General features: G+C 49.2%; 2 protein-coding genes and 1 long non-coding RNA gene across 4 annotated transcripts; all 3 read left to right on the plus strand.

Moving 5' to 3' along the window:
* The first annotated feature begins 469 nt into the window (after nt 1-469).
* LRRC15 (leucine rich repeat containing 15) lies at nt 470-14,681 on the plus strand. Of its 2 annotated transcripts, XM_066241311.1 has the most exons (3): nt 470-556; nt 5,421-5,499; nt 9,067-14,681. In XM_066241311.1, exon 3 carries the CDS (start codon nt 9,070-9,072, stop codon nt 10,804-10,806), a length of 1,737 nt encoding a protein of 578 aa, XP_066097408.1. In that variant the 5' UTR covers nt 470-556; nt 5,421-5,499; nt 9,067-9,069; the 3' UTR covers nt 10,807-14,681. The 2 variants fall into 2 exon arrangements, with proteins under 2 accessions (XP_066097408.1, XP_066097409.1); XM_066241312.1 differs by lacking the exon at nt 5,421-5,499 and having other exon boundaries at nt 489-556.
* A 1,638-nt stretch (nt 14,682-16,319) lies between these two features.
* Nucleotides 16,320-26,583, plus strand: CPN2 (carboxypeptidase N subunit 2). The gene is made up of 2 exons (XM_066241512.1): nt 16,320-16,443; nt 23,597-26,583. Exon 2 carries the CDS (start codon nt 23,600-23,602, stop codon nt 25,241-25,243), a length of 1,644 nt encoding a protein of 547 aa, XP_066097609.1. The 5' UTR covers nt 16,320-16,443; nt 23,597-23,599; the 3' UTR covers nt 25,244-26,583.
* Nucleotides 26,584-57,301: 30,718 nt separating this feature from the next.
* On the plus strand, nt 57,302-60,740 carry LOC136311932 (uncharacterized). The gene is made up of 4 exons (XR_010726851.1): nt 57,302-57,555; nt 57,670-57,872; nt 58,326-58,470; nt 58,897-60,740. It is a non-coding gene; the product is annotated as an uncharacterized lncRNA (long non-coding RNA).
* The last annotated feature ends 10,074 nt before the right edge of the window (nt 60,741-70,814 follow it).

A 70,814-nucleotide genomic window follows, 5' to 3' on the forward strand; every position in this document is an offset into this window, starting at 1 on the left:
TCGGCTGGTTAGAGCATCCTCTCAAAGTGCAGGGGTTGCGGGTTCAGTCCTCACTCAGGGCACATACAGAAACAGATCAATGTTCCTCTCTCTCTCTCTCCGTCCCTCCCTCCCTCTTTCTATCTCTCTAAAATCAATAAAATAAGTATTAAAATTTTTAAAATAAAAAAAGAAAAGACAAGAACGAATACTTTCTCTAGAGTCACAACGGCCAATGCAATGAGTGAGTCCAAAAGAAACCCTGGAGAAAAAGAGAAAAGACGAAACTGTGTTTTAAAAGAGCATGTGGCAGAAGAAAAGCCCTTCCCTTGAGCACGGAGGTCGTGGCTCCCCGGTGGTGCCGGCTGTCCCTGCACGTCGGGGCGCTGCACTGGCGCGGCCGCCCCTCCCCGCCACCGCGCCGACACTGCCCCCTGCAGTGACTCACGCTGGGGACCGTTTAAATACTGGGAGCGAGCGGCGAAGCCGCACTCATGCTGCAGCCGTGAGCCGTCCTAGGTCCTTCTCTCCGGCTCCCCCTCTGGTCGACGGTGGGCAGGCGGGCGCCCCGCGGCTGGTAAGTAGGCAGACCGGCCCCACCACTCCCCGCTCGTCCTACCCACTTAGAAAGACCCGGCTAGCATGCCCCACCCCCACTTTCTGCTCCCCTGGGAGACACTCCAGAAAGGGCAAGACTGGCGTCGTGCCAGGGGATGCCCTCAACGCAGCCACATAGAACCTGCGCTGGAGGGGCGCTTAGCCTGTCCACCCACTGCCCCGCGCGCCCGGGGCCACCAGCCCCTTCTGTGGGTCTGTGACCAGCAGTCACTTGCCCTCACTGTCCATTATGTCAATCTGGGGTTCTGAAAGGACATTTTAAGACACAAGACACGTTGGAAGTTGGCGCAATGATCACACCAGTTATCCAGTGAGTCACCTCTTTCTGATACGAGCTCCCAGGGGCAAGTTTCTCTTCTCAAGAGTCAGGTTATTTGAACCCATGTCCCCCTCCCTGGCGCTTACCCACTTACCGGGGTGGCCACCAGTGGCCTGCCCTACACTCCGACGAGACCTTGCTTCATGGGCTTCCCCGGACGCGGGTCTGTCCCCTTTTCACACTGAGAGTGGCTGTAAAAGCGGCTCGAGCGGATGTGCTGGTGCCCGGTTGTCCCGCTTGGGATTCGGCTGTGGGCTCGCAGCTGCTCCGGGCCCTCAGCCTGAGCGTGCTTAGGCGACACCCTCTGGCAGCGTTCCCCTCTTGCCAGCCAGTGTCCGGGCGGCGCGGTGGAGCCTGCTGGCTTTGAGCAGGAAGAGTCCGGGCTGGAGATGGGTTTGTGATGAGGATGGTATGCACTTAAAATTCCGACTGTTGTACCTTTTTCCAATACTTCTGCTCAAACGCAGAGGCAGGAGTGGGGCCAAGAGCAGAGAGTGGAAAACCAGAGCTTTCCAGTGCCCACCTGTGCCTAAGTGTGAGAGAGCCAGCTTACCTCCAGGGCCAACTATGTCACCTCGGGGCATGCTGAGACTCTCTCTTGGATGACGTATGACCCAGACCGAAGGTGCTGGATGCCTGTCTGCCACACTCTGGATTCTCCTTCAAAACGATCTGGGATTATATCACCATAGCTCAGGCAGCTTTCAGATAATGCATTGGTGCCACTGGCTCTATAATTCAGAAATTCTCTAACGGCTGTCATTTCTTTTACTCTGCATCAGTTGAACATCTGGGATACATTCAGGGCCAGACAGTCCCATTTGCCTGTGGTCCTGAGTCAGCTGGGCGGGCTGTGCAGTGATGAGACCAGCATGTGAGAGAGGCTGGGCCAGTGGGGAGGGTTCTGAGCAGACGGCGGAAAGTCAGGGCGCCCATGGAAGGTTCTCCCAGGGCTAGGCGACACTACCTGGGCTTGCCCAGTGAATGGAGGAGGTGGGGTGGGGCACAGGTGATAGTAGATCCAGATGTAGAGAAATGAGATAGAAGAGAGGTCCCAACCTGATCCTGCCAGAGATCTCTCTGGGGCTGTGCTTACACATGGCAATTTGCTTCCCTAAACCCTGACCACGGAAGATGGGCTGAAGCTTCTGGTTTCACTGCTACTTTTGGCTTCTGGGACACAGGATTTAGAAACCATTTACAAGATGCTTTGATGAGGGGCTGATCCATTTCTGTCTAATCTGGGCCCCTCGGCATTACCCTGAGAAGAGGCTATAACATCTGACTTCTTTAACACAAGCTCTGAGAGGGAGCTTCTCCCTGCCTGGCTGGTGCGTTTGCTAGTACCTCCTGCTGCTTTTGCCGAGCTAATGACAGCCTTCCTCGAGCCTCTGCTGGAAGCCCTACCTCTCTAACCTTGGGGCTAGAAAAGAATTGCTTTTTCTTACTCATTTCCTTTTTTGAACAAATGAACAGTATTTTGGTTTTGAAGGGTTATGAGAGATGGAGTCAACAGTTGACCCAAGTGGGGGATAAGGGCGTGGCCAGTCTTCCCTTGGGGATCTGGGATGTTCTGTGTTTGGGGCAGAGCATTCCTGAAGCGGGTGCTACCCTCAGTGGGGCTGTGTGTTGACATCAACTCCTCCAGTGACTCCTTCTGTTCCTTCTCTCCACTGTCAGCCACTGGGATGAAACTGAGCAAAACGCAAGCCTTAGAGCAGCCCTAAGGAAGGACATCTCTTAAACCAGTGGTCCCTAACTCCCGGGCCGCGGACCAGTACCGGTCCGTGGGCCATTTGGTACCGGTCTGCAGAGAAAGAATAAATAACTTACATTATTTCCATTTTATTTATATTTAAGTCTGAATGATGTTTTATTTTTTTAAAAAATGACCAGATTCCCTCTGTTACATCTGTCTAAAACTCACTCTTGATGCTTGTCTCGTAAGTTCGACAATTATATTTAAAAATACCACAGTTTTTACACCGGTCGCATAATTTTATTTTGTGCATTTATCCGTCCCACCCTAAAGGCCGGTCTGTGAAAATATTTTCTGACATTAAACTGGTCTGTGGCCCAAAAAAGGTTGGGGACCACTGTCTTAAACCATATAGTCTGGGAGTTAGGACCTTTTGCTCATAATGCTGGACAGCTGGAGGTGGATTGTATATGAACCTGCAGTCATTTTAGGATGGAGGGAGCAAAATCACCTCTTGTCGCCTTCCAGGCACTGCCAGACACATGGTTGACAAGGTCCTGAAGGCTTGTGACAAGGCCCAGAGATTCACCAAGCTCTATGGTTAGGTAGAGCCCTGATATGGGTGTCAGAAATCTTCAACTGATTGTGTGACCTTGGACAAGTCCCCTCTTCCCTCTGGGTCCCTTAGTTCTCCCATGTACCAAATGGCCATATGGTCTCACTAGACGGTCTCAAAAGGCCCTTATACCTCTAATGCCCTGAGCTCTAAGCTTTGCTTCGGGAATCAGCTTCTACTGTTGGGTTTAACATAGCATAAACCCTGGATTCCTGATGGAGATGCAGAAAAAGCCACTGTAGGAATTATTGATACAGGAAGCTAACCAGGCCTGCAACCTGGCCTTTGGTGTTTCTGATCCCTAGTCAGTCTCTCTGTTCTTGGCTGTAAATGACGCAGGTCATGAGTGTACGGTCCCAGCTGTTCTAGGCCTATGGACACCTGCATCACAGTCATTTGGGAAATTTGTTAAATGTGCAAGGTCTTGGGCCCTTCAGATCTAGGGATCATGATATCTGTGGGTGGGGCCTCCAGAGACCTCGATTTTACTCCACAGCTCAATGAATAGTGATTGTAAGTAACATTTATTGGGTACTCATTTTGTGCCAAGAATGAATCTAAGGACATGTTAATCCTCATAGCTACAGTGCTGTGAAGCCAAGAGAGAGACAGGAAGGGAATGAGATGAAAAGCATCAACTCCTTGTTGCATCACTTTAGTTGCTCATTGATTACTTCTCATACGTGCCTCAATTGGGGAAAGGAGAGGCTCAAGTTGAGCCAGTGACCCCTTGCTCAAGCCAGCAACCTTGAGCTTCAAGCCAGAGACCATGGGCTTCAAGCCAGCGACCTTTGGGCTCAAGACAGTGACCTTGGGATCATGTCAGTGATCCCACGCATAAGCTGGTGACCCCGTGCTCAAGCTGGTGAGCTTGCACTCAAGCCGAATGAGCCCATGCTCAAACAGGCTACCTCTGGGTTTTGAAACTGGGACCTCACCACCCTGGGTTGATGCTCTACCCACTGTGCCACCTCCGGTCAGGCCAGGTAATTTTTATGTACTGGTCTGGGGGAGGGGGCAGTTACCCCTGTGGAGTGAGGTGGGAGGTCTGGATGCACTGAGTCCCCGGTCAGACAGTGCCTTCAGACGTACGAACAGCTCGAATGAGGCTGACACTGGCTTGACTGAGTTGGCACTCAACAACTCCAACTTGTCATCTCAGTTAGCAGGATGAGGCAACATCTCACTGCAGATGAGACCATGTTAGGGAAACCTTGGTGGGGAGAGGGCACAGACCAGGGAAGGAGTTCTCTGGGCATCAGTTTCCCCAGGTGCATTGGGAGGGGGCAGGACCAGAGGCTCCCTAAGGCCTCTTAGCTCCTGGAGACCATGAATTAGCTATTGGCCATGTGAAGACGCATCGGTTAACAATGGGATGACCCTGCCTGGCACAAGGTGGGCCCGGAAGATGGGTGTAACTTCCTCAAGCGTCGGCACACGGGGAGGGGGTGGAGGGGGGTTGGGCAGGCCACACTGCTGGCAGCTCAGGGTGACGTGTAAGGAAGGGAAGATGAAGAGAACGATGGGGCTTTGGGTCAAATCTCCTGTCTCTGCTTAGAAGGTATCAGAGCTGTCACAGCCCTTGGAAGGTTTTGCAGAAAGTAAACTGAGGCCTGGAGAATTTTCTTACCCTCACATGTGAGCTACGTATCAAAATCAGAGTAGCGCCTGACCAGGCGGTGGCACAGTGGATAGAGCATTGGACTGGGATGCAGAGGACTCAGGTTCGAAACCCAGAGGTTGCCAACTTGAGCGAGGGCTCATCTGGTTTGAGCATGGGTTTACCAGCTTGAGCCCAAGGTCACTGGCTTGAGCAAGGGGCCACTCAGTTTGCTGTAGCCCCCCCCCCCCCCGTTAAGGCACATTTGAGAAAGCAATCAATGGACAACTAAGGTGTCGCAATAGAGAATTGATGTTTTTCATCTCTCTCCCTTTTTGTCTGTCTGTCCCTCTCTCTGTTTCTCTCTGTCACTGTCACAAAAAACAAACAAAAACCAGAGTAGCACATTCATCTCCCAGGCTCTTTCCCAAAGCTTTGCTCTGTGGGATTGATAGAAGAAGCTGTCTCCTCCCCGGAACCTCGTGTTTAGGGAATGTGAATGATGGCATTAAACCCCAGAAGTCCCAACCCACCAACCAACAAAGCCCAGGGCTTCCAGGCTAATTATGTGTTTGTTCATGAATCACAGGCTGTTCTTGCTGAAGAGACCCACAGCCGAAGCGCCTGCTCCAAGCGCTCTCGGGGCGCGACCGCGTCAGAGTGTCCAGGTGAGCCGTCTGTCCGCTCATCTCACCGAATTCCCGAGCCAGTGCCAGACGCCAGGCCCTGCCCCCTCCCAGGACAGGGGCTGGACCGAGTCGCTGCAGTGAGTGCGGGTGCACTCTGCCGCCTGGGCGAGGAAGGTGTAATTAGGGCAGCTTTGTGGGTCTTTAACTGGCATTTGTCATGGCTGCCAAGCGGCACCAGGCGGCGTGGGCTATTAGGCTGCTGTGTGCTGAGCTCTGGAGCTGGGCTGCTGCCTGTGCTAAAAGTGCCAGGGCCAGGCTGGCTCTTGGCCCTGTTTCTGCAGCTGCTCCCTTCCCTGAGGGCTCTGCAGCTGGGTTTGAGGTGGGCTCTTTGGACGTCCCTTGGAGAGTCAGTACCAGCTATGGCAGTAGCAAGTGCTGGGAAACAGGAAACCGCTGTCTGTGGTGCTGGGGTGGGCTCTGTGTACATGAGGATTTAGAAAAAGGAAAATCTGCAAATTCTTGCAATATTTGTCAAGCTAAGTGTGGTCCATTTTCAACAACAGTGGCTCTGTTCCCATAAGAGAATTGTCTTTTCCCTCCTTCCCCCAAGCCGCGAGGCACCCTGCCTTGGCCCTGGGCCCTTCCTGGGGCTGGCTGATGTCTCCTCCCTAGATGGGCAGTGCAGACTCAGAGGAAAGTCTGAGATGGGCTCTCACAGGGGATCCCATCTACACCTTCATTTACATATGGGGAAACTCAACAGAAACTTCCCTAGGCTTGCCAGGTTGTGGGCATTTAATTTAGCACCCAAGTCTCTGACACTTGGGCTGTGACATTTTGAAGTATACCGGATATAGGAGTATGCATTATAAATAAATAACTGCTACCTAGCATATCACCAGGAGTGATTAGAGCTTCAACTTTTGTAAGTCACTCCAAGGATATTCTGGTTTCCAGGTCCCCCCACTGTCGAGGGCCTTCATTGTCATTGCTCTTCTTGAAGTTCAGGGTGGAACTGAGCACAGCACTACAAATGTGGCATGATCACGGAAGTGTAGAGTAAGACCATAACCTCCTTTGTTCTATACTTAATACTTCTATTAATGCAGTCTACAATGACATAACTGTTTGTGGGCAGTTTGTATTCTTTGTTACCATCAATAAGTCTTTCTCCTGGGATGTTAAGTCACTTTTTCCAAGCCCCCTGTTTAGGCTGTTTATTTTCTGTTCTCAAGTCTGAACCTGCCTTTGTCTATGTAACTTCATTTTTTTTAGATGTGTCCATTGCTTAATCTGGCCTCATTTCTTTGCACTGGACTTCATTGGCCAAGTTATTATTTTGTCTTTTCTCCGCTGTTCTACATACTTAGATGCAAAAGTATAGCAGATCAGGGCTTGGATGGGCTGTAAGTAAATGAAAACTCAGGTCTAGGTAGGTGAGAGATGAGCCTGGGTTTTGTCCTCAGGGTAAGCTTGCTGGAGGGCAGAGGAGGGCTACATTGAGCTGAGGCCAGATTGGGAAGCCTGGATTACTCTGAGCTATGGGCCAGTCTCAGGACTCTATGGATTCGGGAGAACAAAGAGACCAGAGAAATACCTTCTCCACCCAGCCAGTTTATGCCTCATATGCTTTCATCTGAAACTCCTTTCTCTGACTCAGGATTTTTGCTCATTAAAAGAAGAGGCACTGACTTAACATTCAAAGTTCTCACTCACCCAGGAGCCTTGAGCTCTGGGTTTTAAGCTCTGAGCTTCAGTTTCCCTGCTTCCTACATTCCCCATAAAATGATGGGATGTATGATCAGCAGTTCATTTTTAAATTTAAAAAAATATTGATTTGAGAGAGAGAGAGAGAGGGAGAGAGAGATGGACAGACAGACAGACAGGAACATCGGTCTGTTCCTACATGTACCGTGACTGGGGATTAAACTGGTGACCTCTGAATTTCACTATACTTTAACCAAATGAGCTATCTGTCCAGGGAATGATGAGCAATTCTTAACCCCTTGCAACTTAGAGATCCCTTTGAACCTCAGATAGAAAGTACAAATGTTCTACATATACACAGAAATCCTTAGTCCCTTGATCAAGATTAGAAGCATGTTGAGGCCTTCTGTCTATAAAGTTCATGTTGAGGATGAGCTTGGAACAACCACACAGCTTGCACAGGACTCCATTCTCTCATTCGCTCTTCACAACAGCCTCAAGGGGGCAGAGACTACCATTTAACAGACGATGAAGCTGAACTAGAAGGCCTTACACTTAATTCAAGGTCAAATAGCTGCTTAGTAGTCCTTAGAAAGACAGAGAGAGGAAGGGAGAAAGAGAGAGAAGCATTCATTTGTTGTTCCATTTAGTTGTTCATTCATTGGGCGCTTCCTGTATGTGCCCTGACTGGGAATTAAACCTGCAACCTTGGTGTTCGGCACGATGTTCTAACCAACTGAGTTAACCAGTCAGGGATGTGTATTGTGTGTGTGTGTAATATTTTTATATATAATGATTATATATATGACATATTTTACATCATTATCCTTGACCTCAGACACCAAATCTTTGTGAGTTTGGCTCTATTCCCAGACTGCCACCTTGGCTATGGGAGCATCTGGACCTACTACCTCTTAACTCAAAGTGCATCCTAAGTTTTCTGGGACTTAGTCAAGGCCACTCAATATTTCTTTGTGGACCAGTGTCCTCAGAAGGGAGACCCCAGGTATCAGCTGAGTCACAGCAGCCCCTTCTAGTGAGACAGGAAGTGGTGCAGATAATTTCCTACGATTGAGAAGGCTGTTTGAAATAAACTTAGATGAAGCACATGTGAAACATGTTAACAGAAGTGAACAAAGAGACAATTTGTTGGTAGTGGTGATGGGGTGAGGTGGGGTGGGTAGGGCAGGGGGTTTCCCAGGGAGAAGAAGATCTGAGCTTCCCTGTGGTCTCTCCTGCCAGCTCAGCAGTGTGGCCTGCCTCTGCTGGCCGCCATGGCTCCTCCCGGCAGGCCACCATGTTTATGGCCTCAACATCTTTCTGCATGTTCAAGCCCTATTCATTTGTTCTTATTTCCTCTCTGTCCCTCCTGAGGAAACTATGTTCACATAGCAAGTGCAGGAGCTATGAAGGTTACAGAGATGGAGACGACACTGTTCTTGCCTTAAGGAACCTATAGAGATGAAAGATGAACGTCCTTTACCTTGAAACGCTTATTGACTAGAGGAGACAGATGGAAACAAATGTCATAGAGCTGGCTATGGTGTGGGCCATAATGGAGGTTTGGGAAGACCGCCTGCCTGGGAGGGTAGCTAACGCTGACTCGGTTGGGTGTGGGACAGCTTCCTAGAGGTGACTGCATTTGAGAGGACTTGGAAGTAGGGCAGAGATTTGGATGAGGATGAAGAGCACTCCCAGTGGGGGAATTGCTTGGGCTAAAGTATTGAAAGTAGGAAGGCATGGGGAAGGCGAAGTGGCTTGCTGACCGGATCACGGGGAGCATAAATTGGGTATTGGGTTCAAAGGCAAGCTAGGTTTTGGTACCAAAGATTGATGGCTTAAAAACAGGCGCAGTGTTGGTGAGACGACCCTGACTCGTGTGCTCTCTCCCTTGCACAGGCCATGCCACTGAAACACTATCTCCTTTTGTTGGTGGGCTGCCACGTCTGGGGTGCAGGATCGGCCTACTATGGCTGCCCTAGTGAGTGTACCTGCTCCAGGGCTTCCCAGGTGGAGTGCATCGGGACACGCATTGTGGCAGTGCCCACCCCTCTGCCCTGGAATGCCATGAGCCTGCAGATCCTCAACACACACATCACTGAACTTAACGAGTCCCCATTCATCAACATCTCGGCCCTCATCGCCCTGAGGATTGAGAAAAATGAGCTGTCTCAAATCTTCCCTGGTGCCTTCCGCAACCTGGGGTCGCTGCGTTACCTCAGCCTTGCCAACAACAAGCTCCAGCTTCTGCCTGTGGGCATCTTCCAGGGTCTGGACAACCTGGAGTCACTCCTTCTGTCCAGCAATCAGCTGGTGCAGATCCAGCCAGCACACTTCTCCCAGTTCAGCAACCTCAAGGAGCTGCAGTTGCATGGCAACCACTTGAACTACATCCCTGATGGTGTTTTTGACCACCTGGTGGTCCTCAACAAGCTCAATCTGTGCAAGAATAGCCTCAGTCACCTCTCGCCCAGGCTCTTCCAGCGCCTAGGCCACCTACAGGTCCTCCGGCTCTGTGAGAACAGGCTCTCAGACATCCCTATGGGCACTTTTGACGGGCTGGGCAACCTGGAGGAGCTGGCCCTACAGCAGAACCAGATCGGTGTGCTTTCCCCTGGCCTCTTCCACAACAACCGTAACCTCCAGAAGCTCTATCTGTCCAACAACCACATCTCCCAGCTTCCCCCTGGCATCTTCTTGCAGCTGCCCCAACTGAACAGCCTCACACTCTTTGGGAATTCCCTGAAGGAGCTCTCTCCAGGGATCTTTGGGCCCATGCACAACCTTCGAGAGCTTTGGCTTTATGACAACCACCTCACTTCTCTACCTGACAATGTCTTCAGCAGCCTCAGCCAGTTGCAGGTCCTGATCCTCAGCCGTAACCAGATCAGCCACATTTCCCCTGGTGCCTTCAACGGGCTGGAAGAGCTGCGGGAGCTGTCCCTCCACACCAACGCGCTGCAGGAGCTGGACAGTAATGTCTTCCGCATGTTGACCAACCTACAGAACATCTCCCTGCAGAACAACCGCCTCAGACAGCTCCCAGGGAATATCTTCACCAACGCCAATGGCCTCATGACCGTCCAGCTGCAGAACAACCAGCTAGAGAATCTGCCGTTGGGCATCTTCGATCACCTAGGGAACCTATGTGAGCTTCACCTCTATGACAACCCCTGGAGGTGTGACTCAGGCATCCTTCCGCTCCGCAATTGGCTCCTGCTCAACAGGGCCAGGTTGGGGACAGACACGCTCCCGGTGTGCTTCAGCCCAGCCAGTGTACGTGGCCAGTCCATCATCATCATCAACGTCAATGTTGCCGTCCCCAGTGTCCAGGTCCCAGTGACCCCGGAGGTGCCCAGCTACCCAGACACACCCAGCTATCCCGAGACCACCTCCATCGCCTCCACCCCCGAGTTCACCAGTCCTGTGGACGTCTCCACGGACCTGACCACCATCGAGCCCATCGACGACCGCAGCACATGGGGCATGACCCGGGCCCAGAGCGGGCTGGCCATTGCTGCCATTGTCATCGGCATCATTGCTTTGGCCTGCTCCCTGGCTGCCTGCATCTGCTGCTGCTGCTGCAAGGAGAGGAGCCACGCGGTCTTGATGCAGATGAAGACACCCAATGAGTGTTAAAGGGGCAGGCAGGAGGCAGGGCTGGGGGATGGTGGGGCCACTAGACGATCTGGGAATTTCATTTTTTGACCTTCATCCCTGGGTCCACAGAGCCATCCCCTGCTTCCTCTCTCTAGTCCTTGAGAGGAAGCATCCCCACCTTTTCCTGACCTGCTCTTGTAGGACCTTCTTCCTACCACCAGGGAGCTCTAACCCTGCAGGGTTTCCAATTCCCATCTCTGGGCTTCCTTCCAGAAAGCCCCTCCTCCAGAGTTCCACCAGCTCTCCTCTGCGAACAACCTTGCCTGTGCCTGTGCCCCTGCCGGCATCTGTAGACTCATTACACGCCTGCTCACTTCATGGAAATAGTTCACTGGGACAGCCTCTCTCCCAAGTACTCTGTAAGTCGATTTTCCTCCTTTTGCTACGCTTGTTTGTGGCGTGGCTCTACCTTGTCACTTCAAATGAAGTTCTCCTTTGATTTTCTGTTCCTGAAGGTAGGGTGAGCTCTTTCTTCAAAGAAGGCCTCCACCTATTTAGCTGGTTTCTTAAGAACTGCCCAGCACCCTGGCTCTCAGGCTGTTGTGAAGACGAAGGGAAAAACGGGGCTGCCCGGTCCCTGGAGACAGAGCCATCACCAGCACCACTCTTGTGATTTTTATCTGGAATTGGAAGAAAGACACCAGTGCGACCAGTTCCGCCTTTTAGAGAATGATATTTCCAAGCTGCAAAATTTGCTTTAAAATGTTTAGTCTTTTAAGGAATAAAATCAGGTAGAATTTCTGACCCCTCACAACACTAAAATCAGCTCACTGGTCCTGGATGGAGAAAGCAGCCTTGTGTCTACCGCGAGGGGTTTCCTCTGTTAACTGTTTATTGAAGGAAAACACACACAGAAAAGTGGGAGCGTTAAAAGTGTATCGTTTGATAGATTTCCACAAACTGTACACACCCTGTAATCAGCGTCCAGATCAAGAAACAGGGCATCACCAATATCCTCTCTCCTGGGCTTTTACTGGAGAAGACTGGGGCTTACGGAGATGGCGCTGTCTTCTCTGGGGACTGGCTCCCCACGGGCCAGGCTGGGCCCTCCACTGCCCACCCCTAGTCAGCCCTTGCAAAGGTCCAGCTGCCAGGGACAGAGAGGAAGATGTGGGGACACTGTGGCCTGGACAGAAGATTTTACTAAATCCATAGACCTCGAGGTACCCAGAGTGGCCAGGTCAGAAGCACGTTGACTCGAGAGGCTCACACAACCGCACACGCTTCCCTGCCAACAGGCCGTCTGCTCTTCACCGGAGGCCCTTCTGCCTGGACCTTTTATGGGCATGATATGCCTATATCTGTTTTTAATTTTCACCCTCCCTTTGGGGGAAGTGAAATACCTCAGAGATGAGGTCCTTTCATTGAACAGCCAAATGTAATGGAACCCAGCAATTCCTCTAATGTGGTGGTGAAATTCTCCATCGACATTACAGTCAGCTAGAAACTGAACTTCAGAATTCGTACGTACAGCAGGAAACATTGGGATGCGCAGACTGGCCACCCTGGGGCTGGGGGCTTTCTGGAGCAACTCTTGCTTGTGGTCTGGTTAGAAGAGTTGTTTGGTCCGAGGTTATCCTCCTTGAGTTACAATCATATGAATACCTGCTCTTGCCACACTTCCTGTTACACACACATTCACACTGCTGAAGAAATTATGCTCAAGGCAACTTCACTGGACACCTGGTCTACTAGTTTAGAAGTAAAAATTCTAAAGGGAGAATATCAGGTGTCCATGTCTGCCCAGGAAAGAGCTATAGCCAACACTATAAAGATTTGGAAATCTGCCATCAATCCTGAATGGCTTTTACTCGTTTCCTCTGCCCCATAAGACAAGTAAAGAAATCCCCTGTGGTCAGTACAATGATTCTGACAGGTCCCCAACAAAAAAGGGTCCAGGAAGGGATGTGCATAAGAACTAGTACTCTTGGCAGCTTTTTACTCTCTGTTCCAGGGAATCTGGAAGAAATAGGACCTGTCAGAGGCAAAGGACACCATCTCCCCAAGGGAAATCTGGTAGACACGCGCCAAGTGGTGCTGCAGCCTGGAGGAAGTGAGCTCAGAGCTCGGGGCATGAGCATCCTTCCGTGGATGGTAGTCTGTCATATTGACCTGGGGCCAAAGAGGGAAGTGTGGCCTTCTCTGCTTCAGACGGGAAGCATGGTTTGGCACTGCGATTCTCAAGGGGCTCCTAAGGAGTCGGCTACAATGTCTCATTGTGCAGAAGCACACTGGGCCAGCGGTGGCGGACAGGTGAGAAGGGAGTCCTCTTCATCCAGTGTGTCCTGCCAGACCGAACCCCGGGGCACTTCCAGCATTGGCCATGACATTGGGGTGCCTTCCTCTCTGGCCTGTGATAGCAACGTGTGTCTTCAGGCCGGAGGCTGGCCTCAAGGCATCTCTCCTCAGATGACCCCACCCAGGAGCACCCAGCTGGGAGTGTAAACCCTTCATCTGACCTTCAGAGCTGGCCTGTTCTGTTCTCCCATCAGAGTGGGTTGGAAGACTTTCCCTGACAGGTCTGTTGGCCTCTTTGAACCACATTGTCTGGTCAGGGAGCTGCCGGGAAAGCTGGGTAGTCTCCTTTCCAACAGGGTGATGTGTCTGCTTACTTCTCAGGGCTGGAGTGAGCCCCTTGACCCCCCCAAAGCTGAAGTAAGGCCCAGAGTTCACTTCACATTTACCCCCTGCTCACTGGCTTCCAGGTCACCTTGCCAGTACCAGGAGCCTGCTTTTGGAGTGGAGGGTCAGTGTTGGAAGAAAGATAATAAAAGCCAGTTAGAACCACTGTTTTTCAAAAGAGCTTACTGTGCATAACTACCCTTTAAAGCACTTAATAGGTATTTTCTTTTGAAGCCTCACAACGCCCTTCTTCATGAGTACTACCTTATCCCTGGTGAGAGGGTCTAAAAGTGCCCTTCTTCTGCAACATTATTTAGTAGGCTGTGGGTTTTCTTTCTCTGTTCAAACTTTGTACAAGACCTCATGGCCTGTCCTGGGCTTTCATCATTAAACCAAAGAAAATCAAAGTCACTCTCCTGTTGTTCCTCAGAGTCCTAGCCACTAAAACCTCACTTGGTGCTGTGTGGATTGAAATTTTGTAAATACCGGAAAAAAAATTAAACTTACTCATCCATTAAAGAAAAATTGGCCCCTCTCATGGAAATTGTTGGGCTGTGTGTATATTGTTTCCCTCTTTAGAATTTAAAGGCACAAAACAGTTCTCAGAACTCTTCATGGGCGACAGTTTTCACAACCTTCCAGATGTCAGGGTAGAGCAGTTTCAGGAATCTACTTCTAAACTCAGGAGGCTTATGGAGAGCAGACTGCGAGAGATAACTAGATAACTAGAGTTGGTCGATAGACAGTGGATGTCTCCCAGCTTTTAGCTGCAAACCTCTCAAAGAGTGCAGCCCACAGACCCCACAGTCAGAACCAAATCCAGATTGTTGGGGAGGCATTTGTGGTCTTGGGGAGAAAGCCATTTCAGAGATGGTGGGTGGTGTCCTCCAGGCCCCACTCCTCCCTGTCTGAGCTTTCTCCTTCACTTAAGGATGGGTTGTTCTCACCAACCCATTGCCTTCACGCTGCCTTCAAAAGTAGAGCATGCTTGCCTCACTTAGAGAATCACTGCAAATAGTCCCAGGAGCTTGGCGACGCATTTAGAGATTTTTAGGCCCCTAAGGTTTTATAGAATATGAGCCTAGTGGGCAGGTTGGGGGTCCATCTTTGCTAGGGCTCGGTCTCTGCTGGGTATTGCTTGTAACAAATTTGGTGTAGAGAATCAACAATAAATGGTACATACAGGACACGTGCTCTCTGTGGATGTCTTGGTTATGGGCTCTCACACCTGGGGATTCTCCTCTTGTCACATGTGTGCAAGGCTGACCCAGACAGCCCCTCACAGAGGCTAGAATCTGGGCTGGGGAAAGGGTCATAGCTGGGCACCAAAAAATGAAATAACAAACGATATCTATAGGTCACTGTATATGGGAGGGTCCTTAACCCTTTGAGTAGTATGAACATTCATGTACATCCTCGTGCCTTTTGACCATCCAGAGTACGATCGATTTATTTTAAAAATGTGTAAGGCAACATTAAAAAAAGGCAAAGGTATGTTCTTTTTGTTTCCATAAATTGGTTATCAAACAAACATGATTTTAAGTTAATAAAACTGTAACTGGAACTAATTTCATTTTTTGAAAAAACAACAACCCACTCCCGGGGGTTAGTGAGCATGAAAAAACTCGCTACTCAAAGGGTTAAGAATAGTGTCAACTATTTTGTAGATGAAGTGAGTGTGATCAAGACAGGAAGTGAACTGGTGGCTGAGCTGGCACACAGCCAGACCCCCAGCCTCCCAGGCCAGAGCTGCTTCTGTGTCACCAGAGAGAAATGGAGTTCCCTCAGGATTCAGTTAACATGCCCATGGCACACATGCATACATGCACACACATGCACACACATGCATGCAGGCTTAGGTGGGCAGGACGATCCTGCACCTCGGGACTCCTAGCAGTGCTTAGCGCCAGGCTCAGCGAGTCACAGGCTCTCAGAAGACACCATCTGAGTGACGGTGGTTCCCTCCGAGTGTCTAGGTGACCACAAGACTCTTCCAGTTTGCCAGGGGAGGTGTCACCTGTGGCATTGGTCCCATTCTTCAGACAGGGCTGATCCTCCCTGCTGTTCCTATATCCCATTGCCACGTCTAGGAAAAGGGTTTCAGGCCATATTTCAAACCATATTTCTTCAGGATCTCTTAGTTCTTAAATCCTGCTGCTAGCTGTAAGCCTGTCCCAGGAGGCTGGACCTAGACAGGGTCAGTAGCGTGTTCACTATACCAAGAGGCTGAGCCCCCCCCTTTTTTTTTTTTACAGAGACAGAGAGTCAGAGAGAGGGATAGACAGGGACAGACAGACAGGAACAGGGAGAGATGAGAAGCATCAATCATCAGTTTTTCGTTGCAACACCTTAGTTATTCATTGATTGCTTTCTCATGTGTGCCTTGACTGAGGGGGGGGCTACAGCAGACCGAGTAACCCCTTGCTCGAGCCAACGACCTTGGGTCCAAGCTAGTGAGCTTTTTGCTTAAGCCAGATGAGCCCGTGCTCAAGCTGGCGACCTCAGGGTCTCGAACCTGGGTCTTCCGCATCCCAGTCCAATGCTCTATTTGCTGCGCCACCGCCTGGTCAGGCGAGGCTGAGCCCTTTTGATGATTGGGGGCAGGGCCCAGTCCTTCCCTAACCACTGCACCTGTCCCAGTTCTCACTCCTAGAGTGGCCTACAGGGGCTTTCTATGGCCTGGTGGGTATCTTGGAGGTCATAAAAGTACCAAGCCTGTGACCTTAGAATGATTTTGGCCCCCCTGGGGATCTGTCTGTGGGGGCAGTTCAGGATCATTTTGTAATATCCAGAGGCCTTGCCCCAGATTCTCTGCTCTCCTGTGACCCAGGTGACATTCCGGGAATACTCAGGCCACGTGAGGGGAGGAACCACTTCCTGGAACTTTGATCGGCTCTGGCCTGCTGGGCCCAGGCTGACCACAGCCCACACCAGACGCCCTCTGCTCCCGAGGAAGAGCCAGGGCAGCAGGTTCTTGCCTGCCAGCCCCTCACGGTAGGTCCCCTCGTCACCACGGCAGGACTCCTGGGTCTGTAGGGACTGGGAGGAATCTGGAGTCCTGCCTGGGGTGGGGGCGGGAGGGCAGCTGGCCACTCCTCTAGGCTTCGGAGCATGTCCCTGAGTCCAAGCGGGCTGAAGTATTCCTGTCCCCCTGCCCTGGGAGGGAAGCCCCCGAGGCATTCTCCCGGGGTGGTGCTGAGCTGAGTGCAGAAGGGGGCAGGTCGTGGCGGGAGGGTTCTGGGACGAAAGGGCCTGGTCCCCGCACTCAGGGAGCTCCTTGTGAACGGTGGGGATGAGCAGGGCAGCCACCTCTACGTTTGCCGGGTTCCGGCCTCGTGTGTGCCTGCATCCTAGCTCCCCTACTATTTCCAGAAGTGTCCTGGTTTAGGTGACACAGTCTGTAGTCCCTCCAGAAATAAAATGTGTATGTGGCTGGCTTTTATTAAACATTTCCTGTTTGCCAGGCCTGTGTAAAGGACTTTCTATTTACTGTCTAATTTAGCACATTTATCATGGAATTGAGGATGAATTTTAACCCTAAGAGAATGGCTTATAATTAGGGTGGGGAAATCGAGGCTTAAGAAGGTAGAGTGTGACCTGCTCAGGCCCATGCAGCGAGTAGGTCACCACATCAGAATCTGAACTCCACTAACAGGAGGAAGAGTCAGACCTGAGACACAGGCTCCTAACAGCCACGAATACATTCTGTTCCACTCAGTGCCCAAGGCCTGGGCAGCTTCTCGGCGCTCAGCCCCCAGCCAGATGCTGGGGTGCTCAGCCAGGCAGAGGATGCTGCAGGGCTCCCCGGCAGGTGGTGCCACCGACGGCGATGAGCACAGAAGGACCCGGGGGGTCAGTGAGGGCAGGCGTGACTTGAGGGATCCATAGAAGGCTTCCCAGGACAAGCGTGACTTGCACTGGCCTGGGAGACAGGTACAATGGGGACAGGCAGCAACAGAGAGAGGGAGGCCCGGGCATTCTAAAGTGGGAGGGGTTGTGTGGGGGAGGGCCAGAGCGGGGCCCATGGGCAGCACTGGGGGAAAGGACAGTGCCCAGTTCTCAGCCTCTTTTTGTGTCAGAAGGTTAGCTGTCTTCCCTGCACGAGTGTTCTGACAGTTGAAAGACAAACTCCCTTGAGCCGTGGCATTGTAACTTTGAGGAAGGAAAATGTCAAAGAAACCCTTACTATATGCCTGGAACTGTGCTGTGTGTTTTACACAATTATCTCAATTTTTATAGTAACTTGCAAACTTATTATAAAAGCGATGTGCTTTCATTATTTTAAAAATGTATAAAGTATATGATTAAACAACAAGAAAAAATTAAATCACCCACAATTCTATTGTTCAGAGGTAACCACAGCAAATATTTTGTGTATAATCTGAAGCTACGCTTTGGAGGGGTCCGTCAAGAGTCACTTCATTTACATAAACTTGGGTGTGGGCTGAAAGAGGCTTATTATGGATAACAAAAGATGCTCCTCTCATCACTCAGGAAATCCCAAGGGTTTTTGGAGCTCAGTGCCAGGAACCAAGATGAAGATCACATATATATTCCTGATTATATCACAACATCACATATCCAATGCTATGATACCCCAAGGAGTGAGAAATTTGCTAGTTCTCTCATTTAATTGTCACAATAACCCTAACAGTGCTATAATTTAAATATTATTATTATTGTTATCATGATTGTTTTCAACTTACAAATGCAGAAGCAGGGGCTCTGAGGGGTTACTTCCCGGCCCAGACACGCTGGGCAGCAGTTGGGAGGCTGCTGGCAGGGGGGGACAGAGGCAGGAGCCGTTCCAGGCCAGTCACCTGGCTGGTTTTCCTGGGTGGGGACGGAAGGAGACTGAGGTCCAGGGAGCAGCGGGTCTTCCCCAGGGGCCTGGGTGAGGCGGTCAGGGGTCTGGGCTCCCATTACCGTCGGGAAGGAGAGAGCATTAGCTCCGTGGTAAATGACAGACTGGCTTGTGGCACACACAGAAATGTACCAACCCAAAAGCAATTTGAGAAGGAGTTCAGTTGCAACCAGTAACCCGCCCCCACTCCTGCCAAAAACAGAAACCCACCCCAGCTTGCTGAGAGCACAGAACATTTCTGTGGGCATTTCTGGTCTCTACATAAATGCAGAGGTGGTTTTTCAGACAGGAAGTAAGACTCTTCTGGTTGCCCTGGTGTCCCCTCTGGTGCCAGCTGCCACAGTGCCTAGGCAGGGGCACTTTCTGTCACTAGAACCCCCAGTGACCTGTTCTTGAGAGTGGACTGAGGAAGGGGCCCACGTCCAGAGCACCCTGGTCAGAGCCACTAACATCTGTGCTCAACCAAGACCAGACCAAGGACAAAGCAATTACACGCTGCCCTTGGCTGGGAGAAAAGAGCCAGAAAAAGTGCCTTAGACAGTCATAAACGCTGCTGGTCCGTAAATGGGGTGGCTGAGTGATCTCATCAGATACTCCACAGCCAAGCTCTGTGGCCACTTCAGAACAAAGCTGGGGCTGGCCTGAACTCAGTGTCCTCAGGGTCAACCATGCTGTGAGTATACACCGCACCAGGCTCTGGGGTGGGAGATTTTCTCATTCAGTCCTCAGAACAATCCCACGAGGAAGGTAGTTTTGAAGTTCATTGTTTTAAAGATGAGAAAATTAAAGCACAGAGAGGTTAGGTAATTCAGTCAAGGCCACACAGCTAGTAAGGGATGAAGATAAGACTTGAATCCAAACTGTCTGACTCTAAAGCACAAACTCTTAGCCGTCTCTAGAGTGATGTGAGAATGACTGGGAGTGGGTCATTTGGAAACTGTGTTCTGCAGCCTCACTGTGAGTATACCATCCCCTGCTTCCTCCCACCACAACAGGGGCAAAAGGAGTCTTGCCTTAAACTTCAGAGGCCCTGTTCTGGCCCTCCTCCCACCATGACACCCTGAGGGGTGAAAAGTTTGCAAGACCAAAGGGACACAACTATCAGAAGCTATGCCCCATTTTATTATTTTAAAAAAGTGATTGATGAATTCATTGATTTTAGAGACAGCAGAAGGGTGAGAGGGAAAGAAACATTGACCTGTTGTTCTACCCATTTCCGTATTCATTGTTTGACTCCTGTGGCCCTGACTGGAGTTTGAACCCACAATTTTGACACATTAGGACACTGTTCCAACCAACTGCTACCTAGCCAGGGCCTGTGCCCCATTTTAAAACGTGCTTCCCGTACCCAGGACCTGGGGCTTGTGTGGATTGGCTCCCCGGGTCTCTCTCCCTTAAGCGAACCATTTCATGGAAGTACTCATAGTACTAGAGAGAGTGGGGGGGGGGGGGAGAAGGGGACTGACCGTAGGCAAGGTCCCTGTGTGTGTTCACTATAGGTCCTGCAAATGTGAGGAATGGGCCTGCCTAACCCTCTGCCCCCTGCCGCCTTGGTATGAACCATTTCATGGAAGTACTCATAGTACTAGAGAGAGTGAGGGGGAGGGGGAGAAGGGGACAGACCGTAGGCAAGGTCCCTGTGTGTGTTCACTATAGGTTCTGCAAATGTGAGGAATGGGCCTGCCTAACCCCCTGCCCCCCTCCCCCACTGCCTTGGTATGAACCATTTCATGGAAGTACTCATAGTACTAGAGAGAGTGGGGGAGGGGGGGAGAAGGGGACTGACCGTAGGCAAGGTCCCTGTGTGTGTTCACTATAGGTCCTGCAAATGTGAGGAATGGGCCTGCCTAATCCCCTGCCCCCCCCCCCACTGCCTTGGTATGAACCAAGCACCCTTGCTTCGAACTCAGGCCACCAGGACAGGTCCTGGCCCCTTACTTCTTAGCTGTGTGCCCTTGGACCTGTCTCTGTGGCCCTGGGACCCCCACTTTCTGTTTCAGGTCCTTCTAGGTGTGTTGTGGGTACCGAGATGTGCAGGAACTTTGGGTAGGAGCAGCCCCTCAGCTCTGCCCCCACATCAGAGAGGTCCCCCTCACTTTCCGTCACCCACTGTTACTTGAGCCAAAGTTAGTGTGTCTACACTTGATTTTCTATGTGACTGACGCTACAGTTTGATTCATGTCCTGAATCTCAAGTTACTGCCTTGGTTGAAAAATCCTAAAGCATGTATTTCCAAATGACAGTGGATTAGAAGTTGGAGGCACAGCCGGGGCAGAGGGGGTGCCTCCTCAGTCTGGCTCAGTAGGTGGGACATGGTATCCTCTCCTTGTACCCGAGCCTCCCACTCTGTTCCAGCGTCCCTGGCGGGAGAGAGACATCAGGAAAAGCAGAGATCGGGCTTCACCCCGAGCCCCACGGTGGGCACCTCTGTGAGGAAGCTGGCCAGAGGGTCCTCGGAGCCTCACGTCCACTCGAGTGGACTTCTCTCTGGAAACTGTCTGTGAGAACAGGGACCAAAGCGGTTAGCAAGAAAGGACTCAGACACATGATAACATGACATGTTAAAGACAGGAACTGCTTCCCTCTTATTGGAGGGAGGGGACTCGAGGCCGTTCTCCCAGTGTGGCTTGGCGGGGGTTGTCACTCCCTCCGGGATCAGACTGTTCTAGGGACATAGGCAGCTCGGGGGTTGTCACTCCCTCCGGGATCAGACTGTTCTAGGGACATAGGCAGCTCTGCCTCCCAGGCTGCCCACCCAGCTGTGGAGGGTTCAGTTCACAAACCCCGAGTGAGCCCATCGGAAGTCAGTGCTGTGCGGAGTGCTGAGCATGGAGAAGGGACTGTGCCAGGTGCTATGGACACCGCCAGGCCCTCATTCTGGGGCCAGCGGGGCATCTAGGGGCTTTGTGTAGGATGCCCAGGGGCAGTGCAGGTGGCAGGCATGGGGCGACAATGGTTACCTCACCCTTCTTCAGCCAGAGCCCTCTGCTTCATACTTGTATTCTGTGCACACAATTGCAAGAGAATAAAGTCTCAGGCCGAACCTGAACTCTGTCACTGAGGCTCTAGGACCAGAAGACACACGCACGCCTGAGGCCTGTTCCTTTCCCTCTTTTGTCCTGAGGAGCAGGCAGGCACGGGGACGCTCACACACCACACCACAGTGTGAAACCCCTCCTGCGGCTTACTTAGCATCTGTGTGCATCAGAGGGGCTTCAACGGAGGTATGCACTTTCTCAGGGAGACATTGTCCCTTCCCTATTAATTAGGCTGAAAATCTCTAGAAAAACTCAGAGTTATTGAGTGTCTGAATGAGAGGGGCTGCGGGAGGTTTTTGTAATCACCATGTCTGCTGGGGGCTTTCACACAGGAAGCCCTTTTACCCCAAGTTGAATTTTGCCATGGAGGACACAACCAGAAGGGGGCAGCAGAGAGGCAGCTAGGAGCCAATTGTGAGTTCTTACTGAAGACAGGTAAATTGAGGAGCATCAGGATTATGTTGTGTGAGGGTCCTCCCTCCCTCCCACCCTTCCTCCCTCCCTTCCTCCCTTCCTCCTTCCCTTCCTTCCCTCTTCCCTCCCTCCCTCTCTCCCTTCTTCCCTTCCTTCTTCCCTCCCTTCCAAATGTGTTCTATCTAAAGGACATTTTGTTTTTCAAATAATTTTTTCTGTCATGATGGTGGCCTTAAAAATAATTAACAGTTTATTAATTGCTTACTCTACCTCAGACACTGATCAAAAACCTTTACCTATATTTACTCATTTAACCCTCCATTACTCTAACACAGTAAGCACTACTATTCTCTCCCTTTTACAGATAAAAACCTGTAGCACAGACAGATTAAGTAGCAAGCCCCAGGTCACACAGCTGGGACAGGATGGAGCCGGAATTCTTATGAATGGAATCTGAACCACTACAAGCCATGTAAATAATGATGTGGGTGGGAGCAGTAGTAACCTGGGCGGTGTACACCCCCTGATGGGGCAACTAATCCCCAGATGGTCTTGTCATGTAGCAACATTGCCCCCAAACCATCCTGACTTTTAATGCAATATTTCTTAATTTTTACATGTTGGCTAACGGTTTGTGCACAAAAAGGACTGAGACTTAAACAAAACAGTGTAACCTGAATCACCAACTTGTGACCTGTGGGTAGATGCTAGCATTTTTTTTTCTTTAAAAGAATTAATATTGCCTCACCAGGCAGCGGCACAGTGGAAAGAGTGTCGGACTGGGATGCAGAGGACCCAGGTTTGAAACCTTGAGGTTGCTGGATTGAGCGCGGGTTCATCCGGCTTGAGCGTGGGATCATAGACATGACCCCCTGGTCACTGGCTTGAGCCCAAAAGTTGCTGGCTTGAGCTGCCAAGGTCACTGGCTAGAGCAAGGGGTCAGTAGCCCCCAAGTCAAGGCACATATGAAAAGCAATCAATGAACAACTAAAGTGCCTCAACAAAGAAGCGATCCCTTCCTCATCTCTCTCCCATCCTGTCTGTCTGTCCCTCTGACTCTCTCTCTGTCTCTGTCAAAAAAAGAAAGAAAATTAATATTTAGTAAACTAAAGACCTGGTCCCCTACCCTGTTTGAAACAAAAGCTAAACAACAAAAACCTACTGGTCTGTCGAATCCCTGCCTCGGTGACCCCTGTGCACACAGTGTTGGAGGTTCCGTGGCCTCCTTGCTGGAGAGGGCTGGGCTGCCGTGGGCAGGAGGAGAGTGTCCCAAGGGACCCGTGGACTTGTTCCAATGTCAGAGCTGAGCTGCTTTTGCCCTCAGGAGCGGATGTGCAACGAGCAGAGGGTAAGATCTCTTCATGATTAGGCTCCAGAATGTGCTGAGATTTGGAAACTCAGGAAGACTATGGTTTCAAAATTTTTAACTCAGGAATAATCTGCTCATATTTTACATATTAGTTTAAAAATGCACAATACCTGTAGTCTTTTTTATTACTCTTCCCTGCCTTTCTGCCTCTTCTCTCCTTTTTCTCCGATCTGGAGAGAACACAGGAAGTCCAGGCGACCTGGGTCTCAGTCCTGCCACCAACCTGCAAGGTGGCTGTAGACAGGCCATGTGACTTTCTTGCTGTCAGGAGGTTAGAACGTTGGTCCCACTGGCCTTGCAAGGCTTCTGTGAGGTAGTATGAAAACCATTAAAAACACAAATTGCTGGCCTCCCTGACAGCTAATTCCCGTCTTCTGGCTCCCTGTGCCGTGCCCTGCTCACGGAGCCACACTGCCCTCGTTAAAGGTGCCACTTCCCTTTTCTCTTCCCACTCGGCTCTAGGCGATGCTTCCCGGAGCCCGGCTGCACTGGGCCTGCCTCCTGCTCCTGGCCCGGCCTGCCCGGCCCTGCCCCGTGGGCTGTGACTGCTTCATCCAGGACGTGTTCTGCTCCGACGAGGCGCTGGCCGCCGTCCCCCTAGACATTCCCCCCCACGCCACCAACGTCGTCTTTGTAGAGACCTCGTTCACCACGCTCGGACCCAGGGCCTTTGGCGGCAGCCCCAACCTGACCAAAGTCGTCTTCCTCAACACCCAGCTCTGCTGCTTTGAGCCCGATGCCTTCGGGGGGCTGCCCAGGCTGCGCGACCTGGAGGTCACCGGTAGCCCCTTCTCCAACCTCAGCTCCGACATCTTCTCCAACCTGACCTCCCTGGGCAAGTTCACCCTCAACTTCAACAGGCTGGAGGCTCTGCCTGAGCAGCTCTTCCACCACATGGACGCCCTGGAGTCCCTCCAGCTGCAGGGCAACCGGCTCCAGACCCTGCCTGGCGGGCTCTTCCGGCCTCTGAGACGCCTGAAGGCCCTCAACCTGGCTCAGAACCTCCTGGCCCAGCTGCCCGAGGAGCTGTTTGAGCCCCTGGGCAGCCTGCGGACCCTGAGGCTGAGCAGCAACGCGCTCTCCAGGCTGCCCCAGCACCTGTTCGCCGGCCTGCACAGCCTGCAGGAGCTGTTCCTGGACGGCAACTCCATCTCCGAGCTGCCGCCGGGAGTGTTCTCGCAGCTCGTCTGCCTGGAGAAGCTCTGGCTGCAGCGCAACGCCATCGGACACCTGCCTCCCTCCGCCTTCTCCTCCCTGCACAGCCTGACCTTCCTGAACCTGCAGGGGAACGCTCTGCGGGTGCTGCCCGCCGGCCTCTTTGCCCACACCCCGCGCCTGGTCGGCCTGTCCCTGTCCCACAACCAGCTGGAGACCGTCCCCGAGGGAGCTTTTGCCAACCTGTCCAACCTCAGTTCCCTCACGCTCTCGCACAACGCCATCACCCACCTGCCGGCCGGGGTCTTCCGGCACCTGGGGGAGCTGATCAAGCTCTACCTGGGCAGCAACAACCTGACGGCGCTGCACGCAGACCTCTTCCTGAACCTGTCCAAACTGGAGCTGCTCAGCCTCTCCCGGAACCAGCTGACCACGCTCCCGGACGGCGTCTTTGACACCAACTACAACCTGTTCAACCTGGGCCTGCACGGCAACCCCTGGCAGTGCGACTGCCGCCTGGCCTACCTCTCCGGCTGGCTGCAGCAGTACAGCGACAGGCTCTTCAACATCCAGACCTACTGCGCGGGCCCCGCCTACCTGAAGGGCCAGGTGGTGCCCACCCTGAAGGAGGAGCAGCTGGTGTGCCCGGTCACCAGGGACCGCTTGGGCTTCCAGGCCCCGGGGCTGGAGGACAGGGAGCCCGGGGACAGCTGGGATCTGGCTGCGAAGGAAAGGGCAGCTCGGACCCGGTGCACGTACAGCAACCCCGAGGGCACCGTGGTGCTTGCGTGCGACGAGGCCCAGTGTCGCTGGCTGAACGTGCAGCTGTCTCCCAGGGGGGGCTCAGGCTCCCCGGGAATGACACACAACGCCACCCAGGAGTGGGAACTGAAGTCCAGCTGTGGCGTTGCGAGGGTCACCGTGTCTATTGAGGCTCAGGCACGGGCGCCCTAGGTGCAGGGTACACAGAGCCTGGAGCCTGCGCAGATGGCCTCGGGGTCCTGACCAAGCAAGACGCGGGGGCGGAGGGGCAACTGAAGCGGACCTCCCAGATGGAGAGGGTGGAGGAGCACGTCCGAGTGGGGGAGGGGAGGCGGCAGTCCGCGGCCCTGTCCCCGCCTCCTCATACTCCATCACCCCCTGGGGGTCTGAGCCCTACAAGGCCTTCCGCAGGTTTTGCACAGCACCCGTTAAAGCTGCATCACGGCCTGGAGAATAAAATAGGGCCACCCCCTGGCGTTTTTCTGTTTGATATCCACCCGTGCCTCATCTCCACCCTGAAGTCCAACGCTTTGGTGACGTTTTACAAAATGGGAACTGCCTTCTTTGACATCCAATTCAAAAGCCAAATGTCTGTTTCTTTTCTTTTTTTATTTTTATTTTTTTCTTTTTCTTTTTTTTAAATCTTTCTTGAAGCTGGAAACGGGGAGAGACAGTCAGACAGACTCCCGCATGCGCCCGACCGGGATCCACCCGGCACGCCCACCAGGGGCGACGCTCTTCCCACCAGGGGGCGATGCTCTGCCCCTCCGGGGCGTCGCTCTGCCACGACCAGAGCCACTCTAGCGCCTGGGGCAGAGGCCAAGGAGCCATCCCCAGCGCCCAGGCCATCTTTGCTCCAATGGAGCCTTGGCTGCGGGAGGGGAAGAGAGAGACAGAGAGGAAGGAGGAGGGGTGGAGAAGCAAATGGGTGCTTCTCCTATGTGCCCTGGCCGGGAATCGAACCCGGGACCCCCGCACGCCAGGCCGACGCTCTACCGCTGAGCCAACCGGCCAGGGCCAAATGTCTGTTTCTATGTCTCTCCCTGGAAATCAGTTTTTATTTGACATAGGAGGTGATAGAAGCAGAGGAGACCAGAAAGATCAGGGGCAAGGGGTTTGACTTGGGTGTGTCGGGAACTCACGTGGGAGTTTCCGCCTCTGGGGCTCCCTCCGGAACTCAAGGTGGAAGATGCGCCTTGGGGAGGTGAACACCAGTTGTTTGGCTTTTAGTCCCCAAAACCCCCAGAGGGGGAGCTGGGGCTGTGCCTGCTCAGCAAATCAGAGGGCTGTCCCCTGATTAAGAAGAAAAGCCAACAAAGACAAACTCACAGATGCAGACAGCAGTGTGGAGATTGCAGGAGGGGAAGGGGGAGGGGCTAAACGGGGACGGAAGGAGACGACTTGGGTGGTGAGCCAGCCCAGTATAATTAATATACAGATGACGTATTGTAGAATGGTACATCTGAAACTTATATAATTCTGTTAACCAGTGTGACCCCAATATATTCAATAAAAAAGTAAAAAATGAAAAACACTGAGCAGAGAGGAGGGGAGGACCTGGGCTGGGGCGGGGGAGGGGGGTGGACATACTTCCGAGGGCCTCCTCACCGTCTGCCTCCGCGCAGTCACGCACTGCGTGTGCCTCCGCGCAGTCACGCACTGCGTGTGCCTCCGCGCAGTCACGCACTGCGTGTGCCTCCGCGCAGTCACGCACTGCGTGTGCCTCCGCGCAGTCACGCACTGCGTGTGCCTCCGCGCAGTCACGCACTGCGTGTGCCTCCGCGCAGTCACGCACTGCGTCTGCCTCCGCGCAGTCACGCACTGCGTCTGCCTCCGCGCAGTCACGCACTGCGTCTGCCTCCGCGCAGTCACGCACTGCGTCTGCCTCCGCGCAGTCACGCACTGCGTCTGCCTCCGCGCAGTCACGCACTGCGTCTGCCTCCGCGCAGTCACGCACTGCGTCTGCCTCCGCGCAGTCACGCACTGCGGTTCTCCCTCGGCTGTCAGGGCACCACCTCGCGCTCAGCCTCGGCCACGCTTTCCATCTGCCCAGCCTCCTCTCCCAGGGGTGTCTTCTCAGGGTTCACTGTCACTGGCCTTACTGTGCACTCTGCTGCGTGCCCCTGGCGCAGGATGCCAGCTCTCCTCTGACGACCCCGAACCTCGATCTCAGGCTCAGGGCTTCTGGGCTCCCTGCCGAGATATCTGCCTGCTCCGCAGCCCTGGGCTGTGTCGTCCTGGTCATAAGCACGTCTAAACCAAACCCGTCCTCAATTCCTTGGAGGCCCATCCAGCAAATTGCCGAGCCCAAGAACTGGGAGGGTTCTCCAATCTCCGCTTCCCTTAGCCCTCAGGGCCAACTAATCAGAAAGTGCTTCTGAGTGTCTGTGTCTCCGTTTCTCCTTTCCCACGCCCAGCCCGGGGAGGCACTCTGTCTCCCTGCACTGCCTCCTACCTGGCCTTCCTGTCTGCAGTGCTGCCGGGCCTGGGTGAGACGCCGCGGGGGCGGAGGGAGAAATGAGTCCCATGTGTGGTGGCCCTCCAGGAGCGTCTTGCGCGTGGGACAAAACGCAAGCGCGAAGTGTTGGGGGCTGGGCAAGCCCGGGGAGTTCAGGAGAGGTGGAGGCCTGGGCGAGCCCAGAGCTCAGGGAGGGCTGCATCGGATCCCAGGCCCAGAGGGGCCACTGGCAGCCCAAGGACTCACTAGAGATGTGTGCCAGAAGGGCGTGAGCCAGGGGATGGAGACAGGCAAGTCTGAAGTCAGGAATGTGGGCGCCTGGAGCAGGCTGCTGATGGGGGAGGAGAGAAGGAGGTAAGGCTGGAAGCCAGCCACAGTCAGATTCTGTAAGGCCTTGCAGGTCTGAGTGGGAAGTATGCATATAGTAAGGGTGCCTGGTAGGTATTGAAGGACTTTATGCCGGGCAGGCCCATGCTGCTGCCTGAGCTGCAGACAGCTGGCTGAGTGCAGTCGGAGGAGAGCGAGGGGCAGGGAGACCAGTGGGGACTCTCGCCTGACTTGACGTCAGAGCCACAGGGCCAGGGAGGTTAAGGAAACAGGATGAAAGGTTTCCGGTTAAGAACAGCACATGCATGGATGGATGAAAAGATCTAGATATGAATTACTGAGACAAGAATTCAAACTAAATAGTGATCACTCTGCACCTGTACCTTCTACAGAACTTGGAAAACTGGATCACGTCCAGTGTGGGCCCCATGTGGGCACTGCGAGTGGGCAGTTTTTCGAGGACAGGCTAGCAAGTCTGAGTCAAAGAAAGAGTTGCTGAGGGGGTCAGCGGTCGGTGGGTGGGTTTGGAAGAGGGGGGATGAGTAGAAGCCCTTGTGAGTCCCAGGTTTCTCACCTGGGTGACGGGGAGGACAGGGAAGCCATTAACCAAAGACAGGAGGGGGTTTGAGGGAAGGAGGGAGCAGGGCTCCAGCTCCAGACATAGCATAGGCATCAGGCTGCCGCCCTCCTTCCAGGTGTGAGGCCAGGATCTGCGGAAAGGGTCCCCACACCTGGCACACAGGGGCGCTTCACAAACATCCAGCGAACAACCGGTTGTCTGAGTCACAGCGCATGGTCCAAATAGTTATGTGTCTACTGCCTGGGATAAATAAGGTAACTGAGCCATTTCTTTTCATTATACCCCCCCCCCCGGCCAAATATAACTCTTTATGAAGTGAAAATATAATGATTTCTCTCTGTGCCGAAGGATGTCGGGTGAAGATCCCCAGCTTAGAGCCACTGCTTGTGTCTCTGGGCGGGTTTGTTCTCCCTTTCAAGTGGGCTGTGCCAGGCCAGGGCCACTGCGCTCTTTTGGATAGGAGTGCCAGTTTCAGCAAAGAAACATACATATGTGCATGGGGCATACTTATACTAAAAACTACCCATAGTTTATCTGACATCCAAATTTAACTGTGTGGCAGGTCTTATATCTGGTGACTCAACCTCCAGGTGGAGGTGGGAAACAGTGGGATGGAGGTGGGGGGTGGAGGTGGGAAACAGTGGGATGGAGGTGGGGGTGGAGGTGGGAAACCGTGGGATGGAGGTGGGGGGGGGTGGAGGTGGGAAACAGTGGGATGGAGGTGGGGGTGGAGGTGGGAAACAGTGGGATGGAGGTGGGGGTGGAGGTGGGAAACAGTGGGATGGAGGTGGGGGTGGAGGTGGGAAACAGTGGGATGGAGGTGGGGGTGGAGGTGGGAAACAGTGGGATGGAGGTGGGGGGTGGAGGTGGGAAACAGTGGGATGGAGGTGGGGGTGGAGGTGGGAAACAGTGGGATGGAGGTGGGGGGTGGAGGTGGGAAATAGTGGGATGGAGGTGGGGTGGTGGGGGTGGGAAACAGCGGGATGGAGGTGGGGGGGGTGGATGGCTCTCCTTGCCGGGCAGGGGCGGTGGGCAGGGCCGAGTTTGCAGTGATGGAAGTCCTGACCACTCCGGGCCACCACCGGGATCCTGAGTTGGAGCTGACAGGGAGCCGGAGGCGCTGAGCATGCCCCAGCCAAGATGGAGGTAAGCAGCTGGAATCAGCTCTGACTGGGCCCTGCACCCCAGGGTCCTCATGTCCTGCTGTCCCGCTCCTTGTGGTGACCCCAGTCTGGTGCAGCTGGAGAGCTTTGGACGAGCTCTGGACTGAAACCAGGATGCCTGTCTCCTCCCTTAACAGTCAGTCTTTGGCAAATCATGGCTACCCTGGGCCTCGATTTTCTCTTCTATATTAAAAAGTTTGTTTGTCACTGCTGATTGAACCCTAGATCACCTGGGGAGGTTAAAAAACATCAATAACAGATGCCTGCGCCCCACTTGCAGAGTCTGATCTAATTGACTTGGGGGAGACCCAGACATCAGGGTTTTCTTTCTCCCCCAGGGATTCTAATGCTCAGCCAGGGTCTCGGGGCTGGATCTTCTCCAGTTCCAGGCCCCACCCCTACTTGCAACTAAACCCAGGGCAGTGGAGACAGTGCTAGCCTCGTCAGACCCCCCTGGTATAATGCTCTGGGGGAATTCATGAACAAGCCACAACACTGCGAACAAAAATATTTCATAGGACTTTTTCTTTTTGGCACTTTTTATTCTACCATCCTGTGTTCTCAGTAGATGTTGAAGAAACAAACTGCGTACATACCGCGGGAGGACAGCTGCGTGTTCCCGGGCACCTCCTTCCACAGTGGGACTCCTTGCCCATCGCCCTGATCTTCCATGTTCTTCAGTGGTTTTCTGCCATTGCCAGCAACGCAACCTTGGCTCACTCAGATCAGATTCTTTGTGCTGCACTTGCCTCATTCATCCTGTTTATCACGAACATAAAAGTAGCCATCTTGTAGTGTTACTGCGCACTCCCGGAAAGAACCCAAAACAATGTGTGCCACGTGATACATGCCCAAAAGAATGGTATCTGTCACTGTTTATTATTTCTAGAGAAGTGTGGTGGGTGTTGGGGGAGGCAGGAACTGGCCAGTTGCTTGGCCAGCGCTTTTTTTTTTTTTTTTTTTTGCCTGTTCCCATCAGTGTTTCTGGCAGGACGTTAAAGTTGCTGTTATAATATCAAAATTGTATTTATGTGGGAAGATTGAAAATGCCATTTATAGAAATTTTCAGTGATATAAAGGATATTGGAAAACTGGACGGCTCTGCCAAAGATTAGACCGTTTCACACAACGCTACGCAAATCCAATATTGAATTATTTCTCACGCTTTTTTTTTTAACCTTTCCCAAACTGGCCCACGTTCCGATTCTGGGTCTCAGGCGCCCCCTTGTGGCGTACTGGAACAACAGTTCTCATCGGGCGTAATACTGCTTAACAAAAAGATGCGGCACTTGACTCCCAGGAAGTTACAACCGGATCCCCTAGACGGGACCTCGGAGCGCACTGCCACTTCTCGGCGGGCGGAGCTGCCCAAGCGGTTCCCTGCAACTCTGGAGACGTGCGCAGCCCTCTGGGTGCGCGCGACCAAGGAGCACCAGCGCGGAGCTGAGGTCCCCACCTGGCGGCGCGTTGGGCTGCGCTGGGGCGTTCCAGTGTGTCCTAGAGATGCCGCATGACCTGCGTGGTGGCACAGCCCTGCAGGCCGCGCTGGTGAGATCCTGGCCTGTGGGCATCTCCACCTAGCAGCGACAATTCAGGTACAAACCAAAGTTGTCTCGGTATTCTAGGACCGCACGGTATCATAGACATTTTTGGAAGATTATGCTTTGGGTTTTTTTTTGAATTTTATCAAGAGTTGTCCAGCATTTTGGAAAAAAAAAATTCCCCCTTTGGAAATGTTTCTTATTTTAAGAAGCCAAAGACAAAGGAAAAACAACCTCAATTCATCCTTTATTCTTAAAGTCATCCTTCACCCACTGTAAGCAGGTGAGAGCCCGCCACCTCCTCACCAGGTCTCAGGTGAGGTCTTGGCGAAGAACTGACAAGTCGAAATGGTATTGTTATTTTTTTAATTATAAAATCCCTTTTATTTCTAAGTTATTACAGTTAGAACATTTAGTTTTAAGGTTCTCTGTGGGATGTGATTATATTATCCGTGAAACTTATTTTAGGAGACTGAAGGGGGTGATAAGGATTTTTAGCTGTAAAAAAAAAAAAAAGGTGTTGGCTCCGTCAGCAAGGAGGTCCACTGTCCCGGAATAACAGAAGGAGCAAAAGCTAGATGTCGGAGTCTCCAGAGAAATAGAACCCAAAGGATTTACAGAGAGAGATGAACTGGAGAGATTTGTTATAGGAATTGGCTAATGGATCAGTCGGAGCCCGAAGGTCTGAGAACCAGGAGCTCCGGAAGGCAGGAGATGCGGGGTGACTCAGAGCAGCCGGGGATATCAGACTCACCCGTCCTCTGCACCGTTTTGTTCTATTTGAGACCTCAGGGGAGTGGAGGATGCCGGCCCACTCTGGTGAGAACGGTCTTCTTTGCTCAGTCTATGGATTCAAATACTGTTCTTTTCAGGAAAAATCCTCATAGACATACCCTCTTAGGTATGCTCACAGGCCTGGGGAGTGGTGAGGCCTGGGCGAGGGCCCAGCGGAGTCTAGACTCTCACTCAGACTTCTGGCAGCAGCTGGACATCTGGGCCACCTCTGATATTCAGAATGCCATCGTGGGACACCTGGGCCACCGCTGATATTCAGAATGCCATCGTGGGACACCTGGGCCACCGCTGATATTCAGAATGCCATCGTGGGACACCTGGGCCACCGCTGATATTCAGAATGCCATCGTGGGACACCTGGGCCACCGCTGATATTCAGAATGCCATCGTGGCCTTCCAGCCTGATGGCACAGGAACTGCACACTAGTTGTGCCCAGTGATGTCACTCACTCCCTCCTGATGCAGCCCAGCCTTCCCTGGCCAGCAGTGACTGTCCTCATGAGCCTCCCTGTTAACATTTCTGCTGGCCTCACGAAGTGGACACCCCTCTCTGTACAACAGCCCTTTAGAAGAGGAAGCAACCTGCAGTCCTCTCCATTGTCAGAGCCCGTCAGCCATTCCAACTCCACTCTAAATACCCCCTGTTTCAGTGTCTCACAAGCTGCTGCATCTCACAAGGTGAGGCCTTCAGAGAAGCCATGGTTTGAAGGATGTGCCCTCCTCCTGCTGTGGCTGGAGCCCTTTCTGCAGGACTGGGACTCGTGGGGCTCTGGGCCAGTGACCCCATGGCAGACAGGAGAGCCATTTTCCTTGATGCCATTGTCTGACAACTTTCACCCTTCGCAGACTCCAAGGGTCTTTTGGTTTTTCTCAGAACAGTTTGGCTGGCTTGCCTGTGTCCTCTGGTTCCAGTCCTATAGAATAGGTTGTCCCAACAACAACTTTTCCTTGTCAAGCTGAATTTCATACAAATTCCAGAGATTCTGGGGCCAGCCGTCATAGAGAAATACATCATGGTCAAAGACATTCCTGTTACTGCACGGGGAGCCCTAATGCTCCTGCATGGTTGAAAAAATTTAGAATTTGGGTAGCGTTTGCCCAAGACCTGCAGCAGGAGCCCCGACTGGAAGGCCAGGTGCGCTCGGGGTTGGAAGCCTCGCCTTTCCCCTGAGACCGGCTCCAAGGTGTTCAGACACCACCCTGCCAGCTGCAGAAGCAGAAACTCAGACTTGAGAATGACAGGTAAGCCAGGGAAAGAGACTGATGACCTTGGCATTGATGATGCTGGAGAACTAGTTTTTAATTAATTAATTAATTATTATTATTATTATTATTATTATTTTTTCCAAGTGAGAGGAGGGGAGATAGAGACAGATGGCTATGTGCAAACTGGGATCCACCTGGCAGTCACCGTCTGGGGCTGATGCTTGAATCAGACGAGCTGTCCTCAGCACCTGAGGCCGGTGCTTGAACCAACTACGAGAGGGGACGAGAGAGAAGGGGGAGAGAGAGTGGGAGAGAAGCAGAGGGTCGCTTCTCCTGTGTGCCCTGACCAGGACCTGTTCTTACATAGAACTGACACTTCTTTCTTACCCAAGGGACCAGGGTGCCAGCACCCTTTGTGTACTGGCAGAGAGAGACCACTGCCCTCCCCTAAGAAGGTCTTTCAAAGACTGTTCCACTGACGCCCTTCTACTAGCAGAAGTCAGAGCCGGATGCCACCCTTCCAGAGTCAGGACACCCTACTGTACCTGGTTGACTTGAGCATTCAGGACAATGGTAGCAAGTTTTTTCTGGAAACTCCTTGAATTGGAAATGATGAGTTAGGGAAGCAACCTCCCCAGGGGCTCCCCCCCCACCACATGCCTGCTTTGGGTCTGTCAAACACACACAGGGAAACAGCGCCAGCTCGCTGGCACACCCCATCGAGTGACGCAGGGCTGCTCTGCCCGGAGCGGGCTGGTCGCACTGCTGACAGCTCCAGGGCTCCCTCAGCTCAGCCGGGAAGCTGGCTGTTCCCCACAGCCAGGTTTCAGCGCTGCCTTAGGGGATCCGGATCTGAGAAACAAATTTCAGCGTGGAGGCCAATTAAATCACCTTTTTAGAGGGAATGTACTTTCTTCTCTTGCAAATTCTGAGGAGTCTCTCCCAGCAGTCGCGGAGGTGGTAAGCTTGTCTCAAGGGGCGTTGCCTCCCTTTCTAAGCTCTCATCCATGATGTTCCTCCTCAGGTGTCCCTGGAGGATCCCTGGTGGCCGGAGGTGCCAGCCTCTCACTGCCACCCTATGCAACAACTCAAGGGTCTGCTTCGCTTATAGACAGCTTCGTCGAGGCCGTGCCATCTTCAGGAGCATCAACATCGTCACTGATGACCACCGCCTGCAGCCCACCACACCGAGCCTCCTACCACACCCCCCATCAGCCTTCTCTGTGTGAACTCCAGCTCTCAGACCACACATTACCTGTCCTCATGCCCAGAGTACCAGTCTTTAGGGCAGGAGTCGGGAACCTATGGCTCGCGAGCCAGATGTGGCTCTTTTGATGGCTGCATCTGGCTCGCAGACAAATCTTTAATAAAAATAATAATAACGTTAAAAATATAAAACATTCTCATGTACTACAATCCATTCATTTCCTACTGCTCATGTTCATGGTTGCGGGTGGCTGGAGCCAATCACAGCTGTCCTCTGGACAACACCAAATTTTTATTGGATAATACATAAGGAACACAGGTTGTTGTATGGCTCTCACGGAATTACATTTTAAAAATATGTGGCGTTCATGTCTCTCTCAGCCAAAAAGCTTCCTGACCCCTGCTTTAGGGTCTTCCTAGACTTGGATCAGAGCCTAGGCCACATTGGGATAGACTTCTGTCTGGATTCCCAGACCCTCCCCAGCAGGGAGCTCGCCATCACCAGGAGGGGCGGAGCTTGTCAGTGGAGGAACTCCCATTCACTGTGTGTCCTGGGGCGTCCAGCAGCCAAGGCCTCCCTCTGTCCCGTCTTACCTTCCCCACAACAAATCCCATGTGCTTCTGCCCTTCCTGTTCTCAGCAGCACGGCAAACACTCAGAGACAGCGCCATTGACCTCTGCTTTTCCCTCCCACCACCACCACTGCCCTCAGGACCTTGGAGGGGGAGAGGTGTTACAATCAACACACTCGCTGCAGTTCGTTCTTGCATCTGTACCTGCAGCTTGAGTCCTTCGTCATCCTCACCAGCTGCGCGTCAGCCACGGCACCCAGCGGCCTGTCCCTTCGAGGCTGAGAAAGCTGCCGGGGAGGGGGGTGAGCCCGAAGCAGAATTCCTCCCCCATGAGGAATGCCATCGAGTCACCCTGAAGCCAGTGTGGGCACACATCTCCTCCTGCACGAGAGGAAACAGCTGGCTCGTAGGAGAGGAAATGGGACCTCTATCTTAGACCCGGAAGCTGAATGGAGGGATCTGTATTCAATCCCTGGACCGATTCTATGTATTTTTGTTCTGAAATGCGTGTGTCAGCCATCATTCCTTGGTAAATTATCATTGTTTTAACATCTGTGAAGCTGGCAAACTTGTGATGTCTTCGGGACTCTTAAAAATTTAATCTATAGCCTGACCTGTGGTGGCGCAGTGGATAAAGCGTCGACCTGGAAATGCTGAGGTCGCCGGTTCGAAACCCTGGGTTTGCCTGGTCAAGGCACATATGGGAGTTGATGCTTCCAGCTCCTCCCCCTTGTCTCTCTCTCCTCTCTGTCTCTCTCTCTCCTCTCTAAAATGAATTAAAAAAATTTAATCTATAAAATTAGCATGTCTTAATAAATGCCAAGTCAAGAGCCTTAGGGCCTTTGTGATAAGTATTGTTAGACCCACTGCATTTGCGCAAAAACACATCCCTATTTAAATAAAAATATAAGGACTCATTTATACAAAATTTCACTATCTAATCTCTACAGCTCCAAATTAGAGCTCTAAGTCAGGAAAACACAAAATGTCTCCTAAGCAGCTAGAATCAGTTTCCAGTGCCTGACACGAAGGCTCGTGCATCTGCTCACAGGAACATTCCTCCACTCAGCCTGTTCACTTTTATGTCCGACACAAGTCCGTCATGACACGAAGTTCAATGGCAGAGCAGCCTGGGCTGTTTAGCGGCAGGCAGCCAGGTAGCTCCTGGGGGCAGCACTTTCCTCCATCCTTATTCCAGCGAGGAGCCGGAAGTCAGTGAGGAGCAGAGGGGGGTAATGATGGCCCCAAGGTGCCCGGGGAAAGTGGGCATTGTATAAATACTGTGTGCCTTTGCGCCTCATTGAAAGCAGAGCCTGGGGCAAACACTCGGAGGCAGTTTAACTAGGAGGGACCCCAGGGAGCAGGACCATGAGACAGAAAGGAGGAAAAACCAACACGAGGATGTGCTGCGGAAGTTGCTGCTGTGGGCGCTGGGGCTCGATGCCTCGCGTTCTGCATGAGAAGCATCTAGAATGTCTCCGGAGCTGCCCTCCTAAAGGACCAGCGGGGGACGGGGTGTTTATCCACCTCCAGCTTCCATTCCCTGACACTTCTGGGAAGTGGGCATGGGGATGAGCAAGGGGCACAGTGACAATGGACAGCTAGGCTGGAGATGGGCAGCTCCTGTCTGACTCAGAACAGAAACTGCTGTTGAAAAATGAGTGGGATGAAGGCATCCTCACAAACTGTTTATAGTAACAGCTGTAAGGGGTATGAGTGTTAAATGTTTTATCAGTTAACAGGAAAAGTCCTTAGTTTTCCAGAGGATGAGCCAATCCACAATGGTCACTCAAGAAGGCTCTGGGCTCACAGAATGTCTCTCGGGATGCTGGAACAGCCCATGTACCTGTGGGCGCACTCGTGTAGGTGCTGTGGACATAGTGACAGATGGAGGCTGTGCTCAGTGGGAGCACCAGCACAGTTTTATTTCTCCTTCTTTTTCCAAGTTAGAGGAAGGGAGATAGAGAGACAGACTCCTGCATGTGCCCTGACCAGGATCCACCCAGCAGCCCCTGCCTGAGGCCGACGTGGGGCCATGCTCTCAACCGAGCTACTTTTAGCATCTGAGGTGGAGGCTTCATGGAGCCATCCTCAGCATCCAAGACCAATGTGCTCGAACCAATCCAGCCATGGCTGCGGGAGGAAAAGAGGGAGCCAGAGGGAGGGAGAGAGAAAAGGGGGCGGGGGAGGGGTGGAGAAGCAGATGGGCGCTGCTCCCGTGTGGCCTGACCGGGAATCTAACTCAGGACTTCCACACACTGGGCCGACGCTCTACCACGGAACCAGCAGGCCAGGGCAGCACTAGCACAGTTTTAATTAATCCTGACTCAGCCCTCAGGACTCTTAAGCGCAGCTCCTCCCCCTTCCTCCTTCACAGCTTCCCCTGTGTTCCGCTAGGTTTCATCTGTACCTCTCTGAGGCGGGTATGAAGGTATGATGCCTTTGTTCATTCCCCAAAAGCTCCCTGAGGTCTTAGGTCAGGTCTCTGGAGGCACCCTTGAGAGGACAGTCCACATGCTGGTGACGTCTTACAAGGAAGTGATCTCAAGAGAAACAAGACAGGGACAGGGGTAGGAAGAGGATCAGCATGAGATCCTAGGAACAGATCATATGGAGAAAGCTCTGGAGGGTTAATATTTTCTCAGTTTGCCCCAACTGGAGCCAAGGAGCGGTGCTTTTATGCCCCTCCGGATGACTCTGCAAAGAGAGTCACGGGTGCCTCGGTCAGGAGTGAAAATCCCCAGAGGCTGGGAAGAGCACATGGAACCAGCGAAGCGACCCTGAGACCTGGCAGCGCTTCTACGGTGTCTGCTCCACTTGGCCCCGCCCCTACTCTGCTGTGTGCTGAACTGCGGGTGTGGCTTTTAAAAGGGATCAAAATTTTGACACCCCAAATTATGCCTTTTGGAATATCGATTTTAAGCTGATTATTAAGAAACAAAAGACCCAGAAAGAACCTCAACCCTCCTCCTTTGCCTGCCTGAAGGAATGCAGATAGAACACCCCGCTTCTCAGAAGGGGACCTCACCTGCATCGTAACAGAGACGGAGACTCACCCGGCGGACAGGGAGACATCTAGCGGAGCGGGGGTGAACGTCCCCGTGTGCCATTGTTTCTGGGCGGCCCCGCCAGAATTGGTTTACCACATGTTTGCTCTTTCTCCTTTACCTGTAAATCACCTGCTTCCTCTTTGAAATCCCAGAGCCCTGCCACCCTCTTCTTAGTCCAAAATGTCATAGAAACCTCAACTGTCCAATGTGACTTTGGGTCTCATGACACATGGCTCTCCCACAGGTGCATCTGTAATCAGTTTTGGACATTTTCTCCTGTTAATCTGTGCGTGTTAATCTGATCATGAGCCCAGCTGGAAGAACTCAGAAGGTGGGAGGAAATGATGTTTGACCCCAGGCTTTGCTGTACTGACTCTCTAGCCACCTGGCTTATGCCATTAGTGTCTCGAGTGGAAAGAGCTGGTCTCTGTAACACGTGCCCCCAAATGCACTATCCTCTAGGGCAGGGATCCCCAAACTTTTTACACAGGGGGCCAGTTCACTGTCCCTCAGACCATTGGAGGGCCGGACTATTAAAAAAACTATGAACAAACTCCTATGCACACTGCACATATCTTATTTTAAAGTAAAAAAACAAAACGGGAACAAGGCCCTGGCCAGTTGGCTCAGCAGTAGAGCGTCGGCCTAGCGTGCGGAGGACCCGGGTTCGATTCCCGGCCAGGGCACACAGGAGAGGCGCCCATTTGCTTCTCCACCCCTCCTCCGCGCTTTCCTCTCTGTCTCTCTCTTCCCCTCCCGCAGCCAAGGCTCCATTGGAGCAAAGATGGCACTGGGGATGGCTCTGTGGCCTCTGCCTCAGGTGCTAAAGTGGCTCTGGTCGCAACATGGCGACGCCCAGGATGGGCAGAGCATCGCCCCCTGGTGGGCAGAGCGTTGCCTCATGGTGGGCGTGCCGGGTGGATCCCGGTCGGGCGCATGTGGGAGTCTGTCTGACTGACTGTTCCTGTTTCCAGCTTCAGAAAAATGAAAGGAAAAAAAAAAAACAAACAAAAAAAACGGGAACAAATACAATATTTAAAATAAAGAACAAGTCAATTTAAATCAACAAACTGACCAATATTTCAATGGGAATTATGCTCCTCTCACTGACCACCAATGAAAGAGGTACCCTTCCAGAAGTGCGGCGGGGGCCGGATAAATGGCCTCAGGGGGCCGCATGTGGCCCGTGGGCCATAGTTTGGGGACCCCTGCTCTAGGGGACCTGGGTCCTCCACCTGCCACTGTGAATTTAAGGGCCTCAGTTTCCCATTTGTAAATGAGGGGATTCCACTGTGTAAGGTGCCCCTCCCCACTTCTACTCTCACAACTTTGGGCTCACTGAAGCTTACTTAACATTATGACGTGTGTGCACTGACAAAGGGTATTCTTTTAAGCAATCATTCTGTCATTTCTTATGTTTTAATCTAGAGAGACATGAGTAAAATTCCATCATAAGGCTGTTGATGAGACAACCAAGTTGTCTTATTAGGTGGTAGGGTGGGATTATAAACATTTTACTTACGGAGATTCAGTCACAAGAGCTCAAGAGAAAGATTGAGCGCCAGAAAGAAGGGGTGTGGACGGGTCTAAGATTTTAGGTGGATGTTTCTAGGGTGGTGAGATAGTTAAGGGGAATCAGGCTTAAGAACAAAAGGTAAGAATAAAATGTAATTGTCACTTGAGGCCAGGGCAGAAGTGTAAACAGGCAGCTACAGTATCGGTTGGCTTTTGCCCACCCACATGGCAAAGCACACACCGGCCAGCTTTTCCCTTAGAGTGAGGAGCTGGCCTCTGGCGAGGGAAGCTGTGGCTGTGTGGGAACCTTGTGGCGTAGGAGCCACCGGGACCTGACTGACCACATGGATGGTGGCTATAGCTTTGCTTCCTGGAGCCCATCTCGGAAGGATCGGTGTTTTGAGTAATGACTTTCCCTGCCTGTCTCCGGCATCCATAAAAGTATACTGGCAGGACATGGGAACATCTCAAAGCAGTGTGCTCCCAGCTGACCCATTCTGTGCCTGGGAAGGGACGCTGAGCCCTGAAGAATGCTCGGGGCCGGGGTCAGGTCACAGCGGAAGCCTGAATGCCAAGCAGTTATTAGGGGAGATTGATGGAGGAGGAGTGCCTGTTGGGGGAGGCCCCCAGGCCTGCTGCAGTTTCATTGTGGTTATTTATGGCCTCGCTGGGGCGTCAGAAACAGGGTTGACAGCTCGCTGTAAGCTGACCTGGCTGGCTCACAGCCGGCAGCCTTCTGCCTGCCTGTCCCTCAACTCCAGGCATGTCAGCCGCAGACAGTGAGCAGATGCAGTAGGTGTGGAAGGAAAGATTCCAGAGCGCATCCTAACCCCGGGACCTCTATCCGCGAGGCGTGTGTGCGTGCGGAACACATGCTGTGCCCCTAAATATTTATACAAGCAGACGTTGGTGAAATAAGCCCAGCACAGCTAGCTTGATTTGGTGCAAGGGAAGGGGCCGCAAATAATCTCAAACAGTAAGTAATCCAAAAGCAGTTTTCTGTCATTTTCTTGGGAGATGTACAGCAAAGGGTTTTGTTTGTTTGCTTTGTCTTTGTCTTGGTTTTGGTGTGTGTGTGTGTGTGTGTGTGTGTGTGTGTGTTTCTTTTGGCAACAGAAATACCAGTCTAATCTTATTTAATTTACCTGAGCTTTTGTTTTCTATGCTGACTGACTGCGGGTCAAGGAGGTCCAGGGATGCTCCGGATGCTAGGGGCTAAGCTAAGATTGTCGGTGCCGGTGGGTGATTCAGTCACGCAGCTCCGTTCAGCAGGACCCAGCACCGTGCTCAGTGGCAGCCTGGCTGACGGTGACCAGAGCGGGGCGAGGGACTCCGCTGCGCAGGCAGAAGTGAGGTGCGACCACTCTCTGTCACGGTCTCTCCGCCCCTGCCAGGTCCGCCTCAGTGACTGTGCCGGGGTTCAGTGAAGCAAGGCAGGAGCGGACACCTTGGGCTGTGAAGCTCCTGGTGAGATCTGCCTCTGAGCAGAAGTTCTGTGCCTGGAGGGCCTTCCCGGGAAGGCAGTGCAGGCTCAGGGCGGGAGGAAGTCTGCGTGGGTACAGCAGCAGAGCGGCATTCGTGTTCGGGGCCCTCGGGGGAGCAACTCCGTGTGGGCACAGCCTCAGGGAGAGCGCAGGCTGTGGGGGGGGGGGTGCGGTGGGGAGGCCCCACAGACTCCGGGAGAGACCAGGAGGAAGAACCCTGCCTGATATTTGAGAACCTCTGGAGTCTTAATCTGAGAAATAAAAACAAGTAAAATTTGGTTTCAAGAGGCCACCTAAGCTAAAAGGTGGAAGGAGGACCAGTGCGTTGGGTTTCTTTACATCCTTATCTGTTTACTTTACACACGATCCTCTCCACGTCCCCACAAGAGACCACAGCCCAATGTGGCCAGCTCACGAAACTGCAGAACTTTAAATGAATACATTCTCACTGATCCTTCATTCACTTAACAAATATATCTAACATATTTAGAGCTGTAGTTCAAATCTTTCTATTACATAGGATTCTTTAAAAAATATTTACCTTTTTTTTTAGAGAGAGAGAGAGAGAGAGAGAAACATTGATTTATTGTTTCAACTATCCATGTATTCATTGGTTTATTCTTGTAAGTTACCTTGACTGGGGATTGAACTTGCAACTGTGGAGTTTCAGGATGATGCTCTGAACAACTGAGCTACCCGGCCAGGGCTAGGAGTTCATTTTTGATCCACCTCTTCATCTCTCATATTTCCTGAGTCTAACTGGATAAACACTTGTCAAGTGCCGCTTGAGTGCCATCAGTGTGCCCAGTCTGAGGCGGTGGCAAGGTGGGCCCTGCCACCCAGCCCTCCAGTCCAGCAGGGGGCAGAGCCCGCCAACAGCCACGACTCTGGCAGAATACACCCTGACAGTGAGAAGCACAGGGTTACAGGACTCCAGAAAAGCATTTTTCTCAATTGCTGCGTACCTAATTACCCCAAAATGCAATGGCTTAAACCCACGGTAATCATTTATATCACTCAGGGTTCCTGTGGGTCAGCATGCAGACAGGGTATGGTGGGGACAGTTTGTCTCTGTGCCATCATGTGGGGCCTCAACTGGAATGACCTGAGGCACCCCCACTCACTGTTTGCCGGCTGCAGGGCCCATGGCTCTCCCTGTGGCCTGTCCTCTCTCACATGTGTGGCTGGGGTCCACGGGCAGGTGTTGAATGGAAGAAAAGAACACGAATGAGAACCAGGCAGAAGTTCTGTTCTTTTTCTGACCAAGCCTGGGAAGGCACAAAGCATCACTTCCACTGCACTCCACTGCTCAGGGCAGCCCCAGCCGGACCCAAAGGGAGGGGCGTGGGTCACACTGCCGGGAGAGCTGCTGGAGAGACACATTCACGGGAGTGTCTATCTTTGGAGCATTTCATCTGCCACAAGCTAGGAGAGGGCGTGAAGGTTTAGAGGGGTGATTTCTGGACGGAATGATGCTTGAGCTAATACAATGTGCGGGAAGAAGGGGAAGGAGACTGACTCCAGGAGGAGGGGCACCGTCCATGAGGGCGAGGTGGTGAAGAGTCATGGGGAGTCTGGGCACCCAAAAGCTCCCTGCGATGCCGGATCTGCTCACGTGACACGGAAGGTGGGAGATGGGGCTACAAAGTGGAGTCCGTGACCCTCTGGGGTTGCCAACTCTTCTGAGAATCAGATGAAAGATAGGGCCCTTCTCTCAGGAAAAAGCACTCACAGGATTTCATATATCATTTCAGGGACCCAGGTCAAGGCCCTCAATCCAAGGGGACCTCAGAGACCCCTTCCTGCCCTGCACCGTGTTCTGCACGCTCGCTGTTGTCCCATCTCCTCCCTTCCCACTTTGCTCCAGCCCAGTGTCTTTCTGCAGGCCCAGCTCCACGCATATCTACTCTAAGCTCAGGGCCAAGCTGCTGACGAGGATGAGGCTGCAGGCCAAGCTCACAGGGACAAGAGTCTAACCCTACCTGGAGGTCTCACCTGCAGCTCTGCTTTTTCAGTCATTTAGAACAGTGGTCCCCAACCTTTTTTGGGCCACGGACTGGTTTAATGTCAGAAAATATTCTCACGGACCGGCCTTTAGGGTGGGACGGATAAATGTATCATGTGACTGAGACAAGTGTCAAGAGTGAGTCTTAGACGGATGTAACAGAGGGAATCTGGTCATTTTTAAAAAAGAAAACATCATTTAGACTTAAATATAAATATAACGAAAATAATTAAGTTATTTATTCTTTCTCTGTGGACCAGTACCAAATGGCAGTCTGTGCCCGGGGGTTGGGGACCACTGATTTAGAATACAGGGGTCCTTGGGTTACCTCACAGTTCCATTCCTATGACAGTGACATAACCCAAATTATGGTGTAAGTTGAAACACACCCTAGCCCAAGTCACTCACCTATCCTAACACAGTTGTAGAATCATAATCTAGAACACAAAAACACAAACGTGCCACAATACTGTGTATTCTTCCGCCACACACAACCAAACTAGTTCACCCACATAGTTCATAAGTACGACACTAATGGCCTAAGCTGAAACACTCCTCAATTTTTTTAAAGTTTTTATGGGAGTGAGGGTCGTAAACTAGAAACATGGTATTTTGAGACTACTGTAACGCGAGGAACCCCCTGTATGGGTGCCTGGTTATAAGGGGGATGGCTAGAGATGAGGCTGGGAGTTAATTCCACCCCCTCTCTCCCAGAAATTAGCTTTCAAGGACAGCAGTCAGCTGCAGGGTGTTGGCATCTGCCTCTCTGCAAGTTTATGTCATCCCAGGGGACCCCAGGGTCATGTCCAACTCAACCCAGCCCTCATCCCACGTGCCTCACTCAACCAGGGTGTAGCTGAGCCCCCTAGACCTGGCACCTGCTGGGCATCTTCTAGTGGCGTAGACAGAGCTTCACTGTTCACAAAGGGCTTCATATGGTTTCAATTCACCCAAGGGAGGGGTCATGCTCTCCACTTTACAGGTAGGACACTGAAGCCCAGAGAGCATCATTCACTTGCCCGACATCACACAGCTGGGTGCTGTCAGAATGGGGATAACCTTGTGGGTCTGGCCAGCCCAGTTTCTACCGTCTCATCAACTTTCTTGCATAGGGACCTGGTATGTCCCTGAGCCACCAGCGCCACCTCACTCTGCCCCACCCGCGAGGCGAGGCTCCGGGACTATGTTACTCAGGCATGAGTCAGTCTTTGCCTCAGTTGGGTGAGCCTCTGAAAGCCACGTGGATCCTTCCGCATGTGCCTCCCTGGCCTTCCAACCCTCTGTCTTCACGCTGGATATCCTCCAAGGAGGCACCTCCCCACATTCCGGTCTGCACTCCTCGTCAGGCTCACTCTCACCGCTGGGCCTCCTCTGACGTCCCTGTCCCTGCAGACCTCGCCCTGCTGTCCTCACACGGAGTCCCCGTCCTGCCCAGCCTGACTTCTATCACAGGGAGACATTTCCTAGGTGCCTTGATCTCGAGGCTTTCAAGTAGGCGTGGCCCGTGTAGCAGGTGGAAGGCAAGAGCCGGGAGAAGGCAGCCGGGTGTTTCTTCCCCTCTCTCTGCTCTAGAAAGCACCCCCAGCAGGGACTGGGTCTCCCCTGTGGCCCCAGCTCCCACTGCACGGACCTGCTCTGGCTTCTGGACCTGCTCTGGCTTCTGCTCAGCCTCGTAGCTCCTGGCTTCCTGGCTTCCCGGCTCCAGGTGCCCTGTCTCCCTTTTCATCCGTCCTGATCCTGATGGTGCCCGGGCCCCTTCCCACTGCTAGTCTGGCCCTGCCTCAGCACCCTGTCTGCCTCTCAGCTTTTACATCACTCCGCGGCCAATCAACCCCCTGGATTGAATTCTCTCTGTTTGAAATACTCGTGTGCTTCCTGCTGCCTTGCTGGACTCTAGACTGAGGCCATTCCTTCCTTAGAGGATGGCACAGTCAGAGCGTTCAGTCACTGACCTCGCCTCCCCCCACCCAATTAGTCACCGAGTCACTGAGACAGAGACTGTGCCTCTGGGACGCCTCCTGAGCCATCTCCCTCCTCTCCTCCCCACTGCAGCAGCCTGGGCCAAGTCCTTATCATCTGTGGCCTGGGTCAACTCCTGCCAGGACACCCTGCCAGCTCACCCTCCCACAGCTGCTGGAGGCCCCCAGAATTGTCCCAATCAAGCCTTCACTTTAAAGTTAGCCTTTCCAATCTGGTCCCCAGCTGCCGTCCAGCCTCGCACCCATGCCCTGCACACCAGCCTTGTCATTTTCCGAACACGCCAGGCACTGTCCTTCTCCCTCTTCTTCACCTGTCCCCTCTGTCTGGACCGTTCTTTCTTTCTTTTTTTTATATTTTATTTATTCATTTTAGAGAGTGGGGGAGGGAGAGAGAGAGAGAGAGAAGAGGAGAAGAGCTGGAAGCATCAACTCCCATATGTGCCTTGACCAGGCATGTCCAGGGTTTTGAAACGGCGACCTCAGCATTTCCAGGTTGACACTTTATCCACTGCGCCATCACAGGTCAGGCCGTTTTTTGTTTGTTTGTTTGTTTTACTAGTAAAAGTCCATTGATTCTTTAAGACCTATAGCAGATGCTACTTCCTTTAGGGGGGAAACACATCACTCCCCATTCTGCCTTCCATTGTCTCTGGACCTGCCTTCTTAAGAGTCCCATCCACAGCAACGTGAGTGTCTCAGGGCTGGGACCCTGTCTAAGCACCATGGCTAGCCCTTTCACGGGAACTCAGTAAATGTGTGTTAGCTAGAATGGAAAGAGCTGGTTGAAATCAGCTGGCCTCCCGTTCCCTTGGAGCTGGGGTCTGCCCCCAGGTTCCCTTCCTGTTTGAACAATCCACCAGGGAGGTAGGGGCCTCTCCTCTCCTAACACCAGGGCTGCTCATTTTAGTGACATTCTCAGAGATCTTGGTTAATGTTTAATTTTAGTTCCTTTGTTTTCTGTGAAGCTGGTAACAGGGTGGAATAGCTGGGAATGTGAAAGACCACAAAAGGAAAACAAATACCCACCCATTTTTACTTAACAATTACAAATTGGTTATTTTCCCTGAGCTTTTTGGGAACGAATGGAAATGCATGGAGAATGTTAAGATGGAGCCCTCCAGAATGTTATAACCATATAAAGACCACTGGTGGTTCTCCTGTTACAGGCACCTAAAACTAGAGCTCTGCACATCAGTGATGCGCTGGGCTCCAGAAAGACAGTCTTCCTGAAACTTCCTGCATCACAACTCAGGTGGTTTCCCATGGGATCCTGGATAAAGCCTAAATTCGTCGCCTTGAAATTCAAACCCACCCCCCTTCCACTGCCTGTTTTCTAGCCAGCCATTCTATTTACAGATTCCAGACAAACCACAGGTGGGTCTTGCCTCTGTAGCTTTTGAACATAGGGTAGAGAAGTGGCTCGGGATCACTGTTATCTAGATAAAATGTAGATTCTGACTGAGTGGCTCTGTGGTGGGGCCTCCAAATCTGCATTTCTGCGGAACCCACCCTTTGAGTCGTAGGTTAGCCCTGGTTCTTGAGGTGTGGCCCAGACACCCAGCATCATCTGGGAACTTGTTAGAGCTATGAAAGCCCCGCGGCAGACTTCTCGGGTCAGAAACCATGGGGGGCACCCAGCAAACTGTTGGTGAATCTGGTGCCCACTCAAGTCTGCTTTAAGAGAACTGGGTTCTCGACTTGGTGGTATGTAGGAAACATCTAGAGTGTTTTTTAAAAGGCCAGCTCCTGGGCCCCACTCCAGGGGTTCTAATTTAATTGGGCACTGGGATTTTTCAAAGCTCCCCAAGAGATTCTAATGTGAGGCTAAGGAGCATATTAGAATGTGTTAAAGGTGACAAACCCCATTCCGAGGCCTGCGGGGCTCCTAGACGCGCTCTCCAGACCATGACCACTAGGGCGCGCTGTCGCGCCGCCTGGGAGGCCGGCGGCGGGCGGAGGGCTCGGACTCCTCCGGGCTCAGGGCTGGAGCCGCTCCCGGCTGGGAGGCCTGCACCCAGGGGAGCAGCTCCTGCGGAGGCTGCCCTCCGCCGTGCATCTGCATCTAGTTAATGCTGGCCGCGGCCCCCGAGCGCTTGACGTCAGTGATGTGCTGGATTCGGGGAGTTGTGGCCATAGCAGCCGCTGGGCGCAGGTTGCTTCACCAGGCCAGCTGTGCTGTCCTCCAGGCAGGACGCTGGGCTCACACTGGACTGTTTTTGTTCCGCTCCTCTGATTATTCGGGAGCCCTTCCCTATCTTTACCGGACTGGGGCACCAGTGTCCTCTATGTCCCCCAGCAGTTCCCTGCCCCTCCCCTACCTTGTCAGGACCCTGAAGGTCCCTGAAATCCCGAGGCCAGAGTTCTCAGCTCTGCCAGCTAAGTGGCAGGAACCAGCTCTGCCCTTTCTTTCCCTTCCGGAGTTTCTCTTCTCCCTGGCTCTCCTCTGCTCAGTTCCTTCCCTGCTACCTGCTCTTCCCCCCTTCCCTCTTATCGGAGCTGTGTGGATCAGATATTTCAAGCTAATGTGTTTTCATAGGGCAGGAGTGGAGGAGATGGGGCCGGAGATTGTCTCTGTTTAATATAACAGATAAAGCAGTGCCACTTGTGCAGAACGTTGTTTGGTGGGGAGGAGCAGGGTGAGTTCTGGTTGTTGATGAAGATTTAGCTTACAAGTAAATAAATAAATTGCTCCCTGTCCGCGGCAGTGGGAGTTGATTCTGGAAAGGATAGCCCAGTCAGACACATACAGTTGTGCTCTCCTCTCTAGCTTCTCCCACTGGCAGAAAACATCCTTCCCTCCCTGGAGTTGCTTTTCCAGCCAGGACGCCAGAGTTGCCTTTATCATAAATGCTCCATTAAGTTGCTGTTATCATAAATGCTTCATTCCACCCCTGATTATTTCCCCTCCCTGCCCCCATCTGTTTGATATTCTGGTTTCATCGGTGTGAGATTTCACTTGTAGAAAGACTGTGTGGGTAAAAGCAGCTTGACCACCCCTGGGCCGGGTGATGCCTGGTGACCCTTTTATGTCATCAATAACTGCCAGCTCTAACGGGAGAGCAGAGGTGATTTGGGGAAGCAGGAAGCAGGTTTGATTCCAGCTTCTAACCTTGATTTCAAGAGCCTGTTCCTGTTTCTCCCGTTTGAACCCCTCATGGCCGTTCCCCCGCCCCTCCAACCATGGCCAGCCAGTGAACTGGGCATTTCCTGCAGCCCAGATGAGAGAGGGTGTTCTGTGTTGGAGAGGATCACAGACTTTCAACAGTGGGCTGATGGCAGAGAGCCAGGTCAGCCCAGAGGGAAGACTGACGCCCAAAGAGGGGATGGTAACTTGTTTAAGGTCATACAACTGGTTCCCAGCAGATCCTTTTTCAAGTAAATTCCTTAGAAGCCCCTGCCAGTGCCCCTCAGTGCCCCTGCTAGGCCTCGGGCATGACACTTTAGGGGTGTTGATGGCTGAGTTCCAAGGGGAGCTGGTTTACTGTGAAGAGTACAGTACTACCCTCCTTGAATCCAGATGAATGACCCTCTACCAGAGTCAGATGTGGTTCTAGAGCTCAGCCTGACTCCACGGCAGCTCTGTGTCACAGACCTAGCAGGGGCTCTGGGTCGAACCATCTCTCCAGGGCTCAGAAGAGGGTTTACTTGCCAAGCACAGGACCCCCATGGGGACAGAGGCCAGGGAGGAGGTGTGGATGTCAGTAAGGATTTTGCCTTTTCCAGTGTAGCCTCTGAAAGTAAAGGTCTGACCTTGAATTGGATCTCACGTGGGTCTAGAGGTGGCCGAGGAGAGCCAGGCAGCCATGCCTTTGGGCCAGTTTCCCTACCACCTTAGCAATGCCTCGGCCAGAGCCCAGGTGGGAATTGGGGACTCATGAAATATCATCTTGGGGACGACCAGAAAGATCTGTGCTCATGTTAAATAGGTAAGAAATTACGGTAGGGCTTGAGAGGGACCGGCCCAAGGGCACTGGACAATTCGCAGTAGAGCTGCAGTTTAGACATAGGCTCTGGACTCTGCCACTGTCCTGTTTTGCTTGGGGGCAGGTGCCCTGGCCACACTCTACAGAGGCCACACTCTGTCTCTTTGGGGAGTGTGATGTGTACATATCTGTGAGTGCATGGAGACTTTTCCTGTTTTCTGAGTCTCTGCCTCCAAATCCTATCTGCTTCATAAAACAGAGAAATAGATTTCATAACCTCATTACCTATTCCAGGATCACTATCAGGAAATCCTTGTTCCCACCTCGCCCGAATCTCCCATGCTCCAGCTTAGTCCCTCCAGGTGGGACTGGCAAAGTCTGTGGGACTCACTCCAAGGGCCCAGAGGAACGGCTGGGCTATTTCAGGAGGAATGTTGGCCTGGGGGAGTGTGCGCAGAGAGGACTGTCTCAGAATCACAGTGCTGTCTCCAAGCCCGGGCCCTGTCTCTGCCTGAGAGCTTGCATGATGCTGCTTTCGGGGGATGCCGGTTCTAGCTAGTGATTTATTACATCTTTATTCAGAGGCTGCGTGTTCATCTCTGCTGGTGGGAAGGAATGGAGGGCAGTGAATGTGTGTCCTCTGAGCTGCAGGGATGACTTATCCACACCCCCTGCGGGGTGACCGCCCTTAACTCATCCTCCCGCCTCTCTCCACCTGATGAGAAACAGAATGTAGCCACCACCCCCACCACGCCGGGAGGCTTCCACCACGTTTTCTGCTCAGGGGCCATTAAATGCAAAATTCCACCCAGAAGATGCGGAAGGAGCAAAGTGACTCTAGGGACTACTGGTTTGTGCTTGTGAATTTCACTGGAGTCCACGTTGCAGCTAACACGTAAGCCTTGTCTCTGTTTCACAGAGAAGAGAACTGATGCTCAGATGGCTTCCATTGTCTGAGGTCACACAGAAGTGACTGGAGCTGAGATCCGAACTCTCATTTGGCCAAAGCCTAAGCTCATGCTCTCTCTTGACCAAGGTTTCTTAAGAGTGCATTGTGGGCCACCTGCATTAGAATCACTTCCTCATCCAGTGAGTTCTTTTAAACAAGTATTACCAACCCAGGCACTGCTCTAGGCTCATGGGATTCAGTAGTGAACAAGGCAGTTCCTGCCTTCATAGAGCATTCATTATTGGGAGTCCAAGAACAAACAAATTCTAAGGAATAAGTCAATTATTTGATTGTCTTGGCTCAGGCTGCTATAATATATATCATCAACTGGGCAACTTAAACAACAGATATTTATTTCTCACAGTCCTAGAGGCTGGGAGGTCTAAGATCAAGGCACCAGCAGGTTTGATGTCTAGTGAGGTCCCTTTTCCTGATTTGTAGAAGGCTGCCTTCTTGTGTCCTCACATCCTGGAGAAAGAGCTCTAGTCTCTTCTTCTTAAAAGGCACTAATCCTATCATGGCGGCTCCACACTCCTGACTTCTTTTAAATCTAGTTACTCTCCAAAGGCCCCACCTCCAAATACCGTCATATTGGGGGTAAGACTTCAACATATGAGTCTAGGGGAGCACAGACATTCAGCCCATAGAAACAGTATAATGGAAGGTGATAATGCTGTGGAAAAAAGGAGAGCAGGATAAAGGATCAGGAATGGGGAGGTGGGTTGTGATTTTGAATATAATGATTAGGCTAGGCCTTACCAAGAAGGTGACATTACAACGAAGACTCCAGTGTTCAAAGAGATCAGTGCTTCCTATGCCCACTCAGGCCCGTTCATTCAGAACCTCCGGGAGTGAGGTCTGGAATATGCATTTTAACAAGTTGTTTATACACACCTGAATTTGGAAATTACTGCTCCAAACTCTGGTGCTTTTTCTCTATGGAAAGACTTTTGCCTAAGAGGTCAGGAAATATTTGCTCAAATCTAGGTGTGACTTAAGTAGTAGTTCAAGAATGAAGCTGGAATCTAGGGTCCAGGTGATGACTCCCTTTGTGACCTGATAATTGGCTACACTTCATTATTAAAACAGGCAAAATTTACTTATGACTATGACTAAGTCTGGAAAGATCTATGTTAGTACAGGGCAGGATGCTGATGTCATCTAGTTGAGGTGCAACCTAGGCTGTTGAAGCAACAGGCTGGTGCCATGGAAGAGCCTGACGTAGAAGACTTGGGTTCTAGATCTGGCTCAACTAAGGTGAATTTGGGCAAGTCATTTGTTTTGAGGAGTTTAGCATCCAAGTCTATGTAGCTGCTAAGCTTCCCCAACCTGTCTCACAATGCTGCCACCACCTTCACAACCAGCCAATCTGTGTATCCATCCTTTTCACCCATTTATCCATCCATCCATCCATCCATCCATCCATCCATCCATCTATCCATCCATCCATATCTTCATTTCATTATTAGCAGCATTTCTGATGTTGCCTATATTCAGAGCAACAAAACTCCATTTCAGTAAAATAATTTGGAACATGCCTAGAATTTATTGCAAAGGGTTTTGAAAAAAATAATGAAAAGAAAAACTGTATAGAGCCTGACCAGGCGGTGGCGCAGTGGATAGAGCGTCGGACTGGGATGCAGAGGACCCAGGTTCGAGACCCCGAGGTCACCAGCTTGAGCACAGGCTCATCTGGTTTGAGCAAAAGCTCACCAGCTTGGACCCAAGGTCGCTGGCTCGAGCAAGGGGTTACTCGGTCTGCTGAAGGCCCGTGGTCAAGGCACATATGAGAAAGCAATCAATGAACAACTAAGGTGTCGCAACGAAAAACTGATGATTAATGCTTCTCATCTCTCTGCGTTCCTGTCTATCTGTCCCTATCTATCCCTCTTTCTGACTCTCTCTCTGTCTCTGTGAATAAAATAAAATAAACTTAAAAAAAACACTGTATAGAGAGTAATTAACTGAGATACTAAAATCTTTAATCTTGGAAGACCCGTCCAATGAGGTCCAAAAGTGGGGTTTGTGCTGCTGATCTAGGGAAACCAGGCAAGTGCCTTTCACCTCAGTTGCAGTGAAAGCGGCTGTGAAGGCAGCCTCAGATTCCCCTGACGGCGGGAGCCCTGCCTCAGTGCCCAACCCTATTAACTGTTGGCTTCCCAGTCGCTGGATCCAGCCAAAAACATCCTCCGCCGTTTGAAGTGCTTATTGGAAAAGCAGATTTCATCTTGGCTGGAGCTCTGAGCAGTTCCTTGTGTGGGGTACTCCCCAGGGCTGTAATTGAACACAAGAAAGCATCGGCCTCCTTTTGGCATTCTTGCTTTCATCTCAAAGTCACATTTTAAAATTTATATTTTAAAAAAGTCAGGGAAAAGGGCCAGCACGGCTCATGCGGCCACGGGTGCCAGAACCCCCAACACGGCAGCTCCAGGAGAACGAGGGCTGTGGAGGATTAGCAGGGAGAATTAGGACCATATAGTGTGGCTCTGCCTCACGCCAGGCTTCCAGGAGCCTGCAAAGTGCTTGTGAGGCTGGGCTTTGGCGTGATCTGAGCTTCGCACCACAGGAGTCCTGAGGGTCGGACCAGGCCCACTGACACCAGTTCAGTAAGATAAAAATTTCCTAAAAGCCCCAGAGAGCAGAGACTCTAAAGCCTGCCTGGACACCCACCCAGGGGCTGACCAGCCTGAGCAGCAGGAAATGCTCTCTCTTCCCTATCCAGATGCGCTGTGCCGCTGGGCAGCCCGCTGCCATGGCTTTAGTAGACACTGGTGACTACAAGCAGGAGAAAACTCCCGAGGGAAAAGGCCAGGGCTCCGTTCCCTCTTCCTCCAGGTCCCCCCTTTCCCGGGAGGCAAGGTGGGATTCTGAAAACAGGAGACATTTAATGGATGTTTGGTAAACAAGCTCTCCCATGCAAAAAATTGCAGTTAAACATGACATTGGCCTGGCCTGTGGTGGTGCAGTGGATAAAAAGTTAACCTGAAAAACAGGTCACCAGTTCAAAACCCTGGGCTGGCCTGGTCAAAGCACATATATATGGAAATTGATGCTTCCTGCTCTCCCCCCTTCTCTCTCTCTCTCCCTCTCTCTTTCTCTCCTCTATATTGAATAAATAAAATCTTTTAAAAAATCATGACATAACTTATTTTTTTATATATGCAAGTCTTAGTAAGACTATTACCTTTTCCAGAGACCAATGTGAGACTAAAATACTAAGCCTCCTGGAGAAATTGAAATGAAATTGTGTCCTGGAGAAGAAAGAGCCCTTACAGTTCAAACATGCCCAGTCTCAGAGGCCCCGCCACCCCCTTGCACGGGGTTTTATTATATCATCAGCTTGTGTTCCACTACGACCTCTCAATTGTTTTTAGGAATTGTTGTTTATGGGAAATCATTATTTTTGCAGCTGGTTTCCTTTGAGTATAAGATCCTGCATTTATTCCTGTTTTACACTAAGATCATTGATACCTTGTGGGTTGCCAGCAATGAAAAAAAAATTGGGTGCTTTATAACAAAGAATATAATTTCATATGATCATTAAAATTCTCATCCTATTTCCAGGACCACAGGAAGGAAGAGAAAAGTAAATATATAAAACCTAAAGCTATTATCGAGTAGATTGAACTCTAAAGCTCTTCCTGACCAAGAAAAAAGGGGGAGAAGTATATTTGTTCCTCAAGGGAGATGAAATTTATCTTGTTTTTGAGTCTAAAAGAAATTTCTGAAGGTCTCCTGTAGAGTGATACTGTGGACCAGTGTGCTGACAACAGTTTTATGCTAAATGCACAAGTAGTTTTCACATGACTGTTTTCTATTAGGACCTTCACCAGCACTTAGGGCATCACTGGGACTCGTCTGGACAGTAGAAGTCGACCTTGGGGGTACAATACAGAGCAGGGAGCTCTGGGAGGACTGGTGAAGTCATCCAGCCTCGCACATCATGCATTCCCTGCTTAAGGGCAAGTTTGTGTTGGATCGGAGAGAGAGAAAAAAAGGCAAGCTACCAAAGGTGTAAGCCAGAATATATCTCACGAGAGTCATGAACTCCACACATAGCCAACTCCCCTCCGCCAGGCCTCCGCCAATGAGCAGAAAATGAATGATCCAGTTACGTCAGCTAAGACCTAAGGTTTGGTGTTGGTGCCCACGTGCACGCACGGGTGAGTGGGTGTGACTACAACAAGCCCCTCTGCACAGTCCAACCCCCCCACCCCAACATATACCCACCACAGACAAGACGCTGGACACACTGGGATCTGCTCCCCTGTTGGTAGTTGATTTTGATAACCAGCCAAAACGAAGGATTTATTTGAGGTCTGAGGATCACTCTTTGGAAGAAGAACGACAACAGGACAGTTTCCGGATGTTCAGGATGGATTAGCCAGCCTGTGGGAGAAAGCCTCAATTACTCTAAGGAAAGATTCAGGAGTAGAGCCAGGCAAGCCAACAGAACAGGGGAAGCAGTCTCCACCACTTCATGGCTGTGGGTTTCTTGTCAGACTGAATTGAGCTCCCCTGAGCTGAACTTGATTCCCAAGTCCCCACAGTTTTGATGGTATCCCCTCCCCATCACCACACATTGGGAGGCATTGACTTTAGAAAGCAAATTTAAAAAATTGATTCATTTATCCTTAACTGACAGTCAGTGTGTCCCAGGCAATATGCTAGGCCCTGACGTTCTGCCAGGCAGGTTCCCGGCCCGGGAAGAAGTGGAAGAATCTGCCTCTCACCCACAATCACCACCAACATGCACATGTAATCAGGAGCCTGTGTAATCTCATATGTGCTAAAACACAATGGAGAATAAAAGTAAACTCTGAAATTCTTTCCCTAGGCCAGGCATGGCCAACATACGGCCCGCGTAATGAGTTTATGCGGCTCGCGATTAAATTTTTAATATTCTCCGTTACTTTAAAACCTCAGTTACTCAGAAGCGGAAGCGTCTTTGATTATTGGAAATCGGGATATTTAAGAAGATAGTGATACACGGAAAAGAATTCGCGTGTGACTAATCTAGGGTTAACTTCCAATAATTGGTCAAATGGATTCACGATACTTCTTTATTTTTTAGAAAAATTCCATTATGAAGATTTACAACTTTTGTACTCGTTTGTACTTGATATGACCTGTTTGACATTTAGTGGCGATGTGAAACCCACATTCTTTTAGGTGGAGTTTGCCAGTGCGCACCCAAGGTCAAACAACTCATTATTTTTGTGGTCAAGTGTGCTGAATCAAGTGGCATTGTAGCATAGACAATAGCTGCAGTTGATAACTGAAAACGTGTCCAGGCTGTTTGCAAAAATGAAATAATTGTTTAATTTGTAATATAACCCCCTTCAAGCTCATTCTATTAATTAAATATTGTTTTGATTGATTGTGATACAGTGTGGATATTTATACGATATGTAATTATATTTTATTAAAATATATTTTGATTAAAATAATATTGTACATTTAAATTTTTTTCACTCACTTACATTTATTCATAAACAAATTACATAATAAAATTTTGTTTGCTTAAACAAATCGTTTTTGTATTTAACATTTTTTAATTTTAATATTTTGTCTGTCCTGTGAAAAAAGTTTTCTCTCTAATCTGGCCCGGGGGGCAACTAGACTGTGGCTTTCCTTCCCAGGAACCACAGGCCATCTTCCTTTCTCTACCTTGACTGTGAGCATTACGGATCCTTTGGGTCATGGCATGACTTCCGCCTAAAAGCGGCAAATTTGGTTACCAACAAGTCCTTTCTGAATTCTGAGAATGGGGCCTTCCCTTCCATGTGAAAGGCTGCTGCCAAGGCTGGGGCAGTTTTGCCCGAGGACTGGGTCGCCACAGCACTGAGGGGTGTCTGCCCTCATCCTCTCCTCTCGCCAGGTGCCCTGTGGTCTGGGGATCGCTCCCTGAGAGGCCCTTAACCATGGCCACAAGACAGACCCAGCTTCCTGGTCCTCATGGGCATGGAATCCCCACCTTACTCTCCTCACACCCATGCTACAGCTGAAAGAGCAGCTGGTGATTCCCGGCCTCACTGCAGCCCAGGACCAGCAGGAAACTCTCCAGACCAACTGCGCTCTGTGATTGGGGGATGCACATCTCAAAGCCATTAGCTCCCCTCCCCCCATATTTTACTGTGCAATCGCACTGTCAACATCAGGAGAAGCGATGGGGAAGTCTGATCTTGTTCCTTTGCAATAAACAGCCAACGGTTTCTTTTCAAAACCAGTGGTTCTTAACCCTTTTCTAGCTCAAAAGATCTGAAGGATTTTTAGTGTGGCCCCAGACCAGCATCGGGTGTATCACCTGCAAATTTGTTAGAAATGCACATTCTTGACCGCACCTCGGAGTTACTGAATCGGAAACTCTGGGGATGGGCTCGTGGTTTGTGTCTTACCAAGCCCTCCAGGTGATCCCGATGCCATTCATGCTTGAAAGCCACTGAGTGAGATGACTAACAATGACAGCCATTCTTGGTCAGGGGACACTCCCCCACCCACACATGTGCCAAAGTTCCTGAAACTGGGGTGGGGGTGGTGGTGGAGCATATAGTTTGAAAAAGTCCTGAAAATGATTATAATCTCTTCTTCTGACTTGAAAATCATTGATCTAGAAACTAATTTTGCATCGGAAGAATCATTTCATGCAACTGTCTCTGTATTTTGATGATTTTTTTAAAAAAAGTTTTGTCGTTTTTTTATTATAGCATAGAGTGACCTGTGCTTGGCCTGGAAATCTCTCACTATAGTTGTATGCAAAAACTTGATTTATATACTTTGAGACTTAAAAAAAGGTAGAGTTTCCTCATAGTGATTTTAGAAAATTCATGTTGTTTTGCTTGCTGAATAGTTGTTGGAGGCAACAGCCTGTTCCCCGGGTGGAAGCCCCGCCTGGAAGCCCCGCCCACCTCCCCAGCCCCGGCAGGGCTGGGAGTGTGGCGCTGTGGCTGACTGACGGCCTCCTTGCTTTGTTTATCCTCAGGAATGCATGGCCGCCCATGGTTGGATGGTTTTTTTACAGGTTCCCTGAAGGAAACAGATGTCAGGAGGCTCTTTACTGCCCGCGAGAGGGAGAAGATAAACATTAAGTTGTTGCTTGGTGTTTGTAGAAATGGTAGACATGAGTTTTGTGGGAGTTTTTTCCTCCGCAGATGTAATATTTGAGGAGATAGTGGATATTTGAAACGTAAGGAGAGTTGAATCCGCTCCATCTCAGTGCCGTCTGCAGGTGTTCAAGTACTTCTGCTGGCAGGAAAACAGCTACAGAAGGAGACTGTTTCTTAGATAGTGGGTTTTCCTGTTGAGGTGGGCAGCCTGCTTATCTGGGGCCAGGCTCCACCTCCTCAGAAGGTAGTTACTTCCCTTGTGGCTACTGAGGCAGGAAGCAGGTGGCAGAGAGTTGATCCCACAGGGTCCTCCAGGGCAGGCTTGGGTTTGCCACCAATCTGCCACCAACGGTGGTCGGTGCTGATCTTGCCGATTGCCCAGTGGCTTTGAGCTTGTCAGAGGAGGTGGGATCAGCTGGCGCCCTCAGCAGAGCCAGGGCTGTGGGCCAGGTCGGGAGGCACCTGGTCTCGCTCATGAAACAGAAGATCTGAAAGGAGGAGGACCCAAAGTTGCCACTCACTCTCTGACCAGATGGTGGGGCCAGGAATCCTTCACACCCTGGGGGAGGGAACCAGCTTTGTTGTGTGACACGCAGCCACCTGAGCGACCTGACTGGAATTCAAGCTCCACAGGCCTGGATTTTGGTTGGTTTTACTCCTCTCATACCTGAAGCATCCAGAAAAGTGCCTGGCACACAGTAGGTACTTAATAAATAGTTTTTGACTAAGTAATTGAATTCTTCCTCCTCCCCCTCCTAGCCTCCTCACCGGTCTGATAGGGAAGGAACAAAAGGCCTTGTTCCTGTGCTCTCAGCTGCTCTGCTGGTGCCTGAGAGACAAGGAAGGGATCTCCAAACGCCAAGGAGGAAGATCGAAACACCAGGCCACTGTGTCAATGTTTATAAGTGTTTATAAGCCAGGCTCCAATCCCCAACACTCTGGACTGTAATTTGGCATGGGAGGTAAGGATACACGGTGACTTAGACACACAACTGTTACGGACACTGGGGGGTATGTACAGGGATGAGTAGGGGCTCCGTGTTGAGAGGGTTTGGGCTAGATGGTGTGGTCGGGTCAGTGTGGGCTGTGATTCTGGTTGAGTGCGAAGTGTCAGAGGACACCCGGCCCCAGGCTCTAGGCTGTGTGGACCTTGGACCAGCACTGAGACCCTCAGGTTTGAGGGACCCTGCAGGATGCTTATCCTACCCCATTCCAGGCACGACCCTGTCCTCCGCAGCCCCATGGCTCTCTGCCCTGGACCAGAAGTTTAACGTATTAGTAGTTTAACGGTATATTAGTATTATCAATAGAAAGACATTCCCTGGGGCTTGACTAAGCAATTGAATTTTAACGATGCCTATAAAAGTCAATGAGTCTATGTGTTGTGAGTTTCAGTCTTTCTCTTCTACCTGTAGGTGGTGACACTAGCCCCACGGTGTCCTCCTTACTGGGCCTGACAACAAATATGACAGCATGAGGGTGATTAGGAAAAAGAAAAAGAGCAAGAAATGGATACAAACAAGTGTGAGGTGGTACACTAATCAGCAGCATTTAACTCAGGTGGGCTGAACCTCCCTGTCGAGTATTCTTCACACAGCTTCTAGAACACGACCTTTGTGTGGCTTTCTTTCTACTTCTGGCTGCTCCTTCTCATTCTCTTTTGCTGGCTTCTCTTTATCCTCCTGACAAGGGAAGTACAAAAAACAAAATCAAGGTTCAGTCCTCAGAACTGTCCTCTATACCTCATTCTGCTGTGGTTTTACATGTGAATTTGACACTGACTCCTGAGGTACGTCTCCTCTGAGCCCACTCTCTGATATTCTGCTTGGCCACTAACAGATGTCTCTTCCAGCACTGGCTTCTGCGCGTCTCCATGCCTCCTCACACTGCACACACACACACAAACCTCTCTCGCCATCAGTTTTCCCCATCTCAGCTAATGGCAAGTCCAAAAAACCATTATATTCTCTTTGATTTTTCTTTTAGGCTCACTGGACATTGAGTTATCAAATTCTGGGAGCTCTACCTTCAAAACTCGATACTTCTCATCACCTTTATTGCTGTCACTTTGGTTCAACCCACCACCATCATCTCTTGGCTAGCGTGTTACAAGACTCCTAACTGGTTCTCCTAGCTTAGACCCTTCCCAACTACTTCCCTCATTGCCTTCAGTCTATTCTGCACACAGCTGCCAGAGTAATCCTTTCTAAAAGTAATTGTCTCTTCTTTCTCATCTCATATTCATCCTAAAGACCTGTAGAACCCCTATGTGGTCTGTCTTCCCAGTGCCTCTCTGATAATCTCCTACTACTCTTTCTCTTGTCTACTCTCTCTTGCCTCAGGACCTTAGCACTTACTGTTTCTTCTGTTTAAAACTTTTTTCCTCCAAGATCTTTATCAAATGTCACTTAGTAAGGCCTTTTCAGATAACCCGATTTAAAATTGCAACCTATCCCAACCATACTCCCTACCTCTATCACTGTTATATTTTCTCCACCATAGTAATCATAGGGACATATCAATTCAGTGGTGGAGGGTGGTAAACCTGCCCTGGGTCCAGGTAATAAGGAGGTGTGTTATCTATTGTATAAAAACTTCAAAAGTAATCATAAAATGTACTCAAAATGGCTTGCTGCTTTTCAGCATTGCTGGCTGTAAACAATGTTATATGATATTCTCCCCGCTGGGGTGGACAGCTCCCACTGACTCTCCACTGTTGAACCCACTTTGTCGTTCCCTTATTTATCTGCTGACTGTCCTTTTCCCACCACTAAGCTCACTGAGGCCAGGGTGTATTTATCTGTTTTGCTCACTGCTGTATCCCTAATGTTGACCACATGGTAAATTGCTCAGTGAGCTTTAGTGGAATGAATGAATGAAGTAGATAGTGCTGTAAGTACCAACTCTGTACTGTGGAGGAGAAAGAAACTCTCCTCTACCTTTAGAGTCCTTTCAGCTGGTCTAATAATAGAATCTACATGAGATAGATTAACAAGAAACAATAACTAAATTTAATGACACCCGTATATTTGGGAACCTCACATACATGAGAGGTTCAAGGATGAAAAGTTAATGTGAGGTATATATGGCATTTTCAGCTAAGGGTGAGGTACGGCACCTTTGAGTTTCAGAGGAGAGGTCACTGCAGGGTGATAAGAGCAGAAGTTTACTAATTCGTAGTTTGCCTTGCCATATTGATAGGCAAAAAAAAAAAAAAAAAGATCTCTGATAATCTTGTTATTATGGGCAAAACCCCTCATTGAAATTCTTGTAGGTAGTTAAGGGGGGAGGGCAGAAGTTTCTCTTGAGCCCACAAGATCTCGGTTACCTTTAGCTCAGATGATCTGTATACCACAGAGGCATATCTTGGGGTGACTCAATCTGAACCTCAGTAATACCGTTCTCCTTTTGGTTCCATGTTCATTCCTTTATTTTAACAGTTGTAACATGTAACTATCTTTATTTGCTTCCACATTTGTATCTACTGAATATGACTCCAAGAACAAAAATGGTGTCGATTCAGGCCCTGGTCAGTTAGCTCAGTTGATTAGAATGTCATCCCAAAACACCAAGGTTGCAGGTCAGGGCACACACGGATTGGGGGGAGGGTGAGTAACAAATGCACAACTAAAGTGTAATAACAAATGAATGCTTTCCTCTCTCTCTCTCTCCCTTCCTATCTCTGTCTCTCTTAAATCAATCAATCAATCAACAAATTAATAAAAAAAGAGTAATGACAATTCATTTCAATTGTTCCCTAGCACAGAACTTGGTATATCAAAGGAAATCAAATGTTTGCTGAATAAATAAATAACAAAGCAGATATTGTATAAAGTGCCACACCAATATTAAATAAATATAATGGTTACTATAATGATGCCTTTTTTTTTTTTAACTTTTTTTTTTTTGTTTGTTTGTTTTTTTTGTATTTTTCTGAAGCCGGAAACGGGGAGAGACAGTCAGACAGACTCCCGCATGCGCCCGACCGGGATCCACCCGGCACGCCCACCAGGGGCGACGCTCTGCCCACCAGGGGGCGATGCTCTGCCCCTCCGGGGGGGGGGGGTCGCTCTGCCGCGACCAGAGCCACTCCAGCGCCTGGGGCAGAGGCCAAGGAGCCATCCCCAGCGCCCGGGCCATCCTTGCTCCAATGGAGCCTTGGCTGCGGGAGGGGAAGAGAGAGACAGGGAGGAAGGAGGGGAGGTGGGGGGTGGAGAAGCAAATGGGCGCTTCTCCTATGTGCCCTGGCCGGGACTCGAACCCGGGTCCCCCGCACGCCAGGCAGACGCTCTACCGCTGAGCCAACCGGCCAGGGCCTATACTGATGCTTTTGAATACAGGTCAAAATGAGACTACTACTTCATGGTTATTATATAAAACATATATAAAGTATTTATAATATACATTTTTTTCTGTAAAAGTTATATTTTACTTAACTCTGTTCTTTAAAGTATTAGAGAGCAACATCATCCACAGTTACTTAAATATTATTGATATATTGATACAAAAGTCAGTGATATCAGAGAACTGGTGGTGTGAGAGATACTCCTGGTCTCTCCCCTTAAAATATTGACAAACTGAGCAACTATAACACAGCGAAGGAACCCCAGCTGGACTTGCAGCTGCACCTGAAAGATCCATGCACCTAAGGGACTGAAGGGGGAGCAGGGTGAAAAGAGGGGCAAAGATGAAATGCTTTTGCAGTGGACTCTGGAAAGAAGCCAGAGAACTGGGTTATTCTTTTTTCCTTGCTAAACTGAGGGAAGGAGGCTTGTTCAGCTTGGTTTTTGTTTTGAACTAAGAGAGGGGGAGAGATTGAGGGACACAGAGGAAAGAGCTGAACTAAGGCAGGCACAATAGAGAGCACAGGGTCAGGGCCCGGGTTCCCGTGGTCTTGCACATCGCTCAGCTTATGATAGGCTGGTGTGTGGTGCACACACAGCCTGCAGTGCTCACTTGATCTCTTGGCCTGCAGAGGTTGGCCTGCATAGTGCTGGAGCGCACTGGGTTCACAGCCCACGGCCCACACTCTACCCGTGGCCCATGCTCTGTGCAGTGCCAGAGAAGACCAAAGTGCAGTCCCCCAAGACTTCCCGATGCCGTCTCCCTCCCCTCATGGTAGAAAGAGTGGCAGTGGCGGACCCCCCCCCCAAGCTGACTCTCTGGGGCCATTCTCTCCCCTGAGAGGCTGAGGTGCTCTGCCTCTGATCCCCTAGTCTGTTGAGATCTGGGGAGGAGTGCTAGAGACCTGAAACCACCATTGCTAGAGCCATAAGCTGCAAAGCTATGAAGCCGTAAAGCTGAAACTGTAAAGCCCTTACAACACGCCCCACCCACCAATGGCTACTGCGGTTCTATGGTTCTACGTACTTCATTATGACAGCAATGTCTCAACGGAGTTCCAGTCATGAATATCACAGAGCCAAAACTTGTAGTACAGCAACACTTACTGAGAAAACATAAAAGTAGCCTCTGAAAAGTGAAAAAAGTATTTTTTTCTTTTTTCTTTCCTTTTTCTTTTTTCTCTTTTTCACATTTGAATTTCATTAATCATAATCTTAATATTTTTATTCTTTTTTTGTGAGTGTTTTATTTTTGATAGTTTTTCTTTTACTCTTTTTTCTTCTCTTTTTTCTCATATGAATTATATTTTTTAAATTTTAATATTTGTTACTCTTATTTTGTATGGTATTTGGTTTGTTTTTTATTTTATTTATTTTTCTTTTTTTCTCAGTTCTTGCTCTTTGTTTTCTGTAGCTCTTCTTTTTGACATCATTATTTTTAGAATTTTATTTTTTCACTATATTTTTCAATTATTATTTTTCATTTTTTTAAATGTAAACATTCTTGATTTATTAATTTTCAGAGTAATGTCACAGATTTAGCATTCTTTTTGGAATGGAAAACTTGCTTGTCCAGGTTACTTCATTCTTTTTCTCTTTTTAAAAAGTGCATTGCGTAGTGCCAACTGCTTCTCTTGGAAGGAATGCTTATTTTTCGAGTGCACATTATGGCTATATTGCACCATCATAAAGTTTTTCTGTTTTTTCTTCTCTTTATTTGTGGAACTGGAAAATGGATTCATTTTGGTTTTCCTCCTCACAAATTCTTTTCGGTCTGTCTTTCTAGCCTTTGCAGTTGCTAGTCTTGTCTCCTTGTCAGACTTTGGCTTCTTATGAAGGCATTCAATGTCCTGAAGAGACAGCAACTCACCCTATTTTTCATTTTTTAATGGTTTCTTGTTAGAGTTTTTAATAATACCACTCTCAAATGCCATCAAGAAGGAAAAAATCAAATATCATAGATATACAAGATAGAGATGTAGTTCAGATAGATAATAAAAAATCTCCAGGAAAAAACTCAATTACATAGAAATTTTGCAGTTAAATGACAGAGAATTAAAAATTAAAGTTCTAAAAATACTTAATAATATGTGAGAAGACACTGATAGGCAATTTAATTAGCTCAAAAAACAAATTAATGAATAAAAAGAGTACTTCACCAAGGAGATTGAAACTTTTAAAAAGAACCAAGCAGAGATGAACTCAATACATGAACAAAAAAATGAGGTAGCAAGTTTAGCTAATAAAACAGGGCCAGATAGAGGAGAGAATCAGTGACACTAAAGACAGGCAACTAGAGATACTACAGAGAGAAGAAATAGAACCACAAATTAAAAAAAAATAAAGAAAGAGCATTACAAGAATTGTCTGACTCCATCAAAAAGAGCAACATAAGAATAATGGATATATCAGAAGAAGAAGAGAGGGAAAAGGAAATGGAGAGCCTATTCAAACAAATAATTGATGAGAACTTCCCAAGCCTGTGGAAAGAGTTAGAGCCTCAAATCCAAGAAGCAAACAGAACACCAACTCAAAAAGCCCTACTCCAAAGCACATTGTAATGAAATAATCAGAAATCAATGACAAAGAAAGAATCCTCAAGGCAGCTAGGGAAAAGAATATAACACATAAAGGAAGACCCATTAGGTTCTCATCAGATTTCTCATCAGAAACTCTACAAACCAGAAGAGAATGGACCCAAACATTTAAAGTACTGAAAGTGAGGAATTACCAGCTAATAATACTATATCCATCAAAGCTATCTTTCAAATATGAAGAAGAAATAAAAATCTTTACAGACATTAAGAAGCTGAGAGAATTTATCACCAGAAAACCCCCACTGCAGTAAATACTAAAGGGGGTTATCCAACCAGATACAAAGAACAAAACTACAAGTAAAAGCTCTAACAAGATCACAGTAAAAACAAGGATAATGTGTAACAACAATAACATAAAAGAGGAGAGGATAAAGATCAGCAGTAGCAAAGGAGGATGGAGTGCAGAAGCACTCATAAGATAATGAACTCTTGTAAATATGACAATTTTTCTTTTAATAACCTAATGGTAACCACCCACAAAAATGCCACTACTGAAACACCCAGCTTATAAAAGGAAAAAACAGGGGAAAGAAGTATGGAATATCATCACACAAAACAACTGACAGAAAAACAAAAGAGAAGAACCAAATGAGATACAGACCTATCAGAAAGCAATATATAAAATGGTTATAGGAAATCCTCAAGTGTCAATAATTACCTTAAATGTAAATGGATTGAACTCACCAATAAAGAGACACAGAGTAGCAGATTGGATCAAAAAGCAAAACCCAACCGTATACTGCCTTCAAGAAACACATCTAAGCTGCAAGGACAAAAGTAGACTCAAAGTGAAAGGTTGAAGAACAAATCTCTAAGCAAATAATACCCAAAGAAAAGTAGGTGTAGCCATTTTCATATGTGACAGAGTTGACTTCAAGAGAACAAAGGAAACCAGAGACAAAGATGGTAATTTCTTAATGATAAAGGGGACATTGTATCAAGAAGACATAACACTTCTTAACATATATGCACCAAACCAGAAAACACCAATATATATATAAGACGTCTACTAACTGATCTAAAAATAGAAACGGACAAAAACACAATCATACTTGGAGATCTCAACATATCAATGATGGTTCTAGATCAATTATCCAAACAGAAAATGAATAAAGAAATATTGGCCATAAATGACACACTAGACCCCTGGTCAGCAAAATGTGGCTCATGAGCCACATGTGGCTCTTTGGCCTCTTGAGTGTGGCTCTTCCACAAAATACCACATGCAGGTGCTACCTCGATAAGGAATGTACCTACCTATATAGTTAAAGTTTAAAAAATTTGGCTCTCAAAAAAAAATTTAATCATTGTACTCTTGATATTTGGCTTTGTTGAGTAATGAGTTTGCCAACCAGGGCACTAGACCAAAGGGGCATAATAGACATTTACAGGACATTTCATCCCAGAACTTCAGAGTATATATTTTTCTTCAGTGTACATAGAACATTCTCAAGAATAGATCATATGTTGAGCCACAAAACTAACATCAACAAATTCAGGAAGATTGAAATTATACCAAGCATATTCTCTGACCATAAGGCTTTGAAATTAGAATTCAACTGCAAAAAAGAAGTAAAGAAACCCACAAAAATGTGGAAATTAAACAACATACTTCTCAAAAATGACTGGGTCAAAAAAGAAAATAAAAGCAGAGATAAAAAGATATATACAGACAAATGAAAATGACAACATGGCATATCAAAATTTCTGGGATATACCAAAAGCAGTAATAAGAGGGAAGTTTATATTATTATAAGCTTATATCAAGAAACAAGAGAGAGCCCAAGTAAACAATATTTCATCTTAAGGAACTAGAAAAAGAAGAACAAAGGCAACCCAAAATCAGCAGAAGAAAGGAAATAATAAAAATTAGAGCAGAAATAGAGAACAGAAAAACTATAGAAAAAATACAACAAAGAGCTGGTTCTTTGAAAAGATCAATAAAATTGACAAACCCCTGGCTAGACTCATTAAGGATAAAAGAGAAAGGACTCATATAAACAAAATCCGAAATGAAAAAGGAGAAATTATAACAGGTATCATAGATATATAAAAGATCATTGCAAAACTATATGCCACCAAATTCAACAATCTAGAAGAAATGCATAGATTTCTAGAACTATACAATCTTCCTAGACTGAATCACAAAGAAGTGGAAAGCCTAAATAGACTAATAAGCAGGGAGGAAATAGAAACAACTATCCAAAACCTCCCCCAAAATAAAAGTCCAGTACCAGACGGCCACACTAGTAAATTTTACCAAACAATCATAGAAGATTTGGTGGCTATTCTTCTCAAAGTCTTCTAAGAAATTGAAGAAAAAGCAGTTTCCTAACACATTTTATGAGGCCAATATAACCCTCATATCAAAACCTGGCAAGGACAACACAAAAAAGAAAACTACAGACCAATATCTTTAATGAATACAGATGCAAAAATCCTCAAAAAAATGTTAGCAAATCAAATACAATAACATATTAAAAAAATAATACATTACGACCAAGTGGGATTAATTCCAGGAGCACAACAATGGTTCAACATACATACCTAAATCGATTACCGTAATAGACCATATCAACAAAACAAACAACAAAAATCATATGATCCTATCAATAGATGCAGAGAGGGCATTCAATAAGATACAACATCCCTTTATGTTTAAAACACTCAATAAAATGGGTATAGAAGAAAAGTACCTTAACATAATAAAGGCCATATATGACAAACCATCAGCTAATATCATGCTAAATGGTGAAAAACTGAAAACTTTTTCTCTAAAATCAGGAAAAAGACAATGCTGCCTACTTTCTCCATTTCCTATTCATCATAGTGCTGGAAGTTTTATCCAGAGCAATTAGACAAAAGAAATAAATAAAAGGCATTCATAGTGGAAAAGAAGAAGTAAAGGTTTCACTTTTGGCAGATGACATGATCCTGTATATAGAAAACCCCAAAGACTCCACAGAAAGACTATTAAAAACAATAAGCCAATACAATAAAGTCACAGGATACAAAATCAATATACAGAAGTTAATTGCTTTCATATACACCAATAATGAAACTTCAAAAAATGAACTAAAAAAATCCCTTTTACAGTGCAACAAATAAAATAAATAAAATAAAATAGGAATAATCTTAACAAAGAATGTAAAGGATCTATATACTGAAAAGTATAAAGCACTATTAAAGGAAATTGAAAAACACAATAAAATGGAAAAATATTTCATATTCATGGATAAAAAGGATAAACATAGTTAAAATGGCCATATTACCAAAGCAATATGTAAATTTAATGCAATTCCCATCAAAATTACAAGGTCATTTTTTTAAAAGAAATGGAACAAAAAATCATCAGGTTTGTATAGAACCATAAAAACTCCCGAATAGCCAAAGCAATCCTGAGAGGAAAAAAAAATGAAGCCAGAGGTATTATAATACTTTACTTCAAATTATACTACAGAGCCATGATGATCAAAACAGCATGGTGTTGGCAGAAAAACAGACACACAGACCAATGGAAGAGAATCAAGAGCCTAGAAATAAAACCACAAATACAGGCAAATCATCTTCAACAAAGAAGCCAAAAACACACAATGGAGAAAAGAAAGCCTTTTCAATAAATGGTGCTGGAAAAATTGAAAGCCACATGCAAAAAAATAAAACTTGACTACAGTTTGTCTCCCTGCACAAAAATTAATTCAAAATGGATCAAAGACCTAAATATAAGATTTGAAACAATAAATTACATAGAAGAAAACATAGGTACTAAACTCATGGATCTTGGCCACAGAGAACAATTTATAAATTTCACTCCAAATGCAAGGGAAGTAAAGGCAAAAATAAACGAATGGGACTATATCAAACTAAAAAGCTTGTGCACAGCAAAAGAAACTGACAACAAAACAAATAGACAGCCAACTAAATGGGAGATGATATTTGCAAACAACAGCTCCGATAAGGCGTTAATATCCAAAATATATAAAGAACTCACAAAGCTCAGCAACAAACAAGCAAGCAATCCAATTAAAAAATGAGGAGAGGACACGAAAGACACTTTTCCCAAGAAGAAATACAATAGCCAACAGATAAATGCTCATCTTCACTAGCTATTCTTGGGGAGGGGGTTGGGAGAAGAGTGTTAAGAGGCACAAATATAACGTAACAGAAAATGATTTGACTTTGGGTGATGGGTATACAACATAATCAACAGTTCAAATAATGTAGAGATGTTTACCTGAAATCTATGTACTCTTGTTGATCAATGTCACCTTCTTAAATTTAATTTTCTAAATTAAATATATATATATATAAATGTTATTGATGCAGAATGCCTATTAAAGCATCAATATGTTACAGTTTTCAAATGTGTTAATTAGACTGAAGAGCACTGTTTTCTAAATTAAATAGTGTTACCCTAAAACACAGGTTTTATTACGTATTGAATCTGAGACATGGAGACTAGCTCATGTGCCAGTGCACTGATTCATCCAAAACTGGCAGTCGGCCTTTACTTCACTGGAGAGAAATCTTAGAGGCTTCAGAAATCAGTCTAATATAATAAGATTTTTTAACTAGTCCAAAATCAGAGTTCAGAAACAGGTCAGTTAATATTTAAGTATTGAGTTAAGACAGGAGGTTGAACAAAATTAATTTTGGAACTTTCATAGAGTTTTAAAAAAGCAAAACTTTAGACTTAAAATTAACCGTTTCGTTATATGCAATGCATTTGAGTATTAAATATATGTTAAATTTTCATTTAGCAGATTCCTCCCTAGACTTTTAAAACCACCACCAATAAATATTTACATATTTCCCTCTCTCCCAAAGCATTTCCCCAGGTGCACACAAATACGACTCATTTTGAGGTCCTGTTGCTCCAGATTAAACAGGCTCTCCTTCCAAGAAAGCAGCCCATAGCACTCTGCTCCAGCCAGAGCAAGGTTTCTGGCCCTCAAAGAATTTCACAGCCTTCGGTTGACTACACAGGGCTGAGAATCTCATTATGGAAGACTTCCATCTCCTTTCCGAGCCAGCGCGGGAGAGGAGGCCAGGATTGCCTCATCCATACTGGGCTGCAGCCCATCTTGCTTGAGGCCAGCTCACCAGAAGTGCTTTAAGAGCATTCCAACAGTCGAATCACCATTTGCCCTACCATTCCAGATGGTGGAAAAACTGGTGCAGCTAATTTTCTTGAGGAAGACTGCAGTTGAACTCCTTGTGCCTCTGGGACAGTATTTCTTTACGTTGGACAAACTCAGTCATTAAGTCTGGGAGGCTGCTGGAAAAGTTCACTCCTAAGGAGAGAAGTTATCTATTCTGAGAGGTCACAAGTGGAGAGTGACTATGGACAAAAAAAAAAAGTCTAACTGAAAGTAACCCCACAGTGTGATCTAATCATACAGTCCTCACTGGGCAGATCATGGTGGGCAGTCACCCTAGGCCTGTGAAAGTTTATCTTCACCTTAAGCAACTGTGTCCATTGTTTTTGTGCATCTAGGTTAATGCACCTTTAAAACGGCTCTTTTTTCAGACCCCCGGGCAGCACAATTACCCTCAAGAGAGAACATCTTAACTATCCTGTATTCAAGCAGAGATTTTCCAGATTTGCTTTCTCCCACCTTCATGTAATCTTCCTTATGTTTGTTTCTTCCTTAATTCCAAATGTATAAAAGCAACTGTAAAACTGTCATTCTCCAGATCATCTGAGATCTTGCTTCTGAGCAATTATTAGTTTGGCTTAAATAAATTCTTATAAAAAATTCTCTGCAGGTTTGGATATTCAAATGTTGACACTATAAACCTGGGGTATAAGGGCTGGGAGTGTGACCCTTCTCATCCATGCTCCACACCTTCTTATACACAAGGGCCCAAACACCTCAACATTTTTATGTAATTTTAAAATCTATTTTAGTTTCAATTAGGGCTCATTCATTCACTGAAATATCTAAGTTCTTAGACAATCAAATGGGTTTTTATTTTTTTCTTTTTAAATTTTTTTCTTCTTTTTTTAAAGTAAAAAATAATTACTATTAAGTCATGATCATTGTATAAAAATAGGCAAGAAATGTAAATAAAAGAAAAATATAGGCCCTGGCTGGCTGACTCAGTGAATAGAGTGTCAGCCTGGCATATGGACATCCCGGGTTTGATTCCTAGTCAGGGCACATAGGAGAAGTGACCGTCTGCTCCCCCCCCCCCCCCCCCGCTCTCCTTCTTGCGGCCAGTGGCTCAACTGGTTCAAGCTCCACTGGGGCGCTAAGGATAGCTTGGTAGGTCTGAGCAGCAGCCTCAGGAGCTAAAAATAGCTCAGTTGATTTGAGCATCAGCCTAGACAAGGGTTGCTGAATGAATCCTGGTCAGGGCATATGAAGGTTCTGTCTCACTATTTCCCCTCCTCTCACCTTAACCCCCCCCCCCCCCCACACACACACACACACTGTGTCTGTAAAGTCATGGTGCACTTTTGACCGGTCACAGGAAAGCAGCAAAAGATGATAGAAATGTGAAATCTGCACCAAATAAAAGGAAAACCCTCCCAGTTTCTGTAGGATGATGTGGCAGCATGTGAGCATGTGCAGATGATGACGTAGCACCGTGTATACAGCGGAGCAGCCCACGGCCATGCTGGTCGAGATGTGGACGGTACAGAGGAAAGTTCAGTGTGTTCTGTGGCTCGCTAAATTTGAATCCCTGACCAAAGTGCAACGTGAGTATCGGCGCGTTTATAACCAAGCGCCAACACATAGGAATAACATTACTCACTGGGATAAGCAGTTGAAGTAAACCGGCAGTTTGGTGGAGAAACCCCATTCTGGTAGGCCATCAGTCAGTGACGATTCTGTAGAGGCTATATGGGATAGCTACCTAAGGAGCTCTAAAATATCTGTGCATGAGCCCACATGGCACTGCACTGAATAGGTATGAAACTGGGAGAGTTTTCCTTTTATTTGGTGCAGATTTCACA

Source organism: Saccopteryx bilineata, chromosome 8 (genome assembly GCF_036850765.1).
Source record: "Saccopteryx bilineata isolate mSacBil1 chromosome 8, mSacBil1_pri_phased_curated, whole genome shotgun sequence".
In the NCBI taxonomy this organism is placed as follows: Eukaryota; Metazoa; Chordata; class Mammalia; order Chiroptera; family Emballonuridae; genus Saccopteryx; species Saccopteryx bilineata.

What these genes read in the sequence shown, in the direction of transcription:
- CPN2 (XM_066241512.1), top strand. Translation starts at nt 23,600, where the DNA reads ATGCTTCCCGGAGCCCGGCTGCACTGGGCCTGCCTCCTGCTCCTGGCC.
- LRRC15 (XM_066241311.1), top strand. Translation starts at nt 9,070, where the DNA reads ATGCCACTGAAACACTATCTCCTTTTGTTGGTGGGCTGCCACGTCTGG.